At 38.7% G+C, this 72,089-nt stretch overlaps 4 protein-coding genes across 4 annotated transcripts; all 4 read right to left on the reverse strand.

Moving 5' to 3' along the window:
* Positions 1-4,448: 4,448 nt before the first annotated feature.
* On the reverse strand, positions 4,449-5,984 carry LOC120265310 (protein NRT1/ PTR FAMILY 2.3-like). The gene is made up of 3 exons (XM_039273181.1): positions 5,821-5,984; positions 5,457-5,674; positions 4,449-4,550 (listed from the first exon to the last, which is right to left on the reverse strand). The coding sequence occupies exons 1-3, from the start codon at positions 5,927-5,929 to the stop codon at positions 4,449-4,451; spliced, it is 429 nt and encodes a 142-aa protein (XP_039129115.1). The 5' UTR covers positions 5,930-5,984.
* A 14,463-nt stretch (positions 5,985-20,447) lies between these two features.
* On the reverse strand, positions 20,448-21,278 carry LOC120265311 (protein NRT1/ PTR FAMILY 2.7-like). The gene has a single exon (XM_039273182.1). It carries the CDS (start codon positions 21,276-21,278, stop codon positions 20,448-20,450), a length of 831 nt encoding a protein of 276 aa, XP_039129116.1.
* Positions 21,279-25,593: 4,315 nt separating this feature from the next.
* On the reverse strand, positions 25,594-26,442 carry LOC120265313. Its single transcript, XM_039273183.1, has one exon. It carries the CDS (start codon positions 26,440-26,442, stop codon positions 25,594-25,596), a length of 849 nt encoding a protein of 282 aa, XP_039129117.1.
* On the reverse strand, positions 25,864-28,972 carry LOC120264794 (protein NRT1/ PTR FAMILY 2.3-like). The gene is made up of 3 exons (XM_039272637.1): positions 28,755-28,972; positions 28,417-28,634; positions 25,864-27,487 (listed from the first exon to the last, which is right to left on the reverse strand). Exons 1-3 carry the CDS (start codon positions 28,861-28,863, stop codon positions 26,927-26,929), a joined length of 888 nt encoding a protein of 295 aa, XP_039128571.1. The 5' UTR covers positions 28,864-28,972; the 3' UTR covers positions 25,864-26,926.
* Between the last annotated feature and the right edge of the window lie 43,117 nt (positions 28,973-72,089).

A 72,089-nucleotide genomic window follows, 5' to 3' on the forward strand; every position in this document is an offset into this window, starting at 1 on the left:
GATGCAAGCATTGAGCTATGGCATAGAAGACTTGGGCATGTCGGTGAGAAAGGGACTCATGCTTCTCTCCAAGAAGAATCTTCTACCGAACATGCAAGGGGCATCTCTCAAAACATGTGTAGATTGCTTAGCAGGGAAAACACATAGAGTGGCATTTCATTCTCATCCCCCATCCAGGAAATCAAATATTCTTGATTTGAGTGCATCATCGATGTTTGTTCTATGCGGGGACAAAAACACTTGGGGTGGACATTACTTTGTGACCTTCATTGATGATCATTCAAGGAAGGTGCAGGGCAACTGCTTTTGAAGACCAAAGATCAAGTTCTTGATGTCTTTAAGGATTTCCATGTCAAGGTTGAAAGGGAGACAGGAAAACAGTTGAAGGCAGTGAGAGCAGATAATGGTGGTGAATACGAGAGGGCCGTTTGAGGAGATCTTGTAGACTTCATGGGATCAGGCTTGAGAAGACTCCAGCCAAGACACCTCAGCTTAATGGTGTGGCTGAGAGAATGAACAAAACAATTGAAGAGAGGATCGGGATGCATGCTCTCTCATGCAAAGCTTCCTAAGTCCTTTTTGGGGAAGCTATGGGGACCTGCGATGAGACATGATAAATCTTTCTCCAGTAGACTCTAGATGGTGATGTGCGAGCAGTATGGGATTTGGGAAGGAGATCTCCTATACTCATTTGAGAGTATTTGGGTCGCAGGGGGTATTTGTTCATATTCCTAAAGATGAGAGGTCCAAGCTTGATGACAAAGCAAAGCGAGTGCATTTTTCTTGGGTTATGGTCATGAGGAGTTTGGCTACAGATTGTGGGATCCAGCTAATGGGGAAGGTTGTCGGGAGCGGAGATGTTGTGTTTCTAGAAGACCAAATGACCGATCTTGATAAGCGTGGTGAGACCTCTAGTTCCTCGAGCTTGAGATTCTCGTTAGTGTTGATCCGGTTCCTTCACCTATACAAAGTTCTCGCTCAGGGGAGATGTCCAAGAAAATGGTAATGAGACCGTAGAAGTGAAGTTCCTCCAATCGAAGATGTAGAGCCGATTGAAGAAATTGAAGAAGCATCTCCAACGCCACCGCTGAGACCCAAGTGAGAAGATCTACTAGAGATCGTCATCCCTCTAGTAGGTACAGTACAAATGAATATGTTATGCTCAGTGATGGAGGAGAGCCAGGAACATATGAGGAAGCTATACAACATGAGAAGAAGCAGGAGTGGTTTGGAGCCATGCAAGAGGAGATGAGTTCCTTGTGTGAGAACCACACCTATGATCTGGTGAAGCTTCCTAAGGGCAAGAAGGCCTTAAAGAACAAGTGGGTGTACAAGTTGAAGATCGAAGTAATAGCTCACAACCAAAGTACAAGGCAAGGTTGGTTGTGAAGGGGTTCGATCAAAAGAAAGGTATTGACTTTTGAAGAAATATTTTCTCCGGGTCAGAAGATGTCATCCATCGAGTTGTGCTTGGTTTAGCCGCTAGTCTAAACCTAGAGGTGGAACAACTTGATGTGAAAACCGCTTTTTCTTCATGGTGATCTAGAAGAGGAAATATATATGGAGCAAACCGTAAGGGTTCAAAGTCAAGGGAAAAAGAGAATCTAGTGTGCGAGTTGAAGAAGAGTTTGTATGGACTCAAACAAGCGCCAAGGCAGTGGTACAAGAAGTTTGACTCCTTTATGATGACTCAAGGGTACACTAGAAGTTCAGTTGATCATTGTGTGTTTGTGAAGAAACACTCAAATGATGACTTCATTATTCTTCTACTATATGTTGATGACATGCTTATTGTTGGTCATGATGCAAGCAAGATTGAAGACTTGAAGAGACAGTTAAGCAAGTCCTTTGCTATGAAGGACTTAGGTACAGCTAAACAGATTCTTGGTATGAAAATCTCCCGTGACAGGATGAATGGGAAGTTGTGGTTGTCTCAAGAAAAATACATTGACAAGGTTCTTGAGAGGTTCAACATGAAGGAAGCCAAGGCTGTTTGTTCTCCACTTGCAGGTCATTTTAAACTTAGCTCAAGTCAATGTCCTTCAAGTGACAAAGAAAAGGAGGAGATGAGCCGAGTCCCTTATGCATCCGCTGTTGGCAGTTTGATGTATGCCATGGTGTGTACTGAGACCGGATATTGCTCATCGTCGCTGGTGTTGTGAGCAGATTTCTCAAATCCGGGAAAGGAGCACTGGGGCTGCAGCTGAAGTGGATACTGAGGTATCTAAGAGGTACTTCCCGGGTATGTCTGTGTTTTGGTAAATATGAACCCATTTTGTATGGGTATACAGATTCAGATATGGCAGGCGATGTGGACTCTAGAAAATCGGGCCTGGGGTTCATGATGACTTTGTGGGAGTCGCTTTCTTGGCAGATCAAAGTGCAGAAGTGTGTTGCATTATCCACCACGTGTCGAGTATATTGCAAATTACTTGAGGGGTTGCAAGGGAGGCTTTGTGGATGAAGAAGTTTCTTGAAGAATTGGGTATGCAACAAGAGAAGTGTATTGTCTATTGTGACAGTCAGAGCGCCATCCATCTTTCCAAGAATTCAACATTCCATTCGAAGTCCAAGCATATCGATGTTAGATATCATTGGATTCGAGATGTTCTTGAAGCTAAAGAGTTGTACTTGGAGAAGATACACACTAGTGAGAATGGGTCCGATATGTTCACCAAGGCATTATCCAAGGAGAAGCTTGAAGCATGTCGGGAAAGAACAGGATTGCTAGAACCTCCCAAATGGTGCTGAGGGGGAGAATTGTTGGGGTCCAGCCCATTTGTTGGGTTGGATGAATAATTGGGCTCCATGCCCATGATGAGATGAAGCTAGGTCAATAGTGGAGAATATGGAGGGCAAAGAGGTAACTTTACAAGGTGAAATTTTTTTCTCATTCCTTGATAATGAGAAAAGATTATGCTTGTGATTTTTGTGTGATTATCCAAAAGATGTGAGAGAGGGAAGGAAAAGAGGGAGAAGAAGGAGAGAAGGCTAGGGCAAGGAGATCGGACGACCAAACTCGCCGGATCTCACTCAAACTTCGGGAGAAGACTCCTTGCAAGAAGCACTACCTATTGATTAGGTTTGATCCTTCTATTTCTCCCTACTTGTTGTTTGTTAGCCATCTTGATGATGATGATGATGTTTGTCAATGAGAACTCTTCTCTCATGAATGCCTTTGTCCTTGTGCTTGTAAACCTCTAGTTAGCTAGAGAAGATCCATTGTAATCCTTTATTGACCTTGTGGATACATGTTTAAGAGGCTCTAAGGAGTCCCGTGGTTTTTCCCTCGATTTGTAGGGTTTCCACGCTAAAAATCGTTGTCTTGAATCTTTGTTTGTTTGATCATCTCATTCTAACATGAATGAGGGGTTTGATAGCCTTTTATGAGTTGTTTTGAAGCTTTGAAGCCTTGTAGAACCTTTGGGAGGAACATTGAAGCCTCAAAGAAAACATTGAAGGTTTTTTGCAGCTTATGCGGGCTGCATACGGGCCGCACAAGATCGCCAGTGAGCTTCACGGGGTGTATGCGGGCGCATGAACCCCGTAAGTGAACAGTGTTTTTGCTACAGTAACGGTGCTACAGTATCAATAGGCAGAAAACCTTACGGGCAACCGTGCGCCTGCATACCAACCGCATAGTTTTGCCAGTGAACTTCACGGGCAAGTGTCGCCCGCGATCACCGATCGCATGTGAACGAATAAACGATGAATACAGTGCTACGATATGTATTGCTACAAGAATTCGCTAGCTTTTTCACTGTTGCATTTCAGCTCAAACCCCCAACAATAAGTCATGGCACTTACCATTCTTTTATTAATAAAAACTAGTTCTCAATGGTAACATGTTGAACAATGGTGCAAAACCTATATACATCTAGAATTAAAAGCTCATGTTAATTTATCAACCTTTGCCAAACCCCTTTATTTTACTTAATTTTTTAAATTATACTTAAAAATGTCATCTGTCCACAAATCAAGAAATCTCAATGGTATTTTAAGAAGAAACCAAGATAACAATAATCTCGCCTGAAAGTTTGAGAAGGTGGTTGATCAGCTTTTTCCGATGGCCGGTGGTAGTAAGTCACCGTCTCTGCCTCCGTCAGCAATGCAAGCTTTTCTCTTCCCTAATCCCAGCCCATAATGACACGTACAATTGCCGTGAAATGGGTTCTCTTCGTCCCCGGCCGACGATAATACTTCACTCCAAGAAGCATAAACGTAATGCAGCCGGAGCATTCACTCATCGAACAAATCCCATATCCAAGCTCCCGACTAATGCTATCTTCAATGTAGGTAATAAGGGTGTTTCCAATGACTCCTGCCATGTAGAAAACTATAAAGTACCAATTGAAGAAGATGTTTTGGTCATCCACATTGCTCAACTGGTCAGCTCCCATGGTCATTGTGTTGAACCGTGAGCCACCAGTCCCCTACAACGAGTAAGGCTAAGGCGTGTATAAAAGTGCTAGTTGGCATCGCTCGCCGCAGTGCGAGTTTGTTGGTCTAAATGCTTTGATTCCGGCTGTGAGTGTGAGTAAGATCATACTCTATATGTTCACACAAACAAACAAATAAATATAATTAGAGCATTTGGGGATGATATATATATATATATATATATATATATATATGAGGCTGTGTAGTCTAAAGATTCAAAATCTACGACGGTGTGGACGGTTGAATTTCAATCCTACAGTTTTGAGATATGAATAAAATTATTATATTATAAATAGTAGTTCAATTATTTTCAGTACAGTAATTTAATAAAACACAATCATCCAAATTTAATTCTATCCTTATATATAAATATTAAAAAAAAAAAAATATGAATCCCAAAAATTTTTAAGATTTACTAAAATCATAGTAGGAACTATATGCCCTTTCATAATATGTGTATTTTTTATACATATTTTTTTAAAAATATTGACCACCACATATAGGATTTGGTCATCTACTTTTTAATCAGATACCGACGTACCAACAACCTTATTGTATAATGATTTTGTAATATATATATACACAATAAACGTATATATAGATATATTTGTAGATCTATCGGGAAAGAGATTGAGTAGTTGTGTTTGTTCTCATTATTATTTTTTAATAAATTGATAATTTATTCATTTTATTAAAAAAAAAACCAAGATTAGGGATTTGAATTTATGATCTATACTATGCTATTATAAAAAACAAAAAAGGTTTTTTAGGAATGAGACTTTACGTCTAAACATTAGTTAGATATATAGTCTGTGATATTTAATTTTTTTGCCTAGCCGTTAGGGAGGAAGTAGTGTGTATGGCCTCAGCTATAACTTGTGGGAGGACTCGAGCACCAATTAACTTAAAGTCTAGTGGTAATTATTATGATATATATATTGAAATACCGAACTTATTTTTTTGACCATAAAACGTAAAAGTCCACCTTTATAAAAAATAAATAAATAAAAACGTACAAAGAGAGAGGCTACTGTAGAGAAGGTGATGACGGGGAGGCAGCCGAAGAAGGAGTCGGAGATGATGGCGCCGAGCAAGGGAGAGAAGCTGGAGGAGCCATTGATGATGTTGAAGAGCTGAGCTGCGTCTATGCTCTTGAAGTTGTAGTGTTTTATCAGAAATACTATGAAGTTCCCCATGGTTCCACTGAATATCAATGACATCCCAAATACATTCCCTTGCAATCAAATTATAATACAAATATAATTAATATCAGAAGAATATATATAGTTTCATTTAAGCCTCCAAATTAATTGAATATATATAGAGAAAATTAACTATATATATATATATATATATATATATATATATAGATAGATGTACCTATGATGAAGGGAAATGTGATCCAACCTCCTTGTTTTGGAGTTGTTTGTGATTCATGATCATGAGCAACATCTGATTGAGATTGATCATATTGTTCCTTGCTAGCCATTCACAACAACTTGTTTAGGGTGGAAGAGGATGATAAGATTCAGAACTGGAGTAGTAGAAATCAATGGAAGCATTTGAAACTTTAAAAGACACAGAAAAAGTTTGAATTAGTGTTATAGAAAAATGATAAGACAATGATAGCGCAACGCACATGAGGACATCTTGATAGTGATAATTAGAATGCAATGAAGTCAATATGAAAAGAATTGTGACAAAAAATATATATAAAGAAATTAATATGAGCCTGAAATTCACACCAACCCCCAAGATTGATCACATGGGAGAGACTTGAAAATGATTTTATAATTGGCTTCTTAGCCTAACTTGTATCTTTTATATTGAAATATCATTTTTTTAAGGAATCAGTAAAATTATTTATTGTAAATTGAATTTTGAACTCCCAATGAGATGCATTAACTTACAGATTTTTGTAAAATAAAATAAAAAAAAAATCAGATTGATCGTACAAGAGATACTAATTAACTTGTAAAGAGATTTGATTGAATACTTCACATAACTTGTATCCCTTATTGAACTACTATTCTTAATTACTTAATAAAATTATTTAATATAAATTAACCTTAGATCCTAATGAAGTGCATAAACTTATATATTTGGTAGAAGAAAACAAAACAAAACAGATTGATCACCTGCAGAGATACAAACCGGAAAAATGGGTTTATTGGCTTCTTGGCCTAGTTTGTATAACTTGTTGAAATACTAGTTAACTAATTAATAAAATTGTTTACTGTAAATTTACTTTTTTTTTTAAAAAAAAAGTGGATAAACCACTTCAAATTAAAATAAGAATGTACAAGAGACACCAACCAGTAGATGTGGTAAAGTACGACAAAAGTGGAACAACAAAACGGGCAACAGCCCTTAAAGCACAAACACCTCAGAACCTAGTCAGAGCCTAGAACATGCGTCTCCTCAGAGGTCCAAGTTTCGCCAAAGTCCTGAACACGAGGACCAAAATAAACTCTAGACTTCTTCTAACAATGCTGATGTCATCTTCCATCTTTGCTCTAGGACCCTCTGCGAAAGAAGAGCACTAAGATACAAGCATAAGATCAATTTTCACTATGAGACAATAAGCAAGCAAAACATTGGTATTGAAAATACAATCATTTTTAGCAAGCCAGATATTCCAAATTATTGTTTTTGCAACTAAGTCTCCAAAAGCCCTTCTATCATGATGCATACATGTTTGCCACTGGCCCCAAAGATCCTCAAGTGAATACGGTGTCGAGGGTAGCTGCAGAATTCTAGCAAAGTAATCCCATAATTGTTTTGCAACAACACAGTGAATGAACAAGTGGTCAGTCGACTCAGGACCGTCGTGACACAAGACACAGGTATTTGTAGGCAACTTGTTACATCTCCTTCTAGCCAGATTTTCCAAAATCAGGATTTTGTTTTTCCATGCAAGGCAATTGAAAAGGTTGATTTTTTAGGACACCCATCACTCCAAAAGAAACGTTGAATTAGGCATCGGAGCCCCCCGTCAATTAAGAAATTATAAAAGGACTTCACCGAGAAAATCCCATTCCTGTTACATCTCCATCATTTTTTATCCACCAACAGACTTTCTAATGTCTGTATACACACATGAACCTGGCTGATCAATTCATTACAGGTAAAAGGAAACTCGTCCAAAAGGTGGATAAGCTCTTGAACCGTACCATTAGGGCAGTGGCTGGCTCTGAACTCCTCAGGCCACAAATTCATTGGAGCACAGCTATCTAGCCAACCATCTTTCCAAAAAAGTGTTTCCTTTCCCGTAACAACTTTGTGTGTAAAGCAGCTCCTAAGAGCCTGCAAGCAGGTCATGACCCCTTTTCAAAAGAAGGAAATCCTATTAGCCTGATTATGCCACAACTTAGACCGAGATGAGCCATAGTTGAATTGAATAACCTTAGCACCGTCCAAATCAAGATCCGTCATGTATTTCTACCACTATTTCCCCAAAAGTGGCTGATTGAATTTAGGTAGATCCAGAATACCCCAATCCCCTTGGTCTCGAGGTCTACAAAGATATTTCCAACTAACCAAGCTACAACTTGGGTGATCAATATCAGCTTTAGACCAAAGGAAATCCCTTCTAATGCGGCCGATGTCTTTGATGACCCAACCCGATAAACGAAAAATGGACATCCAAAAAGTTGGGATAGACGACAACACAGAGTTTACACGAGTAAGTCGACCTCCTAAAGACATATGTTGCAATTTCCAGGACGCGAATCTACGCCCCACCTTGTGAATAATCCTTTCCCAATCTTGCCTACGTGGTCTTGTCCCTGAAATTGGGATTCCCAGGTAGGTGACAGGTAGCAAACCTCTATTGCAATGCAGAGTATCCGCCGCCGCCCAATCTGGGTGCTCACCAACTCTGCTTGAGTAAAGGCAAGTTTTAGAGTAATTTGTTTCAAGCCTTGTTATACCTTCAAATAAGTACATAATCAGTTTGATAATCCTAAGATCCTCAAGTCCCCAAGACGTCAGAATCAACAGATCATCCGTGTAATGTAGATTGCATTTACTTCCAAAATCCCCTAAAGGAACCCCGATTAAAATTTTAGAGTTTAGAGCGCGCATGGGAAAACATTGAGCTTAGGACATCGGTCACCAGAGCAAAATGTAGTAGTGACAGAGGATCACCTTGCCTCAGCCCTCTTTTATACCAAATGTACCTATTTAGAGTTCCGTTAACATGGATAGATGCTTTTGATGAGATCAGAATACATTTAATCCAACCAACCCATCTTTCCCCAAAACCTCTTGCTTGCCCTGATCAAGAAGGAAATCTCAATCCACTAGATCAAAAGCCTTGGCAAAATCCACTTTTAAAATATACCTCCGTAGTGGCAATGTTATCAAGGATACACCTCCCTTTCAAAAATGTTAATTGGTCTGAATCAACCAATGCATTCATAATCGCACTAAGTCGAGTCGCTAAAATTTTTGATAAAATTTTTAACGTGGAGTTGATTAAATTGATGGGGCAGAAATCCCCAGGCGACTTCGGAGTCTCCACCTTGGGGATTAGAGCAATATTTGCACAATTAATACGTTTTAAGTTTGTTTTCCCCTAATAGAAGTCCTCACAGAGTTGTATCAAGTCCGTTTTGATTAACTCCCAAAATTGTCTGAAGAACTGCAAGGGGAAACCATCAGGACCCAGTGCCTTATCTTTGGCAAGGTCAAAGACAACAGACTTAACTTCCTCCAACAAGAATGTTCTTTCCAACTGCAACAAGTCGACAAAATTTTTATTCGCAAGCAATTTTTGGAAATTAATGAAGAAATGATTCGAACACTCGGAACCAAATTGCTGTTGAAAGCGAGCAACAAACACCTTCCCAATCTCCTTAGGTTCCGTCACTGTGTCACCATTATGAGTGACACATGGTATGCAATTTTTGTTCTTACGACCATTAGCCACCGCATAGAAAAAACTTGTATTATCGTCGTCCTCTTTCAGCCACTGCATCCTAGAGTGCTGCTTCCAATATACTTCTTCTTGCTTACGAATAAGAAATAACTTTGTCCTGATATTCTCCTCTTATTTGAACTCCGCGGCTAACAGAGGCCTGTTCTTCTTAGCTGAATACAGCTTTTCCAATTCATGCAGCAGAGCAAGTTTTTTGAATTTGATGGAGCCAAATGAAAACTTTGCCCAGTGACGCAGTTGAACTTTGAGTGCAATCAAATTTTTTGCTAGAACGAAAGCGCCACAACCCTGAGGAGAACAATCCTCCCACCATTTTTTGACAAGGTCCCCAAAACCCTCCACCGTGGACCAAGCTAACTCGTACCTAAAAGATCACAGTTTAGTGCAGTGGTTCCCTAACTCAAGCCCGATGGGGACATGATCAGATCCCAATCATGGCAGACTATTTTGGAAAATCTTGGGGAAAAAATTTGCACATTCGCCATTGACAATGAATATGTTCAACTTAACCCAGATTGGATCCGATTGATAATTAGTCCACGAAAATCTACGCCTAACCACCGAAGGCTCCTGCAACTTGAGTTCTTAGAGGAAAGAATTTGCCTTTCTAATGTCCTCTAGATTGGGTGGCCCACTGTTTTTATCCTCCACATTAAAAGTAGCATTGAAGTTACCGCATATTATCCAAGGCATCCCTAGAGGTCCCACATTAGCACGCAGCTCTTCCCAGAAAGCATGCTTTAGTGATCGAGCGTTAGGCCCATAGACCGTAGTGCATCGCTAAGTTAAATTCACGTTCTTGTAATAGAACTCAACCGTTAACGTGAAAGTGCCCTTCCACACAGGTGTACCAGTCACTACTGCATTATTCCACCCAATTATAATTCCCCGAGCAGAGCCGCGTGCCGAAACAAAACAGAACTTGTTAAGACGATTCCCACCAATTTCCCTCCAAGTCACAAAAGAGATCTCTTCAAGCTTGGATTCTGGGAGACAAAAAATATCCACAAAATGCATGTTTGAAAAGTCCTTCACTAGACCCCTAACATTCTAAGTTAAAATATTCATGACCTTTTTCTTGGATGATCTTAGGGGTTCAGCAATGAAGTTGGCCTCCTCACTGAAACGTGAGGATGGTTTTTTCTTCCTCTCACTTTTTCGGGTACTTCGGGACTGCTCCCTTATAGCAAACTCAGATCCCCCATGCAAATCTGGCAATAGCACCTTGAGTTTCCTCTCAAACTCCGAGATCGAATCATCTGATTCATAATTACTGCCAAAGGTTGAGATCATGACTGATGAAGACTGCAAGTCAATCAGGGATAAGGACCCAAAGCCCTCCTCAATAACCGGTTGACAATACTGGGCCGTAGTGCCCACCTTCCTACTAGGTATTCCCAGGTGAACCCCGCCGGTGGAGATAAATTCGGTCTTGACACTTTATCTCAGAAATTTATCTTCTCCAAATCAGAGCCTTCAGTCCAATTAGAACTCGATGCGCCTCCCTTCCCGGTATCACTCCCCGGAATTTTGACTGTCTGCTCCTTCCTCAGCCCAGTGACCATCTCGGACTCACCTTGAAGATCCTCCCTTGCTTCCTCCACTTGAGTATCAGTCATTTGCCCACAGCCCATTTCACGACCCATATCACTCTTCTTGTTAATCAATTGTAACTCCCCACTAAGTTCCTCAACCGGCCCAGTAGACAAACAAAGCCCACCTTCCTTATCCTCACCCTCCTGTTGTTTTGTTTGAGAAATCTCAGTCCAGATCGCATCCCACCTCACATAATAAGAGTGGGTCACATAGTGCATTATTGTTAATTGGGTCTAGCATACCAGACCCATAAGGCCGCACAATAGGCCCAACATTGTCCCCACAGTTGTCCAAGCTAACCTGATCATTACATGAGACATTATGTGTCCCTCTCTTCAATAATCTCACGTGTTTCTCAAACCTATAACCTTGTACATGCTAGATGTGCCACCTGTCCCCTTATTGTCTTTGATCTTTCACAATTCGACATGACGAAGCCTCGGTTCCTGCACCGACCTAACATCAGGTCGAGTATGTTGAACTTCAACTAGAGGTGACTACAAATCTCAAGATTAAAGGGATAGGGAATCTTGAACTTCACATATTTTAATAACACTCTCCAAGATATGTATTGGTGGATTATTGTGACCAAATACTAATGGAGTGTAACACTCTCCAAGATATGTATTGGTGGAAAATTGTGACCAAATACTAATGGAGTGTTGCTCAAGCCATTAAAGTCAGCTACTATTAGAGTAGTTATATATGAAACAATATTTAATTACCTAAAAAAGAATGTGTTTCTTTTTTAATGGGATCTTGACCTATCTCTCGCTATGTGGACTTGCATTTCTCTTATAATCAAGCATGGTGCATCCGCACTATTTTTAGCAAAACCGCTAGATAAACCGTGTGCGCCCATGAGTAGCTGGCCTAATTAAGTCTTCTAGTGATTCATAGAATTGGCTTTTATGAGCAATGTTGGAGCTCTTCTTCCCTGTCCTCCTAATTTTTTTCTCCCTTGCCCAATCGACCCTTCTATCTATAATGTTAGTTTACTGGAGAATCATTTTTAATAGTGGCTTCTATGTTTAGGGGTTTGTTTTCAAAAATTAATAGAGGACGACGAGGAAGACTGGGCCCCTCTCGGTTTCATCGAGGAAGATGATGTTTTTGTGGGTGATGAGCTTGGCGATGATGCTGGTTACTACTTGCAATCCCCACCAGCTTTCTTGAATATAAGACTTGTGTTCACAGTGGACGGAGTTTTTGTTTACAAACCTTTTTCTTTCACTGGGAGCGGAAGAATTGGTAAACCGAGTGAGATGCTCTCAGGTGCACTTGCATCACTTAATCCGGGTAACTACCGGCTGACCGGGTCCCTCAGCTCTAGGAAGCAACCTACGATACACCCATGAGAGTCCTCAAGGACTGAAGGGAAAGATGGTGATAGAGGACGATGTTCGTATGATAGATAAGTCAGAGACTTCCTGCCTTGAGTGCCCCTCAGAGGTGATTTCAAACTCCCACGACGAGATGAGATGTGACGTCAGGGAGTGAATAAGTCAAGACTGCAACCGTAACTACCCGTCTAACGAGCTTTGCTCCCGGAGTCGTGATTAGCTTAGAGGAGATGACTAGGCTGATGAGCAGAGCTCTTGGGATCTCTCTGGTGATGGTAAAAAAGACTCGATCAGTGAGCAGAGCTCCCGGGGTCTCTTTGACGATGGTAAAAGAGACTCGGCCGATGAGCTCTACTACTGAGTTCTTGTCGAGAAGGTCATGGGTGGAGCTCTCTCATGACTCAGTTGCCAGCGACCGTTATTGAGGTGATGGGGTTCTCGGATCGGAGAAGATTCAGACCGTTGGTTATTCACCGCTAGTTCAGTCTGATAATCTAATTGGGAAAACCACTGTTTCTTCAACATTGTATGTTTTGGGGTTCGTGCATGATGGGTCTATAGCTAATCGTCGCGTTATCAAGCAACCGTTGATCAAGGATATTGCATCTCAGGGAGATATGCAAAAGGTGCTAGAAATTGTAGCCAATATTCAGTCGACATGTGGCAAGCATGGAATGTCTCATGTTGTTGGCCTTATGGACCAAATAACATGTGATACCTCACTTGGAACACATGAGAGTGTTGAGCCCAAGGGACCTTATGGGCTTCAACCAGTGGGCCATTTTTGTGTTTGATGGGCAAAAGGAAATGGGCAAAAGCTAGAGAAGTTGGGCCACCCATTTAGGATTCATTCATTATGAGTACTTCCGAGCCCACTATGCTTGATTTTCCAATTGAAAGGTAGCAAGCCCATGATAATCCATTGGAACTTTCAGTGGTGGTAGAGCATGGCTCCCATGCAGGTGGTGGAGTTGCTGGGCTGTACTTGGGTTTTTGACTAGAGGATGCCTATGGGAGTTTCCTAGAAATAATTGATGACCTATTGGTGTTGTGTGAAATGGGCTAGCAATTGGGGCCCAAGTTGCAATAATGAGTCTAAAGAAGGAAGGGTGGGAATTGGGCCATTTTTTGGGCCGATTATGAGGAATAAAGGAAAGAAGGGCAATGAGCTAGTAGACTCTTTTGTTGGGCCAGATTTGGTGTTTGAAGAAGAAAAGGGTAGTATGATGGCTAAGGAAGACCAATTGAGTGTTGGGTTGGGCACGGATCTTTCAGAGGTTAATTACAATGATGGCTCAGGATTTCCTTCTGTTGGCCAGCAATTTGTTCTTCATTGCCATTTCATGGCATTTTTCTGGTTTTTGTTACAAATCAAGCATACTTTGGTGAAAATGGTGACTCGTGGCAACACTTCTAATGTCTATGATGGTAAGAGATTGAAGTTTGAAGATTTCAGTAGTACCATTCGACGCAACATGGAGTTCATTGGACCTTGCTCTTATGATGCTTTTGGGGCATCATTGAGTGAGGAGGCTTTGGATTATTTCACAGGCTAGTTTCTTTTTCTTTTGAGGGGCTTGGAGGAGACTCATTGTTTCTCTCATTGTGTTTTTTTTCATTGTTGTTCCATGGCTAGTGGACTTTGTTTTGTCGGGCTTTTTGGCTCATTGCTCATTTTGTTCTTTTTTTGAGTTTTTAATTGAAGTGGTTTATTCACTTTTTCAAAAATAAAAAAAAAGTTTATGGTTTAAATCCTATAGATATTCTTAGTCAAATCATTCTTTCTCTATATATATATATACACTTAAAGAAAGGTGGTCGCTTGTATTGTCTTTTGCCAGAATTATTTGGAAAGTATTTTGCTTTGAAAAATTAATATTTTCAATTGACTTTTTTTTTATTATAATAAGATTCTCACAATCTTGCCATTTGGAGGTGCAACAGCTTTATGTGTTCTTTTTTATTAGGTAATTGTGTATCTTAGGCTTTTTTTTTTTATATCCACTCTAGAATATAGAAGTACTTTAATCACCCACTCAGCTCATTATACAAGTATTTAGGTGAATTATGGGACTTTTGGAGGTTTGACCTTGAGGCTTTGCTTATGGACATTTTTTAAAATTTTTTTGGATGAAATGACACTATCATGCATATTTTTAATTTTAAATCATTTATGTCAGTTAAAAAATTGTTATAAAAACTAATGACATATTTTTTCTAAGTTTTGTAGCTCTTGAGGATGAACTCGAGGATTTGATCTCTATTGTTAATAGATATCTTGGGTTCTTGGATCCCAACGTAAATGATTCTATGAACATGACAATAATTAATCCAAGTTATGGTTAAGCTCCATTTTAGCTCTGGCTTAACTTAAATGGAACATCCACTCACATATTATTGTTTGGCAATTACTATTTCTCATTTTATAAGATAGTTTGTAAGTATCCATAACTAATGGATTTTGTATTATGGTTCCTCTTTTTTATAATTATATTTTTAATAAATTTATTCTTCATCCACTACACCTTTATTAAAAAAAAAATTATGCTCTCCAGTGTTTCTAATATATTATGAAAATAAAGAAAATAGAACAAAATAATTATTTTTAGATATTTGATAATAATTAAGCAGCATAAATTTTCAAATACTAAATATTTTGGAACATGAAAAAAGATTGGTTTAATTTCCGTACAGGTCCCTGTAATTATGTACTTTCGGCCCTTTTAGTCCCTGCAATATTTTTCGGTACAACTAGATCCTCCTATTTGATCGATTTGGGCCTTTTCAGTCCGAGGCGCAGATGGCGTTAACTTCACTATTTCTTTTGTAGTGACGTGGCTTTTTTTATTACAAAATAAGGTGTAAAGATGCTGACTAGTTGATAAGGTGGCAATCGGATCCGGATCCTAAACTGGATCCGAATTGCAAAAAGGGGAATTTGTTATCAAACCAGCCGAAGAACCCACACCTCCATCTCCCACCCTCGGCGCCGTTGGAGAACACTTGTCGTCCGTATGAAACCCTCCTTCCCCTCAACTCATGTGAAGCCCACCCACCTCCAACCGGTCGACAGCCTCCACTCCAAGCCCTCGTTAGTGCAACCAGGGTTTTGCAAACCCTCAATCACTCCAAGGTGTCGTCGGTGAAGCCAAGGTTTTGCAAACCCCCCTCCATTCCAAGCCGTCGTCGGTGCAGCCATGGTTTGCTTCATTCCAAGCCATCGTCTGTGCAGCCGAGGTTTTGCAAAACCCTCTTTCATTCCAAGCTGTCGTAGGTGCAACATGGTTTTGCAAACACTCCTGAACTCTAAGCCATCGTTAACGTAGCCAGGGTTTTGCAAACCCCTCTAGATAGCTATAAAGAATATGGTAATGCCCCTATCTTGCACTCTTTTCTCTTTTTTTAGTGAATTTAGCCGTTGCTTGTGTTCACTTGTAAGTGTGCCAACAATAGCTGGTTAGGTCTTTTTTGTGGCCCTACAATGAAAGTGACTGATCTTATTTAGATGATTTAGAAAGACATATATTGGCTTCATTGATGGCTTGTTTCTATGTGTGGGCCACCTCCTTGATATATATTTATAACTTTGGTGTCAGATTGGTTATTTTTATTGTTCAGATTTGTGGCATCTCATGGTTCTATTGTGTAATACTTTTTTTCATCATAATATTGAATGTGTTCTAATTCTTTGTGTCGTGTTCCTTATTAGTTTGTTGTAGTGGTATAGTTAGTTTCTTTTAAAATTAGTAACTAGTTTGCATTTATGTGTTGTTTAGTTTAGCATGGCTGCTGAGAAAGAATATACTATTAAGTACCACCATGGAGGAACTTTATTAAAGGAAGGGGAGATTAAATATGTCAATGGTTTTATTAATGAAGTTACTGTTGATCCAGAGAAGACTTGTTACTGGGATTTGTTAGGAGACTTAAAAGAATTAGGCCATGATATTACAAATTCAGTCAATTTGTTCTTTATGGATGCTTCTGGGGCATTGAAGGTTATTAGTGATGATGAGGGAATTATGGGGTTAGTTGACCATTTAATGAGGCACTGGACAACAGACATTTATGTTAAATTTTCAAGTGTTAAACACAAAAAATACTATACCAGAAAGTTTAATGGTTGAATCTGAAATGGCTGAAGCTGAAAGTGATATGGAATTGAACATGAATGATGATATGGAACATGAGAATGGATCTGATTCAGCTGGAGATGATGAAGAGAGGATTGTAGATGATCAACTATTTAATAACAACTCAGATGAAGATGAAGAAAGAGAGGAAACCATGAAGAAAGTGAACAAATATGTCAAATTGAAAAAAAGAGTACAGGAAGTTGCATACGAAAGGGATAATTTAGAGTCTTATGCTATGAACAGGGAACCACAAGGAAGTGAGTTTGGGAAAGTTGGTGGGTATGAAAGTGACTACTTTGAGTCATCAGACCCTGGCAGTTACAGTGATAATAGTAGTGGATCGGAAGCTGATGATGATGTTAGACACAAATCAAGCAGAAAAATCCATGACCCTGCTATCCCATTGGAGGAATTCAGATTGGATCTTAGGTTTTTAGATTTAAAAGAATTCAAGAATACACTTGTTGATTTCTCTACAAGGAAAGGTTTTGAGTTTAAGTATATAAAGAATGATACTTCGAGGGTAAGGGCCAAGTGTTCTGCCAAAGATTACAGTTGGTTAATTCTCTGCTCATGGTGTAGTACCAAAAAGATATATGTGGTGAAGCATTATGTCTCTACACATTCATGCCTTTTGGGTGTTACAAAGAACAAAAGAGTTACAACACAAGTAGTGGTGAAGAAATTTGATGATGTGATAGTTCCATGCCCGTCATTAAGCCAAGGCATTTAAAAGCACTAGTTAGGAAGGAGACTGGTGTGTTCGTCACTGATAGGGTCTGTAAAAATGCCAAGATATTGGTTCTTAAGAAAGTTGAACAACAATTTATCGAAGATTTCAAGGTACTGAATAGTTATGCATTAGAATTAAAAGCATCAAACTCTGGAAGCAATGTGGTAATTATTTCTGAAAGATTGAGCCCAAATGCATTACCAACCTTCCAAAAGATGTATATCTGTCTTACAGCTGCTAAAGAAAGTTTTTTGCTTGGTTGCAGGAGGATCATAGGTCTCGATGGGTGCTTTTCGAAAGGTCTAATGAAAGGGCAATTACTAGTGGCAGTAGGGAGGGACAGGAACAACCAGATGTTTCCTATAGCTTGGGCAATTGTGGAGAAAGAAACCACTGAAAGCTAGAGTTGGTTTCTTAAGCTGTTGCAATTAGATCTGTGTATTGAAGATGGTCTCGGATGGTCTGTTGCAGTAGAGGAGTTATTAGAGAAATGGCCTGCCAATGGTTGGTGTGGGGCTTTCTTCAATGATGTTGTCAAGTGCGATGTTATCGACAACAATATGTCCGAGACATTCAATGGAGTGATGGTAGAAGCTAGGAGCAAACCAGTAATAAAAATGCTTCAAGAAATAAGAAGGTATGTCAAGGATAGTTGTTAAGAAGAGCTATACCATGAAATGGAAAGTTAATTTTGGACCAAACATAGTTAGGAAGCTTGAGAAAGAGAGGACCAAAAGCTCAAAATGGCAGGTTGACTGGAATGGGGCTGTAGAGCATGAAGTGTTCTGGGATGATATGTTGTTGTTAGAGAGGGAAAGTTATGTTGTTAGGTTGGAGAATAAGAGTTGTTCCTGTGGGAAATGGGACAAGAGTGGTATTCCCTGCTAGCATGCTTTGGCAAAAATTGCTTTTCAAAGAGGAGATCCGCTTAATTATTTATCTGTATGGCTCACCAAGGAGAAATACCTACAAGCATACCAATTTCCAGTGAGTCCACTAAGAGGCAGGATGTTCTAGCCCCCATGTGAGGAAGGTCCTCTGCTGCCTCCTATAAGCAAGAGGATGCCTGGAAGACCTACAAAGAAAAGGAGAAGGGAACCATTGAAAAAAAAAAGAAATACAAAAATTTCAAGATTTGGTAGGATCTTCAAATGTGGAATTTGTGGAGTTCAAGGTCACAACAAGCTGACTTGTCAGAAAAAACCTAACAGAGTAAATATTTTTTACTATTAATATGTTAACTGCTTATTTATTCCCATTGTGAATTCATTGTTCTCAAAACAAATTTACAATGAATGTGTAGGACACAACTGCAAATGTTGGCTCAAGTATCCAAGGAAGAAAAAAGGCTGATGCTGCATCAAGGCCACTAAGACAAGTAGGCAGTATGTATGCTGCTCAAATTTTGATAGTAAGTAAAATTTATGCTATTTTCAACCTAATGTTTATCAATACTCAGTGTTTGCTTATTGAATTCTAATGAACTGTTTGTGACTTACAATGAAATGCAATATCTAATTACTTGATTTTGCAGGGTGCTCACAGTGGAGAAATTATTGTTGGAAGGGAAATGATGCATGACACATCATATATTACTGCTAGTGAACTAATGGTATTTTTGTTATGTTCGCATATCATACACAACTTAGGGCATCATTAACTCTTTAGAGGATTAACACAATTTTTTGGGTTATGATATTTAGGCTAGGAGGGATGCAAGGCTTGCTGCACAAGCAAAACTAAGTAAAGAAAGTGCTCAACAGACATCTACAACAATTGATCAAAACTTAGATCTCCCAACACAATAGAGTATAACAACAGAGCATAACAACTGAAGCAAGGAAACACTTCTCAGCCTACCTCCTTTTTCTTTTGTATTTTTGACTCAACCCTGGATAGTGGATGTTTTGTAAATTGCCTGTCAAAACTGATGATATGTAGTACTGCAATTTTCTTGTCTACTAACAACAGCAATGGCATTTGGTGTGGTGTTGTTTATGCACAAATCTATGTGGTTTAATATGTATGACAGATGTGAAATTTCAACTATGCCAATGAAATATTGTTTGCAGTGTAGTCAATGTTTGCAGCAACTCTTTACTTTAATTAATGTTATGACAGATGTAAAATTTCAAAAATGGCTTTTCATCAACATGCACACCAGATTGCTTTTGAAAAGTCTGATTTGCTCTTTATCTGTTTATTGAGACCTTTGTTAAACCAAATTGAAGTGCATGGACTAGAAATACAAATTGCTAAGGTAATACGACAGTAATATTTAAGTCTTCAAGACCTTTTCTCTCTTCAATCTTCTTTATTTGTTAGCTAAATGTAATTGTCATTGAGAGTTGGAAAGACACTTTCAAGATCACCAGTTTGTTATCAAAATTAAATGTTCATTTTCCATGCTATGTTACAGCGGATGCCTGTTACTGAATTCATTGAACAACCTTGCATTCAAGATGACAACATGTTTAACAAAATCATTGACATTTACATGGCACGTCTCAAAATTTGATGGAAAATCATCTTGTTTGTACTACAATGTGATTGATCAACCACAAGATTTAAAAAACCTTGGCTGCACTGACGACACCTTGGAGTGATTGAGGGTTTGCAAAACCCTGGTTGCACTAACGAGGGCTTGGAGTGGAGGCTGTCGGTCGGTTGGAGGTGGGTGGGCTTCACCTGAGTTGAGGGGAAGAAGGGTTTCATATGGACGGCAAGTGTTCTCCACTGGCGCCGAGGGTGGGAGATGGAGGTGTGGGTTCTTCGGCCGGTTTGATAACAAATTCCCCATTTTGCAATTCGGATCCGATTTAGGATCCGGATCCGGTTGCCACCTTCTCACCTAGTCAGCATCTTTAAACCTTATTTTGTAATAAAAAAAGCCACGTCAATACAAAGAAACTACGAAGTTAACGTCATCTGCATCTCGGACTGAAAAGGCCCAAATCGATCAAATAGAAGGATTTAGTTGTACCAAAAAATATTGCAGGGACTAAAAGGGCCGAAAGTACATAATTATAGGGACCTGTACGGCAATTAAACCAAAAAAATTTCACTAATGGTTTTCTCTCCACCTTACAGTATTTATGTAATTAACTTACATATTTATAATATTGTTTTAATATCCTAACATAGGGTAATAAATATAAATAAAAAGAAATCATTATTCACCTGGTCTTTGAGAATAAAATTTTCATAATATGAACTACAACATCAACAACAACACCCAGAGAAGTCTACAGGCATTACTATTCGGAGTTTGCAGCAACAACTACGTTCTTGTCTCTCTTGTACTTATGAAGCTTAGCACACAAAATATAGTAAGCGAAGTTGATACTAGTCATCACTGTCAACAACCAATAGACATTCTCTAATCTAGATGAGTTCAAGTTATCCGGCAGCCAACTGGTGGTTTGCCGGACCACCGCCACCAGCCCTGTGCTGGCATAATACCCTATAGACAAAATGACGGCAATTATCCCGGTTGCTGTGCTTTTCAAAGATTCAGGAAACTCCTGGTAGTAAAATGCTATCTGTCCCGGATAGTGAAAGGCTTCTCCGACACCGGTGAACACATAAGGCAACACAAGCCAAAACGCCGACATTGGCGCAATCCAGTTAGGTTGGCTTTCAGCTTGGTGTTCATGAACAATGATTGAACGCCGTTGCTCAACGAGAGCGGAGGCAGCCATGGCGGCGATGTTGAAAACTTGGCCAATGCCGACGCATTGGAGAGACGTGGGAGTATAGGAAGTGAGACGGTGACAGAGAGGATAGATGGCACGGTCGAGGATGAAGAGAGTGAGGCAAGTGGCGATGGAGGCGGTGACGGAAAAGGAGCCGACGGGGACAGAGAAATGGGCGCCAAGGGAACGATCCATGTTTAAAGCTTGGAGGATGGAGAGGCTGACTTGGGTGGCGATGCAGACACTGATGAAGATGGTGGAGGTCCAGAGAGGAACAATGCAGATTAGTGTTTTTAGATCCTCTACTTCTTCAACAGTGCACAAGCTCCATGGCCGGGCTATGCTGCCGTCTATGGCTACGTCCCCTTCTTGTATCACCGCAGCTCTGTTCATGTACCTGCATGCATGCGTAGATTATACTTTGAAATTCAGTTCACTAAAATTTAATAAACGAGGAACTTTACATATATTATATTTGGATATATACCTCTAGAGAGGCAAAACATGACGTCAAATTATCAATAGTTGGATTATGATAAACAGTAATACTATCTGTTGTACTGTTCGATTGTTTATCAATGGTGACAGTTGGATTGTTAATAATGACGTCTATAAAAAAATTGATACTTTTAGTTTATCAGATTTTTTTTAATGCATAATAAATCTGTACTTGATTTATGTGGATGTTTGGATAATGATAAGAGTAACATGGAAGAAAAATTTATATAACCAACCATAAATAGTTCTCACCTGCTAGTGTATAAATGGATTTATATATTTCTATATAATTTTTTTGTTGTGCATACATATATATATGTATATGCATATTTGTTTATGTATATATTACTTCCATTAGAAGGCTGCGGTGGGAGCTCATGATGGAAAATACTTGATATCTCAGTGGACAATGATGGTCCATTCCCACAAACAGAGATGAGTTGCTATAATTGGAGATTATCATGCACGACCTCCCCACAACCATCATGCATGAGTCATGGCACTTACTATTCTTTTATTAATAAAAACTAGTTCCACTATAAGAAACTTGACTAATTTTCAATGGTAACATGTTGAACAATGGTGCAAAACCTATATACATCTAGAATTAAAAGCTCATGTTAATTTATCAACCTTTGCCATACCTCTTTATTTTACTTAATTTTTTAAATTATACTTAAAAATGTCATCTGTGATGACAAAAATAAACTCAGATCAAAGGATGTGATTCTCTAAAATTAGTGGAGAAGAAAAACACAAGGTCTTAACACTCACACGCTAAGAACAGAGAGCTGCCTTTTTCCAGACAATGCTTTCTCTACCTTGATTTTCATTTCAAAGTAAACATATATATCTCATATCATGCACTGACCCACTTCCATAACTAGTACAAAATATATTAAATGTAACTAGACACATGACACTAACTTTTCATTACATGACAACCAAAACAATCTATCACCATACACGTACCCAGCTTCCAAGTTGCTCTCGAACTCTCTCCAAACTTCTCTTCAGGTCTTTAGCTGATCTTCAACAGGAATGCAATCATAATCCTGCAAACACAGTCCAACAATTCCTCCCCTTGTTTGAGGATTATTCACTCCAAGCATGTTACACATCTGCATATGTTTTTGAACTGACAATGGTTTAGTAAAACCATCTGCAGCCTGACCATCTGAGGAACAAAACTTCAGATCAACGATTCCTTTTGCTACCATGTCTCTGATAAAGTGGAACTTAACATCTATGTGTTTTGTTCTTCCATGCTGAACTGGATTGTTTGCAATCTGAATGCATGCTTTGTTGTCACACCACATAACAAATGGATTCGCAAGCTTCACTCCACAATCACCTAGTACCCTGCTCAACCAAATTCCCTGACAAATTGCTGCACAGAGAGCTATATATTCAGCTTCTGTTGAAGATAAAGCAATGACCTCCTGCTTCTTTGACAGCCATGAAATAGCTCCTGAACCCAAACTAAATACAACTCCGGTGGTGCTTTTCCTGTCTTCTAAGCAGCCTCCCCAATCGCTATCAGAGAACCCTTCAAGATTTAATGAATCAGTTCTTTTATACCAAATGCCATAATTGAGAGTTCCTGCCAAATATCTTAATATCCTTTTTCCTGCACTGAAATGAAGTTTTGTAGGCTTGTTCATAAACCTGGAGAGCAAATGAACTGAATACGTAATATCAGGCCTTGAGTGAGTGATATACATTAATTTTCCAATCAAACTCCTATAGGACTTTGCATCAACCTCCCCTGAATTATCATCACCTTGAAGCTTTATGCTAGCACTGATTGGAGTGGGCATTGTCTTGCAATTCATCATGTTGTAGCTCTTTAGCAGGTCTTCAATGTATTTTCTCTGTGAAATGTGAATGCCTAGCTTATCTTGCTTCACTTCCAAACCCAAGAAATAACTCATTATACCAAGATCATTCATTTCAAACATCTTCTTCATTTCAGCCTTGAAAGACTCCACCATTGGTTGAGATGAAACTCATACACACCATGTCATCAACATAAATGCATATGATCAACACATCTCCTTTTCCATCTGATTTATAATATAATGTATGCTCATTAGAACTCCTTAGAAAACCTTGCTGCAAGAGATAAGAGTTAATTTTGCAATACCAAGCTCTTGGAGCTTGTTTTAGCCCATAAAGAGCTTTCTTGAGTTTGTATACCCATTCTTCTTTTCCATTCACCACAAATCCTTTTGGTTGTTCCACATATACTTCCTCTTGAATATCACCATTCAAAAAAGCAGATTTAATGTCTAGATGATACACAGTCCAGCCTTTGTGAGCAGCTAATGCCAATAACAGCCTCACAGTGTCCATGCGAGCTACAGGAGAAAACACTTCATCATAGTCTACACCTTGCTCTTGAGCATAACCCTTGGCTACTAATCTTGCTTTGTGCTTCATGATCTCTCCATCAGCCTTGTATTTTGTCTTAAATATCCATTTAAGACCTACAACTTTCTTGTTTTCAGGAGGAGCAACTACTAGCTGCCAAGTATCATTCTTTTGCAATGCATCCCACTCTTCCTTCATTGCTTCTCTCCATTCTTTGTACTTCTGTGTTTCTTCAAACAACAAAGGATCACAAGCATTAAGAGCAAAAGAACAGCTTTCATAGATATCCCTCAAAGTTCTGACTCTTAGAGGAGGAGAACCATCAGTTGGTACAATTCTTGAACCTCCATTTGTATCTTCTGTTTGGTTACCATGAGAATTATCTGATGAACCTTCATTTGTGTTATGGCCTTCTCCCACCTGTGATGCGGAGTGTGAATTATTTAACAGCCAAGGCACCATAAATTTCTGATTAGAGTCACATTTCTCTTTCCATTCCCATGATGCTTCTTCACAGAAAACCACATTCCTGCTAATCACCACCTTCTTTGTCTCTGGATCGAAGAGTCTGTATGCTTTTGATTCTGAACTATAACCAATGAATATGGTTTTTTGGGCTCTATCATCGAACTTTGATGGTTTAGAGCCACGCCAAGCTTCATATGGAGTTCGTCCTCGCACTGCTCGGGTTGGTGACAAATTGGATAGGTATGCTACTGTGGCAATAGCTTCTGCCCAGAAAAAGATTGGAAGATGTTTGGACTTCATCATACTCCGGGCTCTCTCCACCAGTGTTCTGTTCTTCCTTTCAGCTATTCCATTCTGCTGAGGGGAATATGGAGCAGTAAACTCGTGCTTGATTCCCAATTTTTCACAATAATTTCGAAATTCATTTGAGATGAATTCTCCACCACGATCAGTCCTCAGAGTTTTCAATTTCAAACCAGTTTCCCGCTCAACCATCACAAGAAATTTTTGGAAACAATTAAAGGTTTCATCCTTACTTTTAATAAAGTAAGTCCAGCTCATTCGTGAAAAATCATCAATGAGAAGAAAGAAATACCTGCTTCCTCCCATTGACTCCACCTGCATTGGTCCACACAGATCAGCATGGACCAATTGCAACTTTTCTTTGGCTCTCCAAGCAACTCCAGATGGGTATGGTTGACGAGTTAGCTTGCTATGAAAACATGCATCACAATATTTTAATTTTTGCAGTTTTGGCATTCCAAGCACCATATTTTTCCTCGTTAGAATCTGCAACCCTTGAATGCTCAGGTGCCCGAACCTCTCATGCCACAGCATAGCTTCTTCAGATGCTTTAATCACCATATTTGCAACAGCAGAACATGAGAATTCCAAAGGAAACATGTTATTTCTTGTACGTGAAATTTTCATGAGCTGGATGCCAGTCTTCACATCTTTAATGCTACATGAATTTCCTTCAAATATAACAGCATACCCTGAGGACATGAGTTGGCCCACACTCAATAAATTATGAGCTAGGTTGGGCACAAATTGGACATTTTGCAACAGCTTTGTTTGTCCATCTTGCAACTGTATGGCAACTGATCCCTTGCCAGCTACTTCAATCTCATTATCATCACCCAACCTCACCGTCTGTCTTTGTGATTCATCCAAACTATAAAATAGTTCCTTATTGCCAGACATATGATTGGAACATCCACTGTCAATTAATCAGATAGAGGATTCCAATTCTTCACTCTCTGTGTGAGCCATGAACAAGTTTCCAAATTCTTGTTCTGAAGAATTTTCAGCACATAGACTCGTACCAGTCCCTTTATCAAAAATCTTGTCTTTAAACCAACAATTTGCCTTAGTATGTCCATACCATTTTGCAATGATAGCATTGGACATTATTCTTGAATGATTTTTGCACTCCATGGTCTTCTCCACTTGGATGCCGCGGAACAAAGCCTCTGCCTCTTCCTCTAAACCTTCCTCTTCCTCTTCCTCTTCCTCTTGAGTAGTCTCTCCCTCTTCCTCTGGCTGCTCCTCTATCATGTTCTCTTGATGATGAAGCTTCACCCTTGACATTGAAAGCTTTTTCTTCTGGTTTGTCCATAAACCTGCTTAGTCTGGCTTCATGGGCCTGAAGAGAACCTGTCAATTCTTCCAAGCTCATCTCAGCTATGTCCCTGGCTTCCTCAATGGCTGTGACGCACATGTCATACCTCGGAGTCAAACTCCTAAGGATTTTAGATACTACATCCTCATTAGAGATTTGATAGCCCAAGCTTTTACTTTGATTAACAATTGTGATTACCCTTTTAATGTACTCTTGAATATCCTCAGATTCCTTCATTTGCAACACTTCAAACCTTTGTCTTAAAGTTTGCTTTCTAATAGACACCACTCTTGAAGGGCCATGATAAAGCTTCTGAATCAACTCCCAGGCTTCTTTAGCAGTTGCAAGGTCTTGAATTCTATCGAATATAGCGTCATCCACAGATTGCTGAATGATATACATGGCTCGTGCATCTGCTTGTTGGCTTTCTTCTTGCTGAGTTTCTGTACCAGTAGTCAAGACTCCATCTTCAACTACCTTCCATAATTTTAAAGACCGAAAAAGTGTCTTCATCTTAACACTCCACCTCTCATAACCCTCTCCCTTAAAGATAGGAAGAGTTGGAAGAGAAACTTCTGAAGAAGATGATGTAGCCATTGATCTCAATCACAGCTTGCCACCTTGCTGCTTTTCTGGAGAGTGATATATTCCTTCAACCTAGGCTCTGATACCAGTTTGATGACAAAAATAAACTCAGATCAAAGGATGTGATTCTCTAAAATTAGTGGAGAAGAAAAACACAAGGTCTTAACACTCACACGCTAAGAACAGAGAGCTGCCTTTTTCCAGACAATGCTTTCTCTACCTTGATTTTCATTTCAAAGTAAACATATATATCTCATATCATGCACTGACCCACTTCCATAACTAGTACAAAATATATTAAATGTAACAAGACACATGACACTAACTTTTCATTACATGACAACCAAAACAATCTATCACCATACACGTACCCAGCTTCCAAGTTGCTCTCGAACTCTCTCCAAACTTCTCTTCAGGTCTTTAGCTGATCTTCAACAAGAATGCAATCATAATCCTGCAAACACAGTCCAACAATCTGTCCACAAATCAAGAAATCTCAATGGTATTTTAAGAAGAAACCAAGATAACAATAATCTCGCCTGAAAGTTTGAGAAGGTGGTTGATCAGCTTTCTCCGATGGCCGGTGGTAGTAAGTCACTGTCTCTGTCTCCGCCGGCAATGTAAGCTTTCTCTTCCTAATCCCAGCCACAATGACACGTACAATTGCCGTAAATGGGTTCTCTTTCATCCCTGGCCGACGATAATACTTCACTCCAAGAAGCATAAACAGAACAACCAGAGCATTCACTGCTGAACAAATCCCATATCCAAGCTCCCAGCTAATGCTATCTTCAATGTAGGTAATAACAGTGTTTCCAATGACTCCTGCCATGTAGAAAACTATAAAGTACCAATTGAAGAAGATGTTTTGATCATCCACATTGCTCAACTGGTCAGCTCCCATGGTCATTGTGTTGAACCGTGAGCCACCAGTCCCCACAACGAGTAAGGCTAAGGCTGTGTATAAAAGTGCTAGTTGGCCACTGCTCGCCGCAGTGTGCGAGTTTGTTGGTCTAAATGCTTTGATTCCGGCTGTGAGTGTGAGTAAGATCATACTCTATATGTTTACACAAACAAACAAATAAAGAAAAATAATTAAAGCATTTGGGGATGATATATATATATATATATATGTATGAGGCTGTGTAGTCTAATAAAGTCTAAAGATTCAAAATCTACGACGGTGTGCACAATTGAATTTCAATTCAATAGTTTTGAGATATGAATAAGATTATTATATTATAAATTGTAGTTCAATCATTTTCAGTATGGTAATTCAATAAAACACAATCATCCAAATTTATTTTTATCCTTTATATATAAATATTAAAAGAAAAATGTTTTTGAAACTCAAAAATTTTTAAATTTTACTAAAACCTAGTAGGAACTATATGCCCTTTCATAATGTGTATTTTTTATACATATTTTTTTAAAATATTGACCACCACATATAGGATTTGGTCATCTACTTTTTAATTGGATACAAATGTACCAACAACCTTATTGTATAATGATTTTGTAATATATGTATATACAATAAACGTATATATAGATATATATTTGTAAATCTATCGGAAAAGAGATTGAGTAGTTGTGTTTGTACTGTTTATTTTTTTTTTAATAAATTGATGATTTATTCATTTTATTCAAAAAAAAAAACCAAGATTAGGGATTTGAATTTATGATCTTTACTATGTTTGACCGGATCATAAAAAACAAAAAAAGTTTTTTAGGAATGAGACTTTATGCCTAAACATTAGCTAGATATATAGTCTGTGATATTTTATTTTTCCGCCTAGCCGTTAGGGAGGAAGCGGTGTGTATGGCCTTAGCTATAGCTTGTGGGAGGACTCGAGCGCCAATTGACCTAAAATCTAGTGGTAATTATTACGATATATATTGAAATATCAAACTTATTTTGACCATAAAACGTACAAAGTCCACCTTTATAAAAAATATAAATAAAACAAATAAATAAAAACGTACAAAGAGAGAGGCTACTGTAGAGAAGGTGATGACGGGGAGGCAGCCGAAGAAGGAGTCGGAGATGATGGCGCCGAGCAAGGGTGAGAAGCTGGAGGAGCCATTGATGATGTTGAAGAGCTGAGCTGCGTCTATGCTCTTGAAGTTGTAGTGTTTTATCAGATATACTATGAAGTTCCCCATGGTTCCACTGAATATCAATGACATCCCAAATACATTCCCTTGCAATCAAATTATAATACAAATATAATTAATATCAGAAGAATATATATAGTTTCATTTAAGCTTCCAAATTAATTGAATATATATCGAGAAAATTAACTATATATATATAGATGTACCTATGATGAAGGGAAATGTGATCCAACCTCCTTGTTTTGGAGTTGTTTGTGATTCATGATCATGAGCAACATCTGATTGAGACTGATCATCTTGTTCCTTGCTAGCCATTCACAACAACTTGTTTAGGGTGGAAGAGGATGATAAGATTCAGAACTGGAGCTAGTAGTTGAGATCAATGGAAGCATTTGAATCTTTAAAAGCCACAGAAAAAGTTTGAATTAGTGTTATAGAAAAATGATAAGACAATGATAACGCAATACACGAGGACATTTTAATAGTGTTAATTAGAATGCAATGAAGTCAATATGAAAAGAATTTTGACAAAAAATATATATAAAGAAATTAATATGAGCCTGAAATTCACACTAACCCCCAAGATTGATCACATGAGAGAGACTTGAAAATGATTTTATAATTGGCTTCTTAGCCTAACTTGTATCATTTATATTGAAATATCATTTTTTAAGGAATCAATAAAATTATTTATTGTAAATTGAATTTTGAACTCCCAATGAGATGCATTAACTTACAGATTTTTGTAAAATAAAAAAAAAAATCAGATTGATCGTACAAGAGATACTAATTAACTTTAGATCTCTTCATCAGGTGTATAAACTTACAAATTTTGTAATATATATATATATATATATATATATATATATATGAGAAGAAGAAGATTTGATCACGAGAGATACCTACTTTTGGGATAAGGAGAGATACCAACTTGGAAAATGATATATATTGATTGACTACTTTCAAGCAATTAATAAAATTATTTAATGTAAATTGATTTTAGATCCTAATGAATTGCATCATGAACTTCTAGATTTTGTAAAAGGAAAAAGAAATAGCAAAAAAAGGATTGATCACCAAGAGATATAAACTTGAGAAATTATTTATATATATATCCACTTCATTTAACTTGTTTCCCCTTATTGAAATATTATTCTTAGAAGATCAATAAAATTGTTTGATTACAAATTAACTTAAGATCTCCTAATGAAGTGCATAAACATGTAGATTTTGTAATCTATTGCGAAAATGATTATTTTTTTGCCACCAATATTTTGCATGTGGTCATAAAACAGGGGAGAAAAAGAAAATTAAATAAATCACTTTTGTCTGCCTTTGAAAGCAAGCTTGCCTCCATGTGGGCCAAACACTATCAATTGCTTCTATCCCAATATATAAAGGATTCATTCACTAAAGTAACTCTTGAATCTTTAGATTGAGTCAAATGATTTGATTCACATTTAATACGTACGACATTTTAATTTGTGAACACTAGAGTGGTCATTCATTTCATGCAAATTAAGTTAATTTGCACATATTAAATACTTTTTACCTGTGGGCAACTGTCACGCACTGAACTTTGTTGCACTGACAAATGGCCGCAGACTTACAGGACGGGGCCCAGTGAACCTGCAAGGCCTAAAAACCTAAACACAGACTAGGAATAGAAAATAAACTGACAAAATACCAAATAAGAGTACAACTTAAGGTTTACAAGCAAACTCGAAAACAAGGCAAATGAAATGCAGCATGACCTACAAGGAGGTTCTTAAACAACAATATAACTGATACAAAGACATAAGCCATAAGACATAACTCTAAAGAAGACATCTACTGGAAGCCTCCTAAGATCCCTGGGTCTACTGCTCCTGATCTGAAAAGGATTTAAAATAAATTCATGAGTTCACTAGCCTAGTAAGTAATTCAAAACAAACTGAAAACAAAAAGTTCAAATATCAAATTTGTACAAAAATCAATAGCACCAAATAGTATTATCAAAACCAAAGGATAAAACATAGATAACAAAATCCAGAGTATATCTCCAAATTCACTGTATGTGCAAAAGGTCATTTGTTTATCCTCGGTGACAGACTCGAGACAAAATAACAAAAATTATTTATTTACCCTCGGTGACCCGAGACTGAATACCAGGTAGCCGTTGATTATTTCACCAAACGGACACGATGCGAAACTGCAGTCTCATTTTCCCAAAATTACTTGTCGACAAGACCAGGGTTTAACCTCCCACTGACAGGGTTGCATATTGTTCATTTGGAGACTAAAATATTCAGACGGATTCCAAAGTCAAGAATATAGAAATTTCACATGTATCTTCCAAAAAATTCAGGTAATATTATAAAGTAAATAAATAAATAAACAATAAATGAGAAAACAATTAATTAAATGCAAAAGAAAATACCAACTTTTCCAACTCTTAACCTGGCTACTATTATGAAGAAATAGTAACAAGAATTTAAAATTATTTTACCAAAAACAATGTCACGTAATATCCAAAACAATTAAATAATTAAAATAAATACTAAATACACAAAAGATTCCCAACTTCCAAATCTTGCCAGACTCCCACATTAAGAGGCACTTGAAAGGTAAATTTCCACTAAAAACATCTCATAAAGAAAATGATAAAATAATAATGAATAAATAATTACCCAAAATCTACCAACCCTCTAATTCTATTTGAATGACTAAGATTTTAATTCCATATCGTCATGTTGTATGATTGGATGGTAAAAAATATTATTATAAAAAATTTGGTTGACAAGGGAAAAGTAAATAAGCATAAAGATTGGTAAGATAAAAATACTATGTTCCAACTAAGTCTAGGGGTTATTTATCTAAGATATAAGCAATAAAATGTGATGGCATTCCCCAACATAAATTTCAATGAATAATCACAAATAATTTTCAGAAAATTTCAAAGAAATGAAATAAAAATAAATAAATAAAAAATAAATAAATAAATAATAAATTTAAAATTAACAAAATTTTAAATACAAGGGTTCAAGGGATTACTTACTTGACAATAGTCTAATCCCAATTGAGATCCAAATAAATGCCTCACGGTGGTACTATAATAAAGACATCGAACTATGTCTAAGTTCCTAATTAAAGGAACAATGGTATGAAGGGGTCTACAAGCAAGTCTAGCACAATTCCACAATTAGTGGTAATAACAAAGGTGTGAGACATGGACATGGAAAAAATAGAATGAATAGCAATATTTAAGAACAGGATGTGAGAGAAATGAAGAGGAAATTACATCTCTCAGCATAATGGCAGGTTAAAGCATGCATGCGTGCAGTGTATAAAAACCACATGTATGTGGCTGCAGAACTAACCTATATGAATATATATATATATATATATACTACAATTAGAAGGCAGCAAAGGTCAATATGCAGGTATATTTATACTATGCTTACTGGTTATAGAATCTAAGCAAGACACACTAGAATCTTCAACTATAAGAATGGTAAAATATGAAGTATCATGGACATTATTTGAGAAGCACTTTGATATCTAAACATTGGACTACAACTTAGAGGTTTCCAACATTTTGTTTTCCATGAAACCCATGCACTTAAGTAAAGCTTAGGAAAGGTAACAAGACCAACATGGCAAACAAGGTGTGTAATAATATAAGTCCACAATAAACTAGTTATGCTAAATAAAGCTTCAAGCTAATTTAAAAATCTGTAAACTGAAACAAAAAGGCAAGAACAAAGCTTTATGCTCACAAACTCTCTACAACTATATAAGTAGGTACAAGTATGAGAAACCCTTTACAAGGGCGTCTACTCCATGCAAGCTTGGATCTTTAAAACATAATGTATAAATATATGGGTAGTTCCATGAGTAAAACTTAAAGATAGTTTGGAGGCCAAAAACTAATGGTATTCAAAAGAAACAAGAGTGTTCTAGCATGCATAAAGGGAGGGTGTTCATGCAAGGATAAGCACAATAATCAAAGAAACAAGGTAGTGCAATCTCATGCAAACCTAAGTACAAGCTAACAAAAACCATACATGAAAAAAAAGGAAGTTAGCTTCCGGACAAGGTAGACAACCTTTAGCAAATACCTCTAGGTTGTTGACAAGTTGAAGAGCTCCTCCCTGGTTTGATCATCGCCGCTACGGTGCTCCGGTAAAGCTCTTCAATCTTGAGGCTTCAATGGAGAGGAAAATGAGGTAAAAGGGTGGAAGGAAGCAAAGGGAGGGATAGAGATAAGGCAAAGAGGTGAGGCATTATTGACAGCCGACAAGGATGGGACTGAATCCGGGAATCCTTCCATAATTTCCTCACTTCGCAAGCTTTTCATAGCAAGAAGCCAAAATAATAGATTAAGGGGAAAGTAAGCATGTTTAGTAGCTTAAGCAGGTTCTAATTATGGGCGGGGTCCATAATCCTCCCCTCCTTAAAAGAGTTTAGTCCTCTAAACTAGCACTTGCCCTGAGAAAAAGAAAAGGATACTTCTCTCTCATAACAGACTCTAATTCCCAAGTTGCCTCACGCTCAGAATGATTTCTCCATTGGACTTTGACATAAGGAATGACCTGCTTCCTCAGTTCTTGCTTCTTAAAATCTATAATCTTTACCGGTTGCTCTTCGAAGGACAAATCACTGTTTAACTCAAAATCTGATAATTGAATTACATGATCAGGATTGGAAACATATTTTCTCAGCATGGAGACATAGAACACATTATGCACTTGAGAGAGAGTAGGTGGAAGGGCAAGCCGATAAGCCACTTCACCAATACGTTCCAAGATTTCGAAAGGGCCAATAAAACGAGAACTAAGTTTACCTTTCACACTAAAGCGAACAATTCCTTTACTAGGAGCAACTTTCAAGAACATGTGTTCTCCCACTTGGAATTCCAAGCTTCTTCTTTAGTTGTCTGCATAACTCTTCTATCGGCTCTGAACTGCTTGTTATCGATCTCTAATTTGGCGAACTTTCTCAACTGTTATCTGCACAATCTCTGGCCCCAAAAGTTTTCTTTCTCCTACATCATCCCAACAGATAGGTGACCTGCACTGCCTCTCGTACAAAGCCTCATAGGGAGCCATCTGGATACTTTCCTGGTAACTGTTGTTATAGGAAAATTCTATCAAGGGTAGATGTCGATCCCAAGCACCTCCAAAATCTAGTATACATGCTCGCAACATGTCTTCCAAAATTTGGATAGTTCGCTCTGATTGCCCATAAGTTTGAGGATGAAAAGCCATATTGAAAGTGAGGTTCGTCTCCAAAGCTTTATGTAGATTCCTCCAGAAATGAGCTACGAACTGAGAGTCCTAATCAGAGACTATGGTTACTGGAACACCATGAAGCTTCACAATCTGGTCAATATACAACTCACCAAGTTTTTCCAAAGACAAACCGGTCTTAACAGCTAAGAAGTGAGCAGATTTAGTTTACCTATCAACTACTACCCACACACTGTCAAAACCTTTATTGGTCTTAGGAAAACTAGACACAAAATCCATAGCTATATTCTCCCATTTCCACTCAGGAACAGGAAGAGGTTGGAGAAGTCCTGCAGGTCTTTGATGCTCCACTTTTACTTGTTGACAAGTAAAACATTTCACCACAAATTGAGCAATCTCTTATTTCATGTTGTTCCACAAAAAGTTGCACTTCAAGTCCTTGTACATTTTTACACTGCCAGGATGCACTGAGTAACTAGAGAAGTGGGCTTCTTCCAAAATCTCCTTCTTTAAATCTAGAACATTTGGTACACAAATCCGATCACCAAATATGATTGAGCCATCCTCATGGATTCTAAATTGAAATTGGGAACCATCTTTTGCTTGTTGACGGATCTTCTGTAGGTAATCATCTTTTTCTTGAGCTATCTTGATTCTTTCCAGCAGAGTAGGTCGTAGCACCATGTTGGCTAGAGAAGCACTGGTACTCGGCAGAACTATTTGAAGTTCCATTCTTCTTATCTCCTCCAAAATAGACCTTTGAGAAGTGATCATCGCTACCACATTGCTAAAAGACTTCCTACTAAGCGCATCGGCCACAACATTCACCTTGCCAGGGTGATAACTGATAGTTAGATCGTAAACTTTCATCAACTCTAACCATCTTCTCTGTCTTAAATTTAGCTCTTTCTGGGTGAAAATATACTTGAGGCTCTTGTGGTCTGTGAAAACATCACAAGCGTCCCCATACAAGTAGTGTCTCCAAATCTTCAAAGCAAAAATTACTGTAGCAAGCTCTAAGTCATGGATGGGATATTTCTCCTCAAAAGGTTTCAGTTGCCTAGAGGCGTAGGAAACTACTCGGCCATTTTGCATTAAGACACAACCAACCCTGTCTTACAAGCATCACTACAAATAGTAAAACCATCTCCAGGAGAGGGAAGTGTGAGAATAGGTGCTGACAACAAACGATGCTTTAACTCCTGAAAGCTCTGTTCACACTTATCGGTCCACTGAAAGTTTGTTCCTTTCCTCGTAAGTCTCGTCAATGGTGCTACCAAAACTGAGAATCCTTCAACAAATCTTCTATAGTAACCTACCAGTCCCAAAAAGCTATGAATTTCTGTCACACTTGTCGGCCTTTTCCACTTTACAATTGCTTCAATCTTGGTAGTATCTACAGAGATGCCATCTTTGGTTATGACATGGCCAAGAAAAGCCACTCGATCTAGCCAAAACTCACACTTTGAGAATTTGGTGAAAAGTTTCCTCTCTCTGAGTGTCCCCAACATGATCCTCAAGTGCTCTTCATGCTTCTCCTGATTTCTAGAATACACCAAGATGTCATCAATAAACACCACAACAAATTTGTCCAGGAAAGGTTTGAAAGTTCTGTTCATCAAATTCATGAAAGCAGCTGGGGCATTAGTCAACCTGAAAGGCATTACTAGGAATTCGTAAGGACCATAACGAGTTCGAAATGCGGATATTGGCACATCCTCTTGCATGATCTTCAGTTGGTGGTATCCTGTTCTGAGGTCAATCTTCAAGAAAACTTGCGAACCTTGCAGTTGATCAAATAGGTCATCAATCCTTGGTAATGGATATCTGTTCTTTACAGTCACTTTATTTAGCTCTTGGTAGTCGATGCATAATCTTAAGCTGCCATCTTTCTTTTTCACAAAAAGTACAGGAGCTCCCCAAGGAGAAACACTCGGACAGATGAAACCTTTATCGAGAAGTTCTTCAAGCTGCTTCTTCAATTCAACTAGCTTAGTAGGGGCCATCCTATAAGGGGCCTTAGAGATGTAGTTAGTGCCTGGGACTAGGCTGATAGAGAACTCTTTCTCCCTGTCCGGAGGTAACCCTGGAAGATCTTCAGGAAAAACATCTGGAAATTCCCTCACCACTGGGATATCTTCTAGCGCCTGACTTTCATTTTTGATTTCCACCACGGTGGCGAGAACTCTTGAGCACCCACTCAAAAGTAATTTCTTAGCTTGTAGGGCATAAATTACTCGAGCTGGTGATACGGAAGCACTCCCAAGAAAAGAGAACTCTGTTTCTCTAGGGATTCTAAAGTAAACTCTTTTCCTATGGCAATCGACCACTACATGGGTGGAGAATAACCCGTCTATCCCAAAAATAACATTGATACTCATGACATGGAGATCAGCGAGCAATACATGGTTATCAATTACCATAGGACAGTTTACATAAACTCGGTTGACTACTAAAGCATCACCAACAGGTGTAGCAACACTCAAATTATAATCCAAAACAATAGTAGGCAATGCATGCTTCCGAGCAAATGTAGAAGAAATAAAGGAATGAGTAGCTCCAGAATCGAACAAAACACATGCATAAGCAGAAAATACTGATAAGGTACCTGGCACCACAGCATTAGAGGCATGAGCATCCTCTTGAGTCAGTGCATAGACTCATCCTTGAGTCTTAGGTCTGCCCATCTTCTGATGGGTTGAGGAAGATGGTTGTCCACTAACAGCTTTTCCTGCACGCTGTTCCGAAGGGGTCTAGGGTTTCTATGGTGATACAACACTGGAACTCTGCCCACTAAAGGTTTGTTGAGGCTTAGAAAGCATTTGCAGACACTGAGTTATGCAGTGACCCTGACTGCCACACTTATAACAAGCTCTAGAAGCCCGTCTGCAATCTGTAGTCCTATGAGCTCCACCACAAGTGGCACAACCCGGTTGGTTAGTACGGGTAGGTGGAAAAGGGGGTAGTTTCCAAGATCGCTGTGCTGGTAGCCCATTGACCGTTTGTGACTCAGTCGGAACTCTGTTGCCAGAGTTGCTCCTGTCTCCAGCTCTAGTAGGTTAGCTATTTTGGTTGTCGAAATTCCTGCCTCTCTTCTTCTGGAAGCTTTTCTTCTATTCTTGAGTATCCTTCCAAACACAATCTAGGGACTTAGCGCATTCCACTACTTCAGCATAAGTACTCAAATGCAAAGGTGCTAGTCCCCTACGAATATGAGGGTACGTGTAACCCCTCCTCGAATCGATTTGCCCGACTCTGATCATCTTCTACTAGCTTAGAACCATACTTAGATACTCGATCAAACTCCACTTCATATTCATCTACAGATCTATTCCCTTGTGTCAATTGGATAAACTGTCATTCTAGTTGCCTGTGTTTGTCCCTAGTAAAGTACTTCCCGAAGAGCTCCTTCCTCAATTCCTCCCATGATTCAAACTCTTTTCCTTGTTTGATCCTAATTTCCCCATTATACCAGTCGTTTGCAGGTCCTTAAATCATGTAGATGCCGAAACTGAGCTTCTCTTATGGAGTGCAGTTTATTATGGCATAAGCTTTCTCCATCTTTGCTACCCACTAGTCTACCTCATATGGATTGGTGGTTCCTTCAAATGGCAGGGGTCCTATACTCCTAAATTCCATAACTGTTCTCTGTTTGGGTTCCTTAGGGGGAGGAGGAGGAGGTGGCGGTGTTTGTTGTTGAGATAAACGCTGCTCTCGCACTAACCCCACTACTTCATACAATAGTTCCAAAGATCACCCCCGGATCGTTAGCGTAACTGCTTGGTTTCCACCTTTGGGCTTCGAGCAAACTGCTAGTTGACCAAGCAGATCATTCATGTTCCTATTAGCTGCTCTGTGAGACATTCTGCAAAAACCCTAATCCAATTAGAAACTAGGGTGCAAGGACAACAAAGGTTTATTGAAAGCAGGTTTTAAAATCAAGCATAACCATTACTCTAATACAACGAGGCTTAACCACAATCTAAAAAGGTATCTCTGGGAAGATAATAAGAACACCACAAAAAGGAACATGATAGTGGAAAAACAGATGATCAAAGCAAACACTTAGGTACTACTAGTCTTAGAGAATAACAACAAAACATACAAGGAGAAGGGTTTAGCAATCAAACACCAAAGGGTGAGACTAAGATAGGGAAAAAAACACTAGCAGCTTCTACAACTCTCCTGGGCCGAACTCTCATCATGAACCACGGTGGAGTGAGCAGGAGAAGTAACTGGATCCTCCACCAAAATCTCCAAGTCATGTAACTTTAAAGAGTGAAGCTACTGTTTTTTCTGCCCACTAGTGTGATTTAAAAAAAACACTACAATACAAACGCAACAAATCTATGCTCCTCCCTGAATATTGGGTACAACTGTACAACCTTTGGCTTATTAAGCCCTTTACATCAATGACCCCAAATACTAACAAGCTTGTCAACTAGAGGTGACTACAAATCTTAAGATTAAAGGGATAGGGAATCTTGAACTTCACATATTTTAATAACACTCTCCAAGATATGTATTGGTGGAATATTATGACCAAATCCTAACGGAGTGTTGCTCAAGTCATTAAATTCAACTACTATTAGAGTAGTTATATATGAAACAATATTTAATTACCTAAAAATGGGATTGTCACGCCCTGACCCGCGGGCCCACCGGACGCGACAATCGCCGCAACAATCCCGAGGAGGGATACCCCACCACTCAACCCCTCGTGATGCGCAAGGTCGCTCAATACACCCGAATTCAACAATATATAACACGTATACGTAGACAACGATAATAACAACAACAACAACAACATGATACAGAAAAATATAGAGGTTCACAAAATACACAGGGAAACAACCCTAACAACAGTAGGAAATGGTAATACACAAAAGTTTAAGAGTACTTAAATACTAAACCATGCAACAAGTTTTCTACACACTAGTAGATCCATAAGTCTTATAACATGTTCCATAACAGCAATAACATACATGAACTGAAGGAAATACAATAGAAAACAGAATAGAAGCAAATGCCCAATACACTGCCACACTGCCACACCTACTACCTGCAACAGACTGGGAGGAAGAAAGAGGGATGAGTAACTAAAGTTACTCAGTGAGGGAAGGTTAGCACAACCTTAGCAGAAAATACACCCATAGTAAAAATAATAACAAATTATTAAAATACATGCTTTACCAAAATAATACTAGTTTAGAAACTTTAACATGCATAAAAGAAGTCTTTAAAAGGATTAAAAACATAATAATACCAAGAAAACCCTTTTTACCCCAACTAGGGTTTACAACACAAAAATCATAAAACATGGTTTTAAATACAAGTAAAAACAACCAAAGATTATGTTTTTGAAATAAACATAATACCCAACACTTACCCAACATAACATGGTCTAGAGAACTCTCTAAACCTTCGCCGTGGCCATGGCTAGGTTCAAAGTCGCCAAGGTACTCATGCCCTTGACGTTGACCCATCAGTTCACCGGTTGGTGACTCCGGCTACCCGATGAATATCCAGTCAGGGCTCTACACTCCCATCTGAACTGGCCCTCATAGTAATCAACCGGTCAACACGCCACCTCAACAGGCTGGCCGTGGAGACCGCCTACTGCAGTAGGGTATCACCAAAACAAATCACCACAATAAACATACTCCACTCGGAGTATAATATCCATCAATAATCATAAATCAAGAATACCTCGGCCATTAGTACGAGGACAAGATAAACACATAAGCAAAGCCCAAACTTTTAATACAAAAATACTTTGCAAGTCCCAACACAAGAAACAACATAGAAATCCTATCCTTTCAACAATTCCAAATTTGTTTCAAGCCTAGGATTTCACAAACTCATGGATACATATATCAATCACAATTCCAACAATAACAATTCAAAAGCCAAATGAGACATCCAAGATTTGTCTCAACAATAATTATCATTCACCAAAATACCAAACGAGTATAAATCAATAAAACTTACTTGAAACATGATATGCATATAAATAGCTATTGGCATTCTTCTAATAAAGCTATGCTAAAATAATTCCACTCACAGGATCGGCTAAGTCTTTGCCTCGAGCCAAGACTTCTTCTCCTTGCTAAAGCATAACAAAACACAATAAAAATTAGCAAAAACAAAACAAACAAGAAAAACCCTAAGTTTTCAAACAAACAACATTAATTCGATCCTAGGATTAGCTCAAAACTAGGTTTAAAGGTTACCAATGAATTCCTAGGGGTTTTAGCTTCATTCTAAACCAAAGAAATCAAAGAAACAACTAAATATCGCCGGTGCTATAGTAACTTCGAAGTTGCTACAAGAAACCGAACCTTATACTATGGTTTTTCTCCCCAATTTACAACTCTAAATCAAAAAAATTTTTCTTCTACAACATTCTCATACATGAATCATAAATCATTGGCTTCAATTTAAGCCTATAAATCACCAAATCCATGAAGAATTTAAAGTTTTTATACATTTCTAAAAACAAAGAAATACGGGAGAAATACAAAATAAAAACATTAGATCTAAGGCTTACCGTATTTGGGAGTGAGGGAGGAATGAGTTTGGTATTTAAGTTTGCCGGAAATTCTCACCGGAAAATTTTTTTCTTCTAGGGCTATGGTCGGCCGAACAAGAAGCAAGTAAAGAAAGAAATGAAGAAGAGAAGAAGCCAAGTTGGTTTTTCTCATTCATTTTCTCTTTTTTTTTTCAATATATAGGAAATGACCTAATTGCCCTCTTAATAGAAAAATCATAGAAATGGATCCAAATGACGGAATTGCCCCCGAATTTTCACATCAAAACTACTATGCAAACATGGAAAAATGCCACTACTACTAAATGACCATTTTACCCCTAATGCAAGTATAAAATCTAAATAGGCCCGTGGTCTAAATCAGGACAGGGTACAACAGGGATCCTGATCTATCTCTGATATATGGACTTGCATTTCTCCTATAATCAAGCATGGTGCATTCGCACTATTTTACCAAAACCGTTAGATAAACGGGTGATCACCCATGAGTAGCTGACCTAATTAAGTCTTCTGGGAATTCATAAAATTGGCTCTATGAGCAATGTTAGGGCTCTCTTTCCCATCCTCCTAATTTTTTTTTTCTCCTTGCCCAATCGACCATTCTATCTATAATGTTAGTTTAAGGAGAGTCCCCCTTTTATTTTTAAAACAACTGGGCCCCTCTCAGTTTTATCAAGGAAGATGATGTTTTTGTGGGCGATGAGTTTGATGATGATGCTCGACTACGACCGCAATCCCCACCCGCCTTTTCTTGAATACAAGACTTGTGTTCACAAAATGACGGAGTTACCGCTCTACAAACCTTTATCTTTCATTATGAGCGTGGGAAGAATGGGTAAAACCGAGGTGAGATGCGCTCAGTGCACTTGCATCACTCAATCTCGGGTAATAACCGACTACCGGTTCCTTGCTCCGAGAAGCAACCTACGATACACCCATGAGATTCCTCAGGGGCTGAAGAGAAAGAGGGTGATAGAGGATGACGCTCGTATGACCGACAAGTCGGAGACTACCTGCCTTGAGTGCCCCTCGGAGGTGATTTCAAACTCCTACGACGAGATGAGATGTGACGTTAAGGAGTGAAAAAGTCAAGCTTGGCGGCCAAAATCGCAACCACAACTGACCCGTCCGATGAGCGTTGTTCCTAGGGTCGTGATTAGTTTAGAGGAGATGACTTGGCCGATGAGCAGAACTCCTGGGATCTCTCTGGTGATAGTAAAAAAGACTCAACCGGTGAGCAAAGCTCCCAGAGTCTCTTCGGCGATGGTAAAGGAGACTCGGTCGATGAGCTTTGCTACCGAGATCTTATTGAGAAGCTCATGGGCGGAGCTCTCCCACGACTCAATTGCTGGCGACCGTTATGGAGGTGATGAGGTTCTCAGACCGGAGAGGATTCGGACTATTGGTTATTCACCTCCAGTTCAGTCTGATAATATAATTGGGAAAACCACTGTTTCTTTGATATTGTATGTTTTGGGGTTTGTGTATGATGGGTCTATAGCTAATCATCACGTTGTCAATCAACCATTGATCAAGGATGTTGCATCCTAGGGAGATATGCGAAAGGTGCCTGAAAATGTGGCCAATATTCAGTCAACATATAGCAAGCATGAAATGTCTCATGTTGTTGGTCTTTTGGACCAAATAGCATGTGATGCCTCACTTAGGACACATGGGAGTGCTAAGCCTAAGGGGCCTTATGGGCTTCATCTGGTGGGCCATTTTGGGTCTGATGGGCAAAAAGAAATGGGCCAAGCTAGAGAAGTTGGGCCGCCCATTCAGGATTCATTCATGGTAAGTATTTCTGAGCCCACTATGCTTGATTTTCCAATTGAAAGGCAGCAAGCCCATGATAATCCACTGGAACTTTCAGTGGTATTGGAGCATGGCGCCCACGCAAGTGGTGGCGATGCGCAGACTTGTCCATGGATGGATGAGAAAAGATATAGAGGAAAAGATGGGGTCTCAGTGGAGACTCCTATAGTGGTCACACCTCATTCTCATGTCAGCATCCAAGGTGGCTTCGTGGAGGAAATTCCTGTGGTGGTGGAGCATGGCTTCCACGCCGGTAGTGGGGAGGCACAACTTTGTCCATGGAGGCCAATGCGTCAGTCCGCTGGGCAATTCGGGTAGAGGAGAGCCTCCGGACCGGAAGTGGCGCTGTCAGAAGTGCAGAGGATGAATGGCTCAAGGGGCAGATGTGTTGATGCGATTGAATTTGCAACGAGGTTGTCCAAGGTCGTTTATGCGATTGAATTTGTAACGAGATTCAAGGAAGATAGGTGTCGGTTTGATAACAGTGTACCTGTAGATTAGGAGAATGATCCGACTCCCTGATGTTAGATGTTGGGTTGTACTTGGGTTTGGGACCAAAGGATACATGGAGGAATTTGCTGTAAATAATTGATGACCCATTGGTGTTGTATGAAACGGGCCAGCAATTGGGGCCCAAGTTGCATAATGAGTCTAAAGAAGGAAGGGTGGGTATTGGACTATTTTTTGGGCTAATTCCAAGGAATAAAGGAGAGAAAGACAATGAGCTGGTAGAGTCTTTTGTTGGGCCAAATTTGGTGTTTGAAGAGGAAAGGGGTAGTAAGATGGCTAAGGAAGACCAATTGAGTGTTGGGCCGTGCACAAACTTTTTTAGAGGTGAATTATAGGGATGGCTCAGGATTTCCTTCTGTTGCTCGGCAATTTGGTTTTCATTGCCATTTCATGGCAGTTTTCTGGTTTTTGTTACCGATCAAGCATAATTTTGTGAAAAAGGTGACTCATGGCATTGCTTCGGATGTCTTCGATGGTAAGAGATTGAAGTTTAAAGATTCCAGTAGTACCATTCGACCCAACATGGAGTTCATTGGACCTTGCTTTAATGATGCTTTTGGGGCATCATCGAGTGAAGAGGCTTTGGATTATTTAACGGGCTAGTTTCTTTTGCTTTTGAGGGTATTGGAGGAGACTCGTTGTTCCTCTCATTGTGTTTTTTTTTCATTGTTGTTCCACGGCTAGTAGACTTTGTTTTTGTCCCGGCTTTTTGGCTTGTTGGTCATTTTTGTTCTTTTTGGGTTTTTAATTGAAGTGGTTTTATCCATTTATTTAAAAATTTTTATGGTTTAAATGCTATAGATATTCTTAGTCAAATCATTCTTTCTCTCTCTCTATATATACACTTAAAAAAGGTAGTTGTTTGCATTGTCTTTTGCCTGAATTATTTGGAAAGTATTTTGCTTTTAAAAATTAATATTTTCAATTAGCTTTTTTATTATAATAATATTCTCACACTAACAAATCTTAGGGCTGCAAATGAACCAAGCTGTTCATGAGCTACTCGAAGCTCGGCTAGGAAAAAGCTCGTTCATTAACTAAATGAGCCGAGCTCGAGCCTAACTTATGAGCTCGAATTTATAAACGAGTCGAGTTCGAGCCACATGCTGCTCGGCTCATTAAGGTTCGCAAGCCTGCTCGTTAGGAGACTAACGAGCAGGCTCACGAGCCTTATAACAAACTAGCTCTTTTGAGCAGGCTCGCGAGCCTTCTTAACGAGCTTTGTCACACCCACCCCTTCTACCGAGGTAAATGTGGCACCCATCAGTTAAAAATTTCTTTTTAACTGGAAACCTGACACCTCTCGAAAACCAAATCGGACTTACAAATTACAATTTACAACTTTACACCAACTCTAGGATTCAAATACGTAAATACAACAAATATAATAACTCAAATTTAGAGTACAACCGCTACAAGATCACGATACCAACAAATATAAAGAAAAGTATGGGACCCATCAGTAGCCTTGGACTTAACCCCGACTAGCTCTAAACTTGAACAGCAATCTAGGGTCTTGCTCCTGCATGCTACAAAGACATCTAGCTTGGCTCAGAGTGGCTTAATAATTTCAAATACTCAAATACAAAGATATATAAAGTATATAAATACCAACTTTTTCAAATAATTTTTCCAACTTTTCCAAAAATACCGTAATTCTAGCAAAATACATTTTTAAAGAACTTTTGAAACATAAATTCATCACAAATCAATATCAAATCAATTTTCTAGGAAAATCCAAATTGTTGTGAGAGATCGCCTCCTAAGAGCGTAGCAATGGGCTTCCGCCCCTCATCACAACTCAAAATAACAAGTAATATAAAAACCATTCTCAATTCCACAGCCTGGAAAACTCTCCCCCACTTAGCCGTCGCGACTAGGTTGGGAGCCGCCAAGGTCTTCATAACTCGACGTCTGCCCACCGGGTCCCATGTGGTGACCCGGATCCCGATGTATCATCCAACTCGTGGCCTCTACGCTCCCACCGATCCGGACAAATCAACACTCAGTCCACCACGCCACCTCTAAAGGTCGGGTCTGCGGGGACCCACTACTGCAGTAGTCGGGCCTTAGCCCGCCGTCACCATCCAAACCAACATGTAAATGTAGCAATAATACAATCTGTATAAATCACATCACATGGTCCTTATCCAGGACAAGCATTCACATCACGAAAATAAACATCATTTCCACAAAGCCAATGTCAAAAGTATAACAATGCATAAAACCAATAAAATCCAGATCCATGATACCATTCCTATTCCAGGAATGAAAACCAATTCCACAAATATTGTTGGTAAAACATTTTAAAATGCTCACATGATTTCACAAATCATTCCAAATCAAAGCATATATAACCATAGAAATAAATACATGAATTGAATAATTAAATCACATATACATGTATTTTCACTATTCACAAATACGTATAATTATAATGAAAACCGATGTATCAATACGATTGTCGTGAACATCAATCAAAGAAGTAAATATACGATACCCTCAACATTATACGCCAATTAAACATGATAAAAAAGAAATACTTAAACAATTAGTTTCAAAATACTAGCCATTAAATAATTATTTCAAAATAATAATAATTAATCAATTATTTAAAATAATAGCCACTACCAACTCACCCGGGTGTCCTTGGTTCCTTCCTAGACCGAAACTCCCTCCCCGTGACCTAATAACACCCAATGTAATAATATAATAAAAAAATAAATAACATATTTAAACTCAAAGAAAATACAAAAAAATAATAATAGACTCTTTTATCGACCCACTCACTCCAATCGGTTAAAAATCCGACCTTGCATAATCCAACCGCTTTCAATTGTATTTAAACAAACTCAGCTTTTAGGCTAAACACCTCGAATCAATCAACCAATCTTAATTGCAGACCGAACCAAACTTAATTTCACTCGAACCAAACTGAACCAACTCAATTCTTATTCAAAATCCATTGAACCAACTTGGTTCAGCCCAAAAACCCTCAGCCCCAAATCAATCGAACCCAAAACCCAAACTATCTCAACTTCGATTTGATCAAGCCCAACTTAACCAAATCAATTCAACTCAACCAAATCAATTTCAACTTGGTTTGATCCAACCAAATCAATTTGGTTAAACCCAACAAATCAATTCAACCATCTTCATTAACACCTTAATCATCATCATCATCAACTTAATTAATCAAACCAAACCCTAATCTCGTGCTACAAGAATCAAGCTACAAGAATTCCTAGAACCTCATCTCCATTTCAAGCGATTTTCAACTCGAATACAAGGTTTTCTCAAAACAATTTCATACACTCATCATCTACAATAATTAAACATGCTTTTTCAACCCAAATAAATCATTTTTTTCTTCATCAAATCCACCAAATACACACACACATACATTCAAGTATACCAATAAATAAATCATCACAATATCTTACCAAACAATACTTCATCCTATTCTCCCTCCATCAAGCACAAAGCTCCATCACTCCCATCTTTCTTCTTTTGTAACTCACGTTTGCATCAGAAAGGCGAAAAGAATGAGAAGGAGATGAAGAAGATGAACACTCAAGAGTCTAGATTTTTTTCTCCCAATGAAGTTTTCAGCCAAAATTTACATTTAGTCCCTCAAAAACTTAACTTCTTACAAGTCAGTCCCCTGCAAAACTCACAAATGGTCCCTGAATTATGAAATAGTATTCTCAAAAGGTCCTTGAAACTATCAAATGGTCCCTGAAGTATAACACAATATTTCAAAAAGGTCCCTACCGCCTTACCTTTCAGTCCTTGGTTTCCGAAATATTTTATATCAATCCTTTTCTATTACTCTTTAACCCAAAAATCTTTTTAAAAAAACTTTTACACTTAAGTCCTTGTTCTGTCCACTTTGGGGTTTCTCAACAAGATTACTCGTAGAAAATTTTTCATCGCAACTCGTAGTAATACTCCTCGAATATATTTTTCCAATGTATATGTAAAGGTGTCAGTGGTATTACAATCCTTCCTTAAGAAAAATTTCGTCCTCGAAATTTCCTTAGCATGTATAAATATGATATCACCAAGTTCACTTGTTCCAAACCGTTTCTCTTGTTCCAAACTGCTCAACAAGAATAATAACACTGCGGTCAGATGTCCAAGTATCTGCCGATGATCAAAGTGAAGTTGATTCCTCTCAGACGGTGTTATATACTGTGATACAACACTCTTCCCGATGTGTTACTCCCGGCTTCCTCACCTCCAAAACTCATACAATAAAATAATCTCAGTATTTTCCACAATCCGTAAGAAAAAGCAACTTCTTATTCACAAGTAGGAATACATCATACCCGAGATACAGTGTAGAATACAAAACATCTCAAGCACACAAGCCAGTAGTGCAAAACAAAGTTATTCCACTATTCACAAGTCCTCATATAAATACTGAACCTCATCCTTGTCTGCGTGTTTCGCGGCTCAACCTTTTCCCTGCTCCATCGCTCAACCGGCCGCACTCATAGTTAAGGACTCGCATGGGCATCATCATACGCAGCATGCAAACCCTCGTGAACTCCATACCTCCTCTCACCTCGCATACGACTCGCTCCAGGTGAAAAACGCTCCATGTAGATATTCCCTCACTCAGCAACCATAGAGCTAAAAATCTCCGGTATTCATGGTTACCACATAACGAGCTTGTGGGACATAAACATCGACTCATTGCTTGCTCTTGATTACCGTGAGCAATCGATGAACTCAGACGATGCTCGAGGCAACAAGAGTAGAGCCAGAGGGTACTTGAGCAAAGAATATGGGTTTCCATCTCTTCTTCCCTCATTCGCTCCTCTCTCTCTCCTTTCCTCTGCTCCTCCACTTCTCTTCTCTGCTCTTCTTCCTCTCTCTCTACGCTTCTTCCAGGAAATATCTCTTTACTCTTTCTCTATTATACCTGGAGGAGGTCCCTCGCCTTAGTCGCTCTCAAATGCCTTGGTTCCATTACTTAAAAATCCTTAAGATACTCAAAATTCCACTGATGAAAAACGCAAGTCCGATCTTTCTCCTCTATTTAAACACAATTAAACCACACTCGAGGAGCTGGCTATAATTCATCCAAAGTCCGACAAATCAAAGCTCTGAATCAACGTCGATCGTGACACACCTTTTAAGAATCAACGTAAAGGTGATAAAGAAGACCGTTACTCACTGCTAATCTCCATATTCTTAAGCACATGTATGTCCAAAGTATCTTTCAAATCAAACTGCAAATCACTGTGTGCCAGTCAACAAAGAGAATGCCAAATACCCTTCTTTGGCAACTTTAAGTTAACTTATTTTGGATAAAACCAATTCCAATAAATATCTCAACCCGTGATCAGGATCACAGTGTACTGCTCAGCTCTCTGCCTCAAATATCAAAACCTACTACCAACCTTATTCCCAATATGCAACTTAGGTTTTAACCAGATTGGAGACTCTTAATACTTCTACTGGGCCCTTAACTTTCTGTCTAATCACTACTAAACCTCTAAGTCTAGACATGACTTCTAAACTTAGGCTCAGATCACAACCCGTGATCTCTACCAACCAGGGATATCTCAACCCTACACCTCGATACTCAAAAAGACGTCACACCCACCCCTTCTACTCGAGGTAAATGCTGAGCACCCATCGCTAAAAATTTCTTTTTAACCGGAAACCCCGACACCTCTCGTAAAACCAAATCGACTTACAAATTACAATTTACAACTTTACACCAACTCAGTAGGATTCAAATACGTAAATACAACAAATATAATAACTCAAATTTGTGGGTACAACCGCTACAAGATCACGATACCAACAAATATAAAGAAAAAGTATGGGACCCATCGCAGCTCTTGGACTTAACCCCCGACTAGCTCTAAACTTGAACAGTGCAATCTAGGGTCTTGCTCCCGCAGCTTACAAAAGACATTCAGCTGGCTCAGTAGTGGCTTAATAATTTCAAATACTCAAATACAAGATATATAAAGTATATAAATACCAACTTTTTCAAATAATTTTTCCAACTTTTCCAAAATACCGTAATTCTAGCAAAATACATTTTTTAAAGAACTTTGAAACATAAATTCATCACAAATCAATATCAAATCAATTTTCTAGGAAAATCCAAATTGTTGTGAGAGACCGCCTCCTAAGAGCTGACAATGGGCTCGCCCTCATCACAACTCAAAATAACAAGTAATATAAAAACCATTCTCAATTCCACGTACTGAAAAACTCTCCCCACTTAGCCGCCGTCGCGATTAGGTTGGGAGCCGCCAAGGTCTTCATAACTCGACGCTGGCCCACCGGTCCCCATGTGGGCGACTCCCGGATCCCGACTGTATCATCCAATCGTGGCTCTACGCTCCCACCGATCCGACAAATCAACACTCGTGTCCACCACGCCACCTCTAAAAGGTCGGGCCCGTGGGGACCCACTCATCGCAGAGAGTCGGGCCTTAGCCCACGTCACCATCCAAACCAACATGTAAATGTAGCAATAATACAATCAGATAAATCACATCACACTGGTCCTTATCCAGACAAGCATTCACATCACTGAAAAATAAACATCATTTCCACAAAGCCCAACGTCAAAAAGTATAACAACGCATAAAACCAAGAAAATCCGGATCCACGATACCATTCCTATTCCGTGAATGAAAACCAATTCCACAAATATTGTTGGTAAAACATTTTAAAATGCTCACATGATTTCACAAATCATTCCAAATCAAAGCATATATAACCATAGAAATAAATACATGAATCAATAATTAAATCACATATACATGTATTTTTCACTATTCACAACACGTATAATTATACGAAAACCCGATGTATCAATACGATTGTCGTGAACATCAATCAAAGAAGTAAATATACGATACCCTCAACATTATACGCCAATTAAACATGATAAAAAAAGAAATACTTTAAACAATTAGTTTCAAAATACTAGCCATTAAATAATTATTTCAAAATAATAATAATTAATCAATTATTTAAAAATAATAGCCACTACCAACTCACTCCGGTGTCCTCGGGTTCCTTCCTAGACTCAAACTCCCTCCCGGGACCGAATAACACCCTAATGTAATAATATAATAAAAATAAATAACATATTTAAACTCAAAGAAAATACAAAAAAATAATAATAGACTCTTTATCGACCCACTCACTCCAATCCGTTAAAAATCCGACCTTGCATAATCCAACCGGCTTTCAATTGTATTTAAACAAACTCGCTTTAGGCTAAACATCCCGAATCAATCGAACCAATCTTAATCGCGACCGAACCAAACTTAATTTCACCGAACCAAACTGAACCAACTCAATTCTTATTCAAAAATCCATCGAACCAACTTGGTTCAGCCCTCAAAACCCTTAGCCCAAATCAACTCGAACCCAAACCCAAACTATCTCAACTTGATTTCGATCAAGCCCCAACTTAACCAAATCAATTCAACTCAACCAAATCAATTTCAACTTGGTTTGATCCAACCAAATCAATTTGGTTAAACCCAACAAATCAATTCAACCATCTTCATTAACACCTTAATCATCATCATCATCAACTTAATTAATCAAACCAAACCCTAATCTCGTGCTACAAGAATCAGCTACGTAATTCCTAAGAACCTCATCTCCATTTCAAGCGATTTTCAACCTCGAATCAAGGTTTTCTCAAAACAATTTCATACACTCATCATCTACAATAATTAAACATGCTTTTTCAACCCAAATAAATCATTTTTTTCATCAAATCCACCAAATACACACACACATATCATTCAAGATACCAATAAATAAATCATCACAATACTTACCAAACAATACTTCATCCTATTCTCCCTCCATCAGCACAAAAGCTCCATCACTCCCATCTTTCTTTGTTTTAACTCACTGCTCATCGAAGCGAGAAAGAATGGGAAGGAGACGAGGAAGATTTAACACTCAAGAGTTCTAGATTTTTTTCTCCCAATGAAGTTTTCAGCCAAAAATTTACATTTAGTCCCTCAAAACTTAACTTCTTACAAGTCAGTCCCTGCAAAACTCACAAATGGTCCCTCGAATTATGAAATAGTATTCTCAAAAGGTCCTTGAAACTATCAAATGGTCCCCTGAAGTATAACACAATATTTCAAAAAGGTCCCTACCGCCTTACCTTTCAGTCCTTGGTTTCCAGAAATATTTTATATCAATCCTTTTTCTATTACTCTTAACTTGATCAAATCAATTCAACTCAACCAAATCAATTTCAACTTGGTTTGATCCAACCAAATCAATTTGGTTAAACCCAACAAATCAATTCAACCATCTTCATTAACACCTTAATCATCATCATCATCAACTTAATTAATCAAAACCAAACCCCTAATCTCATGCTACAAGAATCTACATAAGTAATTCCTGCAACCTCATCTCCATTTCAAGCTGATTTTTCAACCTCGAATCATGCGTTTTCTCAAAACAATTTCATACACTCATCATCTACAATAATTAAACATGCTTTTTCAACCCAAATAAATCATTTTTTTCTTCATCAAATCCACCAAATACACACACACATACATTCAAGTATACCAATAAATAAATCATCACAATACTTACCAAAACAATACTTCATCCTATTCTCCCTCCATCACACAAATGCTCCATCACTCCCATTTTTCTTTCTTTGTAACTCACTGCTCATCGTAGCAAAGGAGAAAGAATGAGAAGGAGATGAAGAAGATGAACACTCAAGAGTCTAGATTTTTCTCCCAATGAAGTTTTCAGCCAAAATTTACATTTAGTCCCTCAAAACTTAACTTCTTACAAGTCAGTCCCTGCAAAACTCACAAAATGGTCCCTGAATTATGAAAATAGTATTCTCAAAAGGTCCTTGAAACTATCAAATGGTCCCTCAAGTATAACACAATATTTCAAAAAGGTCCCTACCGCCTTACCTTTCAGTCCTTGGTTTCGTAAATATTTTATATCAATCCTTTTCTATTACTCTTTAACCCAAAAATCTTTTTAAAAACTTTTACACTTAAGTCCCTTGTTCGTCCACTTTGGGGGTTTCTCAACAAGATTACTCGTAGAAAATTCTCATCGCAACTCGTAGTAATATCTCGAATATATTTTCCAACGTGATATGTAAAGGTTCAGTGGGTATTACAAGCTTGCTCATGAGCTTTTTCAATGCTAATATTACAAGCCTAATAATGATTAATGAACCTACTAAACAAGTTTGTTAAGGTTGTTTGTAATCACTTTCGTTTCATTTTTTTGTTTTTTTATTTTTGTTTTACTTTTGTTTTGTTTTTTTTTTCTTGTCATTTTTTTAAAAACAAAAGTATATTTGGAATTTTGGATTGTGTAATTCTAAAAACTGAAAACAAAAATTATTGGGTCAAACAATACTTTTCACAAATAGTTTCTAAAAATATAAATTATGATATATATACAATCATAAACCAATTTATAAAATATGATTTAATGAGCTTAACAAGCTCATTAACGAGCCGAGCTCTCGTTTATAGCATAAATGAGCTTTTTCGAGCCGAGCTTGAGTCGAGCTCGAGCTTAATTTAACTATCTCAAGCCGAGCTCGAGCTTACAAGTTTGGGCTCAAACCGAACTCGAGCTTATAGTTAATTCTGTCGAGCCGAGCTCAAACACTTCAAAGCTCGGCTTGATAGGCTCGATTGCAGCCTCTAACAAATATTGCCATTTGGAGATGCAACAAACTATATGTGTTCTTTTTCACTAGGTAATTGAGTATCTTAGCCTTTTTTTTTTTTAATATCCATTCTAGAATATATAAGTACTTTAATCACTCACTCTTCTCATTATGCAAGTATTTAGATGAGTTATGGGACTTTCGAAGGTTTAACCTTGAGGCTTTGCTTATGGACATTTTTTAAAATATTTTTGGATGGAATGACACTATCATGCATATTTTTAATTTTAAATCATTTATGTCAGTTAAAATTGTTATAAAAACTAATCACATATTTCTTTTTCTAAGTTTTCTAGCCCTTGAAGATGAACTCGAGGATTTGATCTCTATTATTAATAGATGTGTTGGGTTCTTGGATCCCAACGTAAATGATTCTATGAATGTGACAATTAATCCAAGTTATGGTTAAGCTCCATTTTAGCTCTGGCTTAACTTAAATCGATCATCCTCTCAGATATTGTTGTTTGGCCATTACTATTTCTCATTTTATAAGATAGTTTGTAAATATCCATAACTAATGGATTTTGTATTATGGTTCTTTTTATAATTATATTTTTAATAAATTTATTCTTCGTCCACCTTCATTAAAAAAGAAATTATACTCTCCAGTGTTTTTTAATATATTCGAAAATAAAGAAAAATAGAACAAAATAATTATTTTTCGGAGATTTGATAATAATTAAGCAAGAGAAATTTTTTAGATACTAAATATTTAATTTGGAACATGAAAAAATTTCACTAATGGTTTTAAAAGGTGGATAAACCACTTCAATTAAACCAAACCCGATATGAGGATACTGTCTTTACCGACATAAGAGACCAACCACTAGCGGTGGTACAAAAAGCAAACAAACCAACAACAAGAAAATATAAACGACACAGGGAAAAAGGAAAAAGAAGGCCTTCTCGCACCCTGCCACCCAAAGCAACCCAGATAGTAATCCGAGATCGTCTACGACTGGAGCCTCCTCGTACGGGCTGCCTCGAACCCCCCCGTGATCGTGAACTCGGAAAAATCCAGACTACGACTAACGCTCCACATGGCCTCCTCAAGTTTCCCCTTGTTTCCTCCTCGCACGCTTAAAATACCAGGACAATAATAAACGATCAATTTTGATGATAAGGATATGTTCAGGCACAACATTGGCATTAAAGACAATATCATTTCTGGCCAGCCAAACAGTCCACACAAGTGCTTTCACTAATAAATCCCCAAAAAACCTGAGCGAGGGATGCACAGTTCCCCTCCACGCGACCCAAAGATCGCCCACTGAGGAGGGAGGTTCAGACAGCTTAAACAATAAAACAAAGTAATCCCAAATTCTACGAACATAAATACATCTCAGGAAGAGATGATCCACCGTTTCAATCGCTGAATGACAAAAGACACAAGTCGCTGTAGGTAGTTTATTACATTTTCACCTCGCTAAATTCTCCAAAGTGAGGACCCTATTCTTCCACACAAGCCAATTAAGTAAAGTGATTTTTTTAGGGCAAGGCTTAAGCCAAAAGAATCCTGCAGCTGGACATCTGACTCCATCGTCACTAAGAAATCAATAGAAGGATTTGACCGAGTAAAGACCATTACCCATAAGCGCCCAACTTTTCTTATCACACCTATCCCCCCTTTGCATCTGTAAGCGTTCCAAAACTTGTGACACACAGGCGTTAGCAGAAAATGGCAAGCCCTCAAGTAGGTAAGACAGCTCCTGAACTGTGCCATTAGGAAAATTACTTCGACAAAATTCCTCCGTCCACAAATATCTAGGAGCAACTCCATTAAGCCAACGATCCTTCCAAAAAAGAGTAGTCTCACCCGAATTGATGACATGCCCGATACATCCCCTAAACGCCTGAAGACAGTCGATAACCCTTTTCCAAAAGAAAGACATCCTACCCGATATCCTGGGGAAAAGATGCCATCTAACTAACCCATAGTTGAATTGTACTACCGTTGCCCCGCACTAGTTATTGTCCTTCAAAAACTTCCACCACCATTTCCCCAGTAAAGCCGAATTGAAAACTCGTAAATCCAATACACCCCAACCCCCCTGATCGTGCGGCTGGCACAGATTCTTCCAACCAACCAAACGACATTTAGGGTGCTGAATATCCTGCCTAGACCACAGGAACTCACGCCTAAAATAATCCAACTTTTTCATAACCCATTTTGGAAGTCTAAATATGGACATCCAATATGTTGGAATTGCAGACAGGACAAAATTAACCAATGTCAGTCTGCCCCCTAAAGATAGGTGCCTAACCTTCCAGGATGAAAGCCGCCTCCGCACTTTTTGTATCAACTCCTCCCAATCCTGTCTACGAGGCCTCCTTCCCGCAATAGGAACGCCAAGATAAGTCACTGGAAGAAAGCCAACATTACAATTGAGAGTAGTAGCAGCTCCCACATGCGGGAGCTCCCCCATCTTGCTAGAATAAAGGCAGGTTTTTGCAAAATTAGTCGCCAACCCAAATCATACTTTCTCAATAGGAATGTATCGAGCTTTAATAATCCCGGAGATCCTCCAAACTCTCATCAAAAATTAAGAGATCATCCGCGTAATGAAGATTACACTTACTACCAAATTCGCCCAACGAGACCCCTACCAGAACCTTGGACCTGAGGGCATGAGTAAACATCAAACAAAGAACATCCGTAACTAGGACAAATAACATAGGGGATAAAGGATCCCCCTGTCGAAGACCCCTATGGTACTGGATATAACCATGCGGTGAGCCATTAATTAGAACATTAGCCTTAGAAGAAAATAAGATACTCTTAATCCAACCCACCCATCTAGTACCGAAACCCCTAGCTACAAGAAGATCAACAAGGAAATCCCAATCCACCATATCGAAGGCTTTAGCAAAATCCACTTTTAAAATATGCCCGTGTAGCTCAGCGATTATGAATGCTAAAAATTAGCTCTTCCGCGTGGAATGTTATCCAAAAACGCATCTCCCTTTTCATAAACGCACGATTGTTCTGCTCCACTGTGAGAGGACAAGACCTTACCAAGACGATTGGCAAGGACTTTAGACAGGATCTTCAGCGAAGAATTAATTAAGCTAATTGGACGATAGTACACAGTAGTCTCAAGGGAACTAACTTTGAGATCAGCAACACCGCCCAATTAATTCTTTCCGCATTAGTATGCCCAGAGAAAAATCCTCACACAGTGCACGAGATCAAATTTGATTATGTCCCGTAAGTGCCTGGAAAAATGGATCGGGAAGTCACGCCCCCGTGCCTTATTACTCCCTAAGCTCGAAAACAAAGACACTTGATTTCTCCAAACCAAAGGTTGTTCAAGAGTGCTAAATCAACCTCCCTCAAGGCCGAAAGCTTTTCTCCGTGTCAACCTTGATTCTATCTGTCCTCTTCTCGACCTAAAGTGAGACTTAAAAATGCTCAAGAAAAATCCTAAAAATTTTTGTTAACATCCCTCTAACGAGCGATTTCCCATGGATATTATGCTAATAAAGTTGCATTCTTTAGCACCATTAGCCACAAAGATGGAAGAACTTTTGTATTATCGTCCCCTTCTTTAACCATTAAAGTCTCGGATCTTTATCTCCAATAAATCTCTTCCGCTTAAGAATCACCCTCTAAAATTCTCCAACGTGACCTCTTCTTGTTGTAACTCCATCACAGAGAGACGACGGCTCTCTTTGAGAATATCAAACTCCTCAATCTCCTGCATCAAACGACAAGCTTCTTAAGTTTAATTGATCCAAAAACTAGACTTCTCTACGCCTGCACTGCTTCCTAAGAAATGACAATTTCTTTTGCAACAACAAACGCCCCACAACCCACCGGCGAGATAGAAACCACCATTGTAACACCAACTCCTGAAATCCCTCCGCAGTGGTCCAAGCAAGCTCAAACCGAAAAGGTCTCGGGGTAAAGCGATGGACGCCAACTTCCAATCTAATAGGGACATTATCCGACCCCAACCTCGGAAGGTTGTTTTGAATTAATTTTGGGAAACAAGAGACCTGTCATACTTACCACAAACCCTATCCAGCTTTTACCTAGATCAGTCCGGCCTCACCATTAGTGTGTGTAAATTTCCTACCGTGGTCGGGGCTCTAACAAAACCAAGGTCAAAACATAAAAGCTGCTAGCACAACGTATATCCTCAAGATTAGGAACACCCGAGGGTTTTTCTTCCAACGCAAAAATCACATTAAAATCACCACACACAACCCACGGGATGCTAGGATCATTGCAAAAATCATGAAGCTCCTCCCAGAAAGGCCTCTTAAGTGATCTCACATTCGGGCCATAAACAGATGTACAACGCCACTTGAAATTATCTGTTTTGGAATAGAATTTCACTGTTAAGCTAAAGTCCCCCATCTTAATCAACATACCGCAAAAAAGTCCACTATTCCAACTAATGATACTACCACCGCCGACCTCTAGCAGGAGCAAAAAGCAAAATGGTCCGTAAAAACTACCCCGACCTCTCGCCACTTAGAAGGGGGAGACCTCTTCAAGCTTTAGACTCTCAAGGCAACAAACATCCGCAAAATGAAGTGACAAGAAATCCTTAACTAGAAACCTTTTAGCCGGTCTCCCAAAGCCTCTAACATTCCAAGAAATAATATTCATAAAGAACCATTATGTCTCATGGATCTCAACAGTAGGTCTCCTCACGTGCCTCAGACCGAGAAAGCGTAATCCGTCGTTTCTAACATACGTATATGAGCAATACTATCTGATACTGAATCAACAAAAACAATACCACAAGCTTCACAATATTTTCAATTTGAACATCGCACTCAATCGACAAGAGAAGGGGTTTAGGAAATACCTTCAAGAAGATTCCACGAACCGGGCTTTTTGACGACTTTGTGGCTCATTAACAAAGCCAAGATCTTCATTGAACTCGAGGATGGTTTCTTTTGGTCTCCTCGCTCCGCCCGAGATCCTTTAGGTTGGTCAACGGAGAGTCATCAAGCAGACCCTAGAAGTCGTGAGAAGCACTCTAAGCTTACGCTCAAAATCCGACACCGAGTCCTCAGATTCAGCACTACTGGTAGGAGATTCCCTAACCATAGACTGAGACCCCATACCCCTCAGGCCATGATCACCACCCTCCGAGGAGACGACCTCCGTCTGTAATATCTGGCGCCATAGCCCAAACCCCAGCAAGGATTTTCCAACTAAAACCTGGAGGTAGTACAACACTAGGTAGCACACTTTCATCGCTAGTTTTTTTTCTCAGTTAATTCCGGAATTAGAAGCCCATAATTTGCTTTAGGAACCGCCCAAGCTGAAGGCCCAACTTTTACACTCACACACCCACCAAAGAACTATTCCAACAAAGATCAAGAGCTAGAATAAGGGTCGATTTTCTCTAACTCGCGGCCCACCTCACAAAGGAGAAGTGGGTCTTCAAAGCGCACTCAATTTCTTTCCCGTGCTTTCATCTTCAAGGCCCACATGGTGGTGCAGCCTATAATTCATGAAATCATCAGTCCCCCAATCGCTCTCCTTTATTTGGTCTTCCAACGAACCCGACGTGTGCATGGATGCCACGCCGTCCCCGCCGAAAGCAACATCCACATGAGCCAGTGATCCAAGCATTTCGCCACCACACGTGACCTCGGTCCTCTTCACTGCCTCACCGACTGCCTCCAGAGAGCTCGCCTGTGCATCCGACGTAACCCGCCATAAGGCTCAACACGATGGTGCCTCGAGACCAGAACTCGCCATCGTCCCTCTCCCCGACGATCGAACACACCCGGAAGATCAAGCCGCAGTCCGAGAACCAAGTCGTCCATCGGTTCTCCGCCGGGGATCCTCGTAACTGCCAGCTTCTTTTTAGTCCACGTAACCCATCTAGAGACCCAGCCTCATCGCCAACTTTGCAGAGAGTATGGCTCGACCGACACCGACACCGACACCGACACCGGCGCTTGCTTCGGAAGACGAACAACACCCACCTTCGTCATCTCAGGATCATAAGACACTGTCTGCTCTCCCCCTTGCACCCCAGACTTGCTCGACCCCATGTCACAGGGACGGGAGCGTCGCTCAACTGTACCCTTCAGCATACCACCTGGAACATGTGGATCCAGCGCCTTCTTACCTTTCTCCTTCACCGGAAACTCAAAAGCGGAGCACCGAGCAACTCCTCCAGCGCGATCCTCTGCAAGGACATACCGCCCTAGCTCCCTTCGGAATGAAGGAAAGGCCGCACATTCACCTATGAAGATAATCGAATACTTACGCATCCCCAAACTTAGATCCATCTTCAACGGCAAGCTAACCCCGAAACGGCGAACTAGCACCGAAAGAAAGCGTTTGTGCAAAGTCGTAGCTTTTGAGAGGGCCACCAGCTCACCCACAGGTCGAGAACCTCAACAAGAATCATCTCCAGCCCAAGCATGGAGGGAAGATTCCAAATCAAAACCCAATGGCCTCCCCTGCGCCACCATCAGCCCCCTGAGTTCCGCCCGACTGTGGGTCCAACCTCAATGTGCAGGGGCCATCCTTTGTAGTAGCCGAGAAAGTGCCTAATTTACAAAATCTCCTTGACTTCCCTCACGGCTCGCCAACTGCACTCGTGAAAGCATCTTCATCTCAGAGGTGTAGGGGCCACTAGTCGAGTGTTGAAGATAGAAGGAGCTATTTCCAAAACACTAGCCTCATTGACGTTGCCTGAGATCATCGAAAAGCACAGCTACCTCGCAAGATCTTCCCAAGTCACAGCCATCTCCGGAGAAAGAGAAAGGGAGAAAGCCACACGGCGCGGCTTCTCCTGGATCCGATTCCTAGTACTATTCCCCGTCGAATCCGGCCCAAAGAATCACAGGTATGAAAGATCCCCAAGTTCCAAACGCTCATGAGAATTCATAATTTTGGAGCGAACATGGAGCCTTTTCCTCTGTGGACTTCTTCTCAAAGACCACCGAGCATCTTGCAGCCTACACGACTCCACCCCGAGCAAAGTGGAGACACACAACCCGTGCCTGTGATTCGAAGTCTTGTGAGAAGATCCGAAACACCGACCACAATCTTTATCACAGTGAACGTGGACGCTTGGAGCCCGCCAAAGATCTTTGCCGCACCGCCTCCGTCCCCAACGACACACCTCCGCATCCCTTGCTAACGAGTTTTTGGTGGAGAAGAACCCTCTCCCGACGAGGCCGAACTCACCACTCGCAAGAAAAGACATACCTTACCTTGTGAGGTTCTCCTTCGGCTCTTTCTTCCCGAGCGCAATCCAAGTTCAAGACAAGCTCCCTGCACTCCACCGCCTCCACCACCACCTCCCCGCACCGTCCCATAAACTCCCGGAGCAAACTCATCCTCCTGTGTTTGCTAGACGAGGATAATTATCCACTTGTCGCCTCGTGGAGATTTGCTAGACTTGTTTCACTAATGGTTTTCTCTCTACCTTATAGTATTTATATAATTAATTTACATATTTATAATATTGTTTTAACATCTATGGTAATAAATATAAATAAAAAGAAACCATTATTCACCTTGTCTTTGAGAATAAAATTTTCATAATATGAAGTACTACACAACATCAACAACAACACCCACAGAAGTCTATGTTAAGTGAGAGAATGGTAGCTGGAAACTAAGAACTGGGTTTCAGAAGAGGAGTAGAAGAGAAGCAATAGAAGAGAAGCAAGGTATGGAGAAGTCTTTTCCAAAAAGGTTGCTCGTCTGCTTGATTTGAACTCAAAACATATAACAACATATATAAGTCCCATACGATCGACAAACATAGGAGCATTAAGGATAACAAATTTAATAAGACAAAGTAGAGAACTAGTCAAAGATCAACTCCATCAAGCACAACACATGAACGCATCGGGAACACTCGACAAAGAACCCTTCTCTTTGTCCTGAGGGTCTTCAGAGTAGTCTTCTACAGCTTCAACACACCCCCTTACTCAGAAGACCTTCACACCCATTATATCTCTGAATTTCTCATGCTTGTGAACTGGCAAAGCCTTAGTAAGCACATCAGCAGTTTGATTGTCTGTGTTGCAATGTATCAATTGGATAACTCCTTCATTAATCAGCCCCCGAATGAAATGATATCTAGTATCAATATGTTTAGTTCTTCCATGCTGTGCAGGGTTTTTTGCTATTGCAATTGCAGATTTATTATCACAGTAGATGATAGTTAGCTGCATGTTGCTTCTCATTCATATCCTCAAGAAGTCTTCTCATCCATACAGCTTGACAAGCCGTGGATGTTGCTGCGATGTACTCCGCCTCAAAGGCTAGATAATGCAAAGGATCTCTTGTTTTTGAACTCCATGCAATGCAAAGAACTGATCCAAGATTGAAGATCCAACCTGATGTGCCCTTTCTATCATCTACTGAGCCTCCCTCAAACCACCGCCTGTGAATCCGCATAATTTGAATTCTTTTGTATGCTGGTATAGAAGTCCAAATCTAGTAGTTCCTCCCACATAACGCAAAAAGTCTTTTTGACAAAGACTCTAGATGATGCATAGTTGGTCGATGCATATCTTGAGACTAAGGAAACTCGAATGCATTAGATCGTGTCGTGTGTGTGAGGTACATCAGCCCTCCAACCATCCTCCCTCGTGATATATGAGCATTTGTCAGATTTTGAACCATCATTCATGCCGAGCCTCTCATTTACATCTCATTGACTTAATTCAGTTTGCAATCGCAAAGATGTTTGCCTCTCTTCAACAAGTCTTCAAAGATATTTTTTGTGAGACAAAGATATAGTCATTGCCTTTGCTTCACCTCTAAACCAAGAAAGTATTTGAGCAATCCCAAATCAGTCATCTCATAGGTTTGCATCATATTAGTCTTGAATTGGCGTAGCATTTCTGTGAGGACCCCATATAGATGATATCATCTACATAAATGCATAGGATCAAGGTGTCAATGTTCCCTTGGGCTTTAGTATATAAGGTTGGCTCATTTTTCACCGCTTGAATCCCATGTTGATAAAGTATAGGTCAACATTGTCGCATTTCAGTGCCTCGGGAGCCCTCGACGCAAACCATACAGTAGCCTTCAAGCTTCAACACCATTTCCTCTTTCCCTTTGTGATAAATCCTTCAAAGTTGCGAAACATAGACCTCCTCTATGAGTTCACCATTCAAAAAAACGCCCGATTTTACATCCAATTGATAGATGGGCCAGTCCAGTGCACCAATAGCAAGCATCATCCTTACGGTTTCCATTCGCGGCAATAGAGCGAACACTTCCTCAAGTCAATTCCTTCACGCTATAGTATCCCTTCGCTATAAGTCTCGCTTTCCTCTTGTGGAGTGTTCCGTCAAGATTATATTTGGATTTATAGATCCATTTAAGTCCCACAGTGTCGCTTTGTCGTCCCAAGAACTCTACTAGCTCCCTGTGTTTGTTTTGAGTGATCGCACTCGCTCTTCATTCATGGCAAGTTGCCATTCTTCATCCTTGACTGCTTCTTCAAATGTAGTAGGATCTGAAATAGAGAGTACAAGAGTGCATGTATCATATAGATCTGTGAGTGTTCTGACCTCATCGAGTGTTGGAGTTCTCGCTGATGCACTCTCCGAGATTGTGTTGCATTGTTCTCAGAAGATGAGACCACAACTGCCCCATTGATTGGTTTGCCACAGCTTGTGTTTACTATCACAAACCCAGGTACATCATCTTCATGTTCTTTGGACCAATCCCATGGAAGATCTTCAAAGAAATTAATATTCCTGCTAATCTTTACTTTCTTGGTTGTAGGATCAAAGAGTTTATACCCTTTTGTTTCTTCACAATATCCAATGAACACATCTGTGTGTCTTGGAATCAAGCTTTTGGCGATATTGTGGCTCAATTAGGACATGAGATACATATCCAAATACTTGAAAGTGTCCCACAAGTGGCTTCTCTCCTAGAAGAGCTTCATAAGGAGTTTGAGCTTCAACAGCACTACATGGGGATCGGTTCAAAAATATAGACACTCGCTGAGATGCCTTCCTACCATAGAGTAGTGGGAACACTTCTCTCTTTCATTATTGAGCGTGCCATCTCCATGATTGTGCGATTTTTACGCTCCGCGACTCCGTTTTGTTGAGGAGAGTATGGTGCAGTAAGCTGCCATTTGATGCCGTTGAGGTTGCAGAAGTTTTCAAAGTCTTTGGAAATAAATTCTCCCTCCGTCAGGGTGCGGAGAACTTTGAGAGTGTGATCAAGTCGCTTTCTCCATCGACCGTTGAAAAGATTTGAAGCACTCCGCAGCATCAACCTTTGTTTGCTATGAAGTACACCCAACTGTAACGTGTATAATCATCTGTGAGAAGAAAGATATACCTGTTCCCACCCAAGGAAGGTGTTTGCATTGGTCCCATGAGGTCAGCATGAACAAGAGCTAAAGGTGCACTTGCACGTCTAGTCGGTCCAATTGGAAACACAGCTCTGATTTGTTTACCAGATGAGCACCCTTCGCATGGGCCGGATAGTGCAATACATGGTAGTCCTTCCACCAGATGATTGCCATTCAACATTTGCAAACTTCTCATATTTAAATGCCCATACCTGAGATGCCAAAGCTTGGATATTTCACTGGTGCTTAGAGCAGCATGTGCACACCCAATATCAGCCATATTCAAAGGAAACAATCTCCTTCGTGTCATATGAACAGATGCAAACAATGTACCTGTGGTTAGATCAGTGATGGTGCACACTCCTTTGGAGAAACAAAGATCGTATCCAGAGTTCATTAGTTGGCCAACACTGAGAAGATTATGAGCCAGTTGAGGTACATATTGGACATCTTTTAGAAGGTGAACTTCCCCAGTGTTTGCATGAAATGGAACAGTTCTGACACCGGCAACCTTTAGTACTTTGTCATCACCTAGTTTGACAGTTTGATGAGAAACAATTTCAATGTTCTGGAAGATGCTTTTATCACTAGACATGTGGTTCGAGCAACCACTATCAATGAGCCATGAGGAGGATGTAACTTTCACTTCTTCTTCTTTTCTTCAGTTAGATATGCCATAAATAGGAATCCTTCATCTGGTTCACAGCTATTGTTTTCCTCGGCAACATTTGCTTCATTATGTTTAGCAACATTTTCTTCATTATACCAGCATTGTGCTTTAGTATGCCCAAACTTCTTGCACACAAAACACTGAATGTTGGATCTAGGAGGAGGTCGAGTGGTGGTGTCACTATTTCTTCCTCTACCCCGACCACGAAATCTCCCACGGAAAGGTCCTCGACCATGACTCCCCGCCAAAGACGATTTCTTGAGTCCAAAGGTGTGATAGTTGTTGCCTGAAGTGCTGCTTGTAATGCAATTTCAGCACTTGGTTCTTCAGTAAGATGTAAGAGAGCTTCATGGCTCTTCAGTGATCCACCCAACTCTTCAATCGTGAGTTTGCCGAGATCTTTAGCCTCAACAATAGACGACACAACATGTCTAAAATTTGAGTGAAGGCTGCTGAGTATCTTAGCTACAACAGCATGATCTGGCATTTTTTCACCAAGCATTTTGATTTGATATACTATATCTAGAACACGAGTGATATATTCTTGCACCTTCTCTCCGCCCTTCATTTTCATAGCTTCCAGTTCTAAACGAAGAGAGTATAATTTCAAGGAGTGAATTTTGGAGTTACCTTGATATTCTGTCTTCAACACATCCCAAGCTTTGTGTGCAGATCAAAAATCGCAATACTGAATAAGGATCTTCTCATCAAGTCCCCTCGTTGAATGAGATAGAGAGCACTCGGCATCTTGCTTGAAGTTTTCTACTACTTCATCATCTAGTCCTTCTTCAGAGAAACCATTTTCAACTATGTTCCACAGCTTTTTGGATTTAAACATGGTTTTCATCTTCAAGCACCAAAGATTAAAGTTTTCACCTTTGAAAATTGGAACTCGAGTTTGAGAAGAGCTTCCAAAGATCCGCCATGGTCGCCACCACGCCTCGATACCACCTGCTATGAGAGAATGGTAGCTGGAAACTAAGAACTGGGTTTCAGAAGAGGAGTAGAAGAGAAGCAATAGAAGAGAAGCAAGGTATGGAGAAGTCTTTTCCAAAAAGGTTGCTCGTCTGCTTGATTTGAACTCAAAACATATAACAACATATATAAGTCCCATACGACTGACAACATAGGAGCATTAAGGATAACAGCTAATAAGACAAAGTAGAGAACTAGTCAAAGATCAACTTACTGGGCACAACACATGAACGTACGGGAACACCTGACATCAACCTCTTCTCTTTGTCCTGAGGGTCTTCAGAGTAGTCTTCTACGACTTCAACTACATGTGCAAAGATATATAGAGTTTGCAAATGATAACTACATACTTGTCTCAGCTTGTACTTAAAAAAAGCTTAGCACACAAAAATATAGTAAGCTAAGTTGATACTAGTCATCACCCTGCCAACAACCAATAGACATTCTCTAATCTAGATGAGTTCAAGTTATCCTGGGCACCTAATCGGTGGTTTGCCGGACTCATCGCTATCACCTGTCGGCCGGTATAATACCCTATAGACAAAATGAGGGCAATTATCCCAGCTGCAAAGTGCTTTTTCAAAGATTCAGAAACTCCCCGTAGTAAAATGTTATCCGTCCCGGAAAATGAAAAGGCTTCTCCGACACCGGTGAACACATAAGGCAACACAAGCCAAAACGCCGACATTGGCGCAATCCGCTTAGGGTTGGTTTTTCAGCTTGGTGTTCATGAACAATGACTGAACGCCGGTGCTCGACGAGAGCGGAGGCAGCCATGGCGGCGATGTTGAAAACTTGGCCAATGCCGACAAGTTGGAGAGACGTGGGAGTATAGGAAGTGAGACGGTGACAGAGAGGATAGATGGCACGGTCGAGGATGAAGAGAGTGAGGCAAGTGGCGATGGAGGCGGTGACGGAAAAGGAGCCGGCGGGGACAGAGAAATGGGCGCCAAGGGAACGATCCATGTTTAGAGCTTGGAGGATGGAGAGGCTGGCTTGGGTGGCGATGCAGACACTGATGAAGATGGTGGAGGTCCAGAGAGGAACAATGCGGATTAGTGTTTTTAGATCCTCTACTTCTTCAACAGTGCACAAGCTCCATGGCCGGGCTATGCTGCTGTCCATGGCTACGTCCCCTTCTTGTATCACCGCAGCGTGGTTCATGCACCCTGCATGCATGCGTAGATTTATGCTTTGAAATTCAGTTGACTAAAAATTAATAAATGAGGAACTTTTATATATATATATATATATATATATATATATATATAGCGTCTTCTAAAAATCCAATTGTGCATCATGTTTGAGAAATTTTTTCAAATAAGTTACTTAATTTCCTTAAGTAAAAATTAGTATGTAAAGTAGTTTGATTTAAACTGTTGAACCATATTTGTACAACATATTAGACGTATAGCTTAAGTTAAAATAAAACACTAGAATGACTTAACAAACTATTTGGCAGAGGTACATTATTCGGGTATATCCTATTGTTTATTAACCATGTTGTTCTTATCTCTCATCTTGATTATCTCAGCAGTTTTGTAAAATCCAGACACGTTTTTTTGTGAACATTTCCAAATAATGTTTTGGCATATATATATATATATATATATATATATATATATATACACCTTTGGTTTATCTTACATTTTAATACATGATGAATCCATACTTAACTTATGTAATCATTAATTTGGATTATGATAAGAGTAATGTGGAAGAAAAATTTATATACCAACCACAAATAGTTCTCACTTGTTAGTGTATAAACGGATATATATATGTATATGATTTTTGTTGTGCATGTATATATATATATATATATTGATAATATGTGTTTTGGGGACGTTCCAGAAAATGAATCTAGGGACGTCTCCATAACAACGGTTAGATCACCCATCTAATGAGTGCTATTTTATTACTAACCTTGCAGATGGAGTTAGCGATGCTAACCCCATTTCCGAACTTATATTTATTATATAATAACAACCATTAGATGATGATCTAATGGTTGTTGTAGAACATCTCTGCATTATTTGTACTCATATATATATATATATATATATTTTGCTTCAATTACAAGGCTGTGGTGGTGGCTCATGATGGAAAAAATTTAACATCTCAGTACAGTCGACAGTGATGTTCCATTCCCACAAATACAGATGAGTCGCTATAGTTGGACATTATCATTTATCATGCACAACCTCCCCACCACCAGCATGCATAAATCATGAGTCATGGCACTTACTATTCTTTTATTAATAAAAACTAGTTCTCAAAGGTAACATGTTGAACAATGGTGCAAAACTATATACATCTAGAATTAAAAGCTCATGTTAATTTATCAACCTTAGCCAAACCCCTTTATTTTACTTAATTTTTTAAATTATACTTAAAAATGTCATCTGTCCACAAATCAAGAAATCTCAATGGTATTTCAAGGCATTCTTTAACTCTATTTAGAAGAAACCAAGATAACAATAATCTCACCTGAAAGTTTGAGAAGGTGTCTGATCGGCTTTCTCTGATGGCCGGTGGTAGTAAGTCACCGTCTCTGTCTCCGCCGGCAATGCAAGCTTTCTCTTCCTAATCCCAGCCACAATGACACGTACAATTGCCGTAAATGGGTTCTCTTTGGTCCCCGTCCGACGATAATACTTCACTCCAAGAAGCATAAACAGAACAGCCAGCGCATTCACTGCTGAACAAATCCCATATCCAAGCTCCCAGCTGATGCTATCTTCAATGTAGATAATAACAGTATTTCCAATGACCCCTGCCATGTAGAAAACTATAAAATACCAATTGAAGAAGACGTTTTGGTCATCCACATTGCTCAACTGGTCAGCTCCCATGGTCATTGTGTTGAACCGTGCGCCACCAGTCCCCACAACAAGCAAGGCTAAGGCTGTGTATAAAAGTGCTAGTTGGCCACTGCTCGCCGCAGTGTGCGAGTTTGTTGGTCTAAATGCTTTTGATTCCGGCTGTGAGTGTGAGTAAGATCATACTCTATATGTTTACACAAACAAACAAATAAAGAAAAATAATTAAAACATTTGGGGATGAAATATATATATATATATATATATGAGGCTGTGTAGTCTAATAATGTCTGTAGATTCAAAATCTATAACGACCTTGCGGACCGTTGGATTTCAATCCAACAGTTTTGAGATATGAATAAACAGTAATCACTTGCTATAAATAATAGTTCAATTATTTTCAGTACTATAACTCAACAAAACACAATCGTTCAAATCTATTTCTACGACTGCATAATCCTTTATATATATATATATATATATATATATATATATATTAAGATGAAAATGTTTTTGAAACGCAAGAATTTTTAAGATTTACTAAAATCACAATAACAACTATATGCCCTTTTATTTTTATTTTATTTTATTTTTTAAAGTGGATAAACCATAAACTTTATTGAGAAAATATATGCCCTTTTATGATATGTGTATTTTTTATACATTTTTTTTAAATATTGACCATCACATATAGGATTTGGTTATCTACTTTTTAATTAGATACCAACGTACTAACAACCTTATTGTATAATGATTTTGTATATATGTATACACAATAAAACATATATGTATATATATATTTGTAGATCTATTAGGAAAGAGATCGAGGAGTTCTGTTTATTCTAATAAATCGATGATTTATTCATTTTATTTTTAGAGAGAGAACCAAGATTAAGGAATTGAATTTATGATCTTTACTATGCTCAACCGGATCATAAAATACAAAAAAGGATTTTTCGGAATGAGACTTTACTCCTAAACATTAACTAGATATATAGTCTATGATATATATTTTTTTTCCGCCTAGCCATTAGGGAGGAAAGGATGTGTATGGCCTCGACTATAGCTTGTGGAGGATTTCACGATCAATTGACCTAAAAGTTTAGTGGTAATTATCAAGGTTGTCGGATCCCGGACCGCCCTGCCGGGTTCAACCGAAAAACTGGGAACCCGGTCATGTACGGCCCGGGTATACCCTCATCGAATCTGGGTATTAAAAAACCCGGCAGTTAACCCATGTGACCCGGGTGGTTCAACTGGAACCGCTGACCCGACGAGTCAATCGGTCACAATGTTTAATTTTTTACATTATTTAATAATTTATTATTATTTTCTCATTAAAAATCACAAAATCGTGTATATTTATTAATATTAATTTATAATTTATAATCAATAAATAGAATTACAATATATATTACAAAAATTAACATTTAAAAATAAAATATATTAATGTGTTATGTAAATATTTTCTAAAAATTTAATTTATTAAGAAAATAAAACAATAAATGAGTGTAATTTTATTATAAAAATATAAAATTAAAGGATTCTAATTAAATAAAAAATATAAGAAAATCTAAAACAAAATAAAAACTCAATTGAAATATAAGAATTAGTGAATTAAATTTCTTATTTATTTTAACAAAATCAACCAATAAACAAATATATAAATAAATAACATCGAGAGAAGTTCGATAATTATATATTAATATATTAAATTTGTAAATATTTAAAAATGTAAAAATAAATGATATAATTAGAAAACTCTACGTCATTTATCAATTTAAATATCAAATTTGAGTAGGTTTTTATAATATAATTATGGGTTTAATATTATATTTGCTTATTATTAATTATTATAATATTTTTTATATTTAATTATTGACCCGTGTTCAATCCCCTTGCTCGATCTTGGTCGAACCCATCGACTCTGACCCTGGGCCAGCTGGTCGTATCATGTCACGGGCTCGACAACCCTTAGTAATTATCATGATATATATATATATATATATAATTTTTGAAATACGGATCTTATTTTGACCAGAAAAAGTACAAAGTCCATCTTTATAAAAAAAGATAAATAAAATAAATAAATAAATAACGTACAAAGAGAGAGGCTACTGTGGAGAAGGTGATGACAGGGAGGCAGCCGAAGAAGGAGTCGGAGATGATGGCGCCGAGCAAGGGAGAGAAGCTGGAGGAGCCATTGATGATGTTGAAGAGCTGAGCTGCGTCTACGCTCTTGAAGTTGTAGTATTTTATCAGATATACGATGAAGTTCCCCATGGCTCCACTGAATATCAATGACATCCCAAATACATTCCCTTGCAATCAATTTATAATACAAATATAATATCAGAAGACTATATATAGTTTCATTTAAGCCTCCAAATTAATTGAATATATATAGAGAGAGAGAGAGAAAATTAACTATATATATATAGATGTACCTATGATGAACGGAAATGTGATCCAGCCTCCTTGTTTTGGAGTTGTTTGTGATTCATGATCATGAGCAACATCTGGTTCATGAGATTGATCATCTTGTTCCTTGCTAGCCATTCACAACAACTTGTTTAGGGTGGAAGAGGATGATAATATTCAGAACTGGAGTGGTAGAGATCAATGGAAGCATTTGAAGCTTTAAAAGCCACAGAAAAAGTTTTAATTAGTGTGATAGAAAAGTGATAAGACAATGATAGCGCAATACACTTGGGGACATCATAATAGTGTTAATTAGAATGCAAGAAAAGTCAATATGAAAAGAAATGTGATAAAAAATATATATCAAGAAATATGAGCCTGAAATTCACACTAACCCCAAGATTGATCATATGAGACAGAGACTTGAAAATGATTTTGTAATTGACTTCTTAGCCTAACTTGTATCTCTTATTGAAATATTATTTTTTAAGGAATCAGTGGAATTATTTATTGTAAATTGAATTTTGATCTTCCAATGAGATGCATTGACTTATAGATTTTTGTAAAATTTTTTTAAAAAAAGGGATTGATCATAAGAGATACTAACTTGTAAAGAGATATGATTTAAACTTCACATAACTTGTATCCCTTATTGAATATAAATTAACCTTAGATCCTAATGAAGTGCATAAACTTATATATTTGGTAGAAGAAAACAAAACAAAACAGATTGATCACCTGCAGAGATACAAACTTGAAAAATGGGTTTGATTGGCTTCTTGGCCTAATTTGTATCACTTGTTGAAATACTAGTTTTAACTAATTAAGAAAATTGTTTACTGTAAATTTACTTTGTATCTCTTTATCAAGTGCATAAACTTACAAATTTTGTGATATATATATATATATATATATATATATATATAAAAGAAGAAGAAGATTGATCACGAGAGATACCAACTTGGACAATGATATTGATTGACTACTTTCAAGCAATTAATAAAATTATTTAATGTAAATTGATTTTAGATCCTAATGAAGTGCATCATGAACTTCATTATTGAAATACTAAAAAGTTTATTCAGTGCATCATGAACTTCTGGATTTTGTAAAAGAAAAAAAGAAAAAGCAAAAACGGATTGATTGATCACCAAGAGACATAGACTTGAGAAATTATTTTTATCCACTTCACTTAACTTGTTTCCCTTATTGAAATACTATTAATTCTTAGAAGATCAATAAAATTGTTTGATTACAAATTAACTTAAGATCTCCTAATGAAGTTCATAAACTTTTAGATTTTGTAATTTATTGCGAAAATGATTATTTTTCTGCCACCAATGTTTTGCATGTGGTCATAAAGCAGGGAAGAAAAAGAAAAATAAATAAATCACTTTTATCATTTTTTTGTTTTTTGGTGGAGGAAAGGAGCTCAAAGAAGCTAATTTATTAAAAGATCAAGACTGAAGAACACTGGAAGGACAGAGTACAGTATAAAAAAAAAAGAAAATTTAAAACAGAAAAAGGGAACTTGTCTGCCTTTGAAAGCAAGGTTGCCTCCATGTGCGCCAAGTACTATCAATTGCTTCTATCCCAATATATAAAGGATTCACTCACTAAATAACTCTTAAAACTTTAGATTGAGTCAAATGATTTGATTCGCATTTAATACGACTAGGGCTGTAAACGAGCCGAGCCCTGAGCCGAGCCGAGTTTTGCCTTGCCGCTTTCAGTTCGTTACATTATTTAATCGAAGCTTGAGCTAGCTCGAGCCGAGCTTTCTTCGACTTCATTTTTTTCATGCTCGAGTTTGGCCATTCATTATTTTAACAGAAACTCGAGCTCTAATCGAAAGCTTTATTTCGAGCCCTTCATGCTCGAGTTCAACTTGTTAAGAAAATTCGAGCTTAACCCTGGCTCAGTTAGCTTAATTAAGGCTTGACTATTTTTAGATTCTATTTTTTTATTTAGTAAAGTATCATTTAAAGCTTATTTAATGAATTATTATCAAGTGTGACTCAACTCGATTTGAGTTCGAGGATTAAAAGAACAATATGAGCTGAACACGAACAAGCTTTTATAGAGCCGAACACCGAGCTGCTCACGAACGACTCAGCTCAAATACACCCCTAAATACGACAGGTTAATTTGTGAACACTAGGGTGGTCATTCATTTCATGCAACTTAAGTTAATTAGCACTTATTAAATGCTCTTTACCTGTGGGCAGCAGCAGAACTGCAACAATGAACAGGAACACATTTGAAAGTGATATCAAATTGTGCTAGAATTGAAAATGTTGTAAATAGAATGCTGTGATTGTGTCTCCCACTCACGGTGGCTGGTGGTGACATGAATTAATTTTTTTTTAAAATAAAATAGATAAATCATTATTTTATTAAAAAAAATTAAATATAAATCAAACTAAAGAAAAAAAAAATGAGACAAATGCACAACAAATTAAAGCGGGAGGCGATAAATAGTCACCCGA

The sequence above is a fragment of the Dioscorea cayenensis genome, chromosome 7 (genome assembly GCF_009730915.1).
Source record: "Dioscorea cayenensis subsp. rotundata cultivar TDr96_F1 chromosome 7, TDr96_F1_v2_PseudoChromosome.rev07_lg8_w22 25.fasta, whole genome shotgun sequence".
In the NCBI taxonomy this organism is placed as follows: Eukaryota; Viridiplantae; Streptophyta; class Magnoliopsida; order Dioscoreales; family Dioscoreaceae; genus Dioscorea; species Dioscorea cayenensis.

Coding starts and splice junctions, on each gene's coding strand:
- LOC120265313 (XM_039273183.1), bottom strand. CDS start 26,442: ATGGCTACATCATCTTCTTCAGAAGTTTCTCTTCCAACTCTTCCTATC.
- LOC120264794 (XM_039272637.1), bottom strand. CDS start 28,863: ATGGCTAGCAAGGAACAAGATGATCAGTCTCAATCAGATGTTGCTCAT. Junction 28,635..28,754: donor CACATTTCCCTTCATCATAG/GTACATCTATAT, acceptor TTTGATTGCAAG/GGAATGTATTTGGGATGTCA. Junction 27,488..28,416: donor CTACAGTAGCCTCTCTCTTT/GTACGTTTTTAT, acceptor GTAAACATATAG/AGTATGATCTTACTCACACT.
- LOC120265311 (XM_039273182.1), bottom strand. CDS start 21,278: ATGAACAGAGCTGCGGTGATACAAGAAGGGGACGTAGCCATAGACGGC.
- LOC120265310 (XM_039273181.1), bottom strand. CDS start 5,929: ATGGCTAGCAAGGAACAATATGATCAATCTCAATCAGATGTTGCTCAT. Junction 5,675..5,820: donor CACATTTCCCTTCATCATAG/GTACATCTATCT, acceptor TTTGATTGCAAG/GGAATGTATTTGGGATGTCA. Junction 4,551..5,456: donor CTACAGTAGCCTCTCTCTTT/GTACGTTTTTAT, acceptor GTGAACATATAG/AGTATGATCTTACTCACACT.